The sequence below is a fragment of the Miscanthus floridulus genome, chromosome 11 (genome assembly GCF_019320115.1).
Source record: "Miscanthus floridulus cultivar M001 chromosome 11, ASM1932011v1, whole genome shotgun sequence".
In the NCBI taxonomy this organism is placed as follows: Eukaryota; Viridiplantae; Streptophyta; class Magnoliopsida; order Poales; family Poaceae; genus Miscanthus; species Miscanthus floridulus.
The window spans coordinates 63,455,147-63,524,939 of NC_089590.1; the positions used below are offsets into that span (position 1 = coordinate 63,455,147).

Genomic DNA, 69,793 nt, shown 5'->3' on the forward strand with positions numbered 1-69,793 from the left:
TAATGTAATGACACGGTTCACGTTGTAATATACTGCAACTACTATTTTCTTCTTAATACAAATGTACGTGGTTCTTCCGTGTATATATATAATCCTATTAGACAAAAGAAAAAGAGTGGGTAATGCAATGCCTCCAGCGTGATCAATGATTTGAAAATAGTTTTTTAAAAAAAACATAATTTTTTCCATGACATGCTATTTGATGTGATAACCATTACTATGTTTGATCTATTATTATACCGATATATAGTACTACTCGAAAAATACGAAATGCTACATCATGGAAATGAGAAATTAATAATTATTGGCATTCGAGAAAGGAGAACTATGAGATGGGAGCCCAACAATGCAAGGAACCAAGACATGCAATTTGGTTGCAGATTGTTACCGAGGCCGAGGGCTGCTCACCTCACCTCCATTGCTCGCTGCTCTCTGATTGCTCCATCCATCCATTAACTCCCCCTCTTTATTGTGCATGCATGCTTTTCTCCTTTATAACTCCTTCCGCGCTAGCTGCCTCTCCACCGCATCGACCCGCCGGTCTCTCTCGACGCGCCCCCAGTGCACGGCCCCGCCACGCTAGCTAGCCTCCAGCTCCCAGCTCCAGCCCCAGCACCGCTGCGCGCCTGCAGGCCATGAGACGGGCCGGAGGAGACAACCTTCAGGGCGACGGCACGACGCCTCGGTCCGCGGCGCCCGGGCAGGCTATGGTGGAGCTGCAGGCCAACGGGTCGGCGGCGGACGCGGGGGGCGCCATGGTGGTGGGGCTCAGCCCGCTGAGCGAGACCCTGTGGCGGGACAGCAAGGCGCTCCCGCCGGGTGCCGGGCCCGCCGAGCTCATCGGCGACGTGTCGGCCAGGCTCACGTGGAAGGACCTCTGCGTCACCGTGGCGCTCGGCCCCGGCAAGACGCAGACCGTGCTGGACGAGCTCACCGGGTACGCGGAGCCCGGCTCGCTCACCGCGCTCATGGGCCCCTCGGGTTCCGGCAAGTCCACCCTGCTCGACGCCCTCGCCGGCCGCCTCGCCGCCAACGCCTTCCTCTCCGGCGACGTGCTCCTCAACGGCCGCAAGGCCAAGCTCTCTTTCGGCGCCGCGGTACGTAAACTACCATTATTACGCATCCATGACCTTGCTGCTTCCTCAGTCCTCACTTAAGCTCCTAGATCATGCAGCACGTACTCTCAACAGGGAAAAATAGAATCTCTGTTCTATTTCTGAACACCAAACAGTCCATACTGCTACTTGCAGCCAGATCATCCATATATAGGAGCTAGCTAGCAGTTCCGTTAAGGGTTTCTTAGGTAGGATCTGTTGAAGTTCGAAACTATCATCCATATATAACTGTCATCTCGGAGCATGCAAATCGTATTTGAAGGTGTCCGGATCTGGTAATCTGCTTGGTGTCAGTAAAAAAAAATCGTTGCTAATTGAAGTGTAGTATTTTATGTTGTCCCTGTTGGCTTCGCTGAAATTTGTCCGATGCTGACTTTGATTTCTTTTGGAGAAAAACACCGTTCGTTTCCTGAAAAGTGCCGATGAAACAGCCGTAAAGAAGAGAGTCATTTTCCAAATGAAATATATATGCGGCTGTGCTATCACTATACTCACTTAATGACATAACTAGTACTCTCATTATCGGTCATGTTTATCAGTGACGATACAGCGTCAGCCGCATCAGCCGACTTATGTATAGTGCTAGCAGAGGTGCGAGCGGCTTATTTCTTGTCGGGCATGCAGCAAGGGAGATCGGCTAGCCGGCACGGTGTTATTAGCGACAGATCACAGATACACGTCCAATCCAATCGATTCTGGTCGTTTTTTCTCATCCGGCCAAGATGTCGAAAGCACGTACGGGTCATGCATAGAGCTCCGGCGTGTAATGCAGTGCAGTTAGGTGAGCGGATTTAATTCGCCCTAGATCGGTTGGTCGATGGCGCTGGCGTCTCCCCTTCCAACTCCGTAGGTCGTACTACGTACTGCTAGTAGTATCGTTTTGATCTCATCAATAGATCCAGAGGCGAAAAAAAATGGCGATCGATATCGTCCTGTGCTCTGCTGTCAATACAATACACATGTCTCTGAGGGCCAGAACGGCTGAAGCCACCTACGGAGTAGGTGTGTTTAGTTCGGAAAAACTTTCCCAAAAATGCTATAGTAGTCATCACATCGAATATTGCGATACGTAAACGTAGACAAAAAAAAAACTAATTACACAGTTTGGTTGAAAATCGCAAGACGAACGTTTTGAGCCTAATTAGTCTATGATTGAACACTAATTGACAAATAAAAACGAAAATGCTACTGTAGCCCAATTATCAAATTTCGCAAACTCAACACATCCACACGGCATAAATTCTGACAGCTGGGTTTTTCTCTCTGATCCTGCTGCGAATTTATGGTGATACGAACCGGCCGGCTGTGTGGCGTTTGGGCCTGTCGCACCAGCAGTTGCACGCAACGCGATCCTGCAGAGGCCCAAACGCATCGGCCAAAGTGGACCAACTTTTTTTTATGGGAGAGTTTGTACTACTGGTAGTAGTAGAGCTGTCGGAGGAGAGACTGACCCAGAGGCGTTGGTGCCGTGTATCCGCGCGCGTGCTTCTGCTTGCAGGCGTACGTGACGCAGGACGACAACCTGATCGGAACGCTGACGGTGCGCGAGACGATCGGCTACTCGGCGATGCTGCGGCTGCCGGACAAGATGCTGCGGGAGGACAAGCGCGCGCTGGTGGAGGGCACCATCGTCGAGATGGGGCTCCAGGACTGCGCCGACACCGTCATCGGAAACTGGCACCTCCGCGGGGTCAGCGGCGGCGAGAAGCGCCGCGTCAGCATCGCGCTCGAGCTCCTCATGCGCCCGCGCCTCCTCTTCCTCGACGAGCCCACCAGCGGCCTCGACAGGTGAGCAGCACGCGGTGGTGCACGGCAAAGCGTGAGCCTTCAGTGTTCAGTGTCAGTTGGTGGTGGATAATTAACTTAGCTGCTGCGTGGCTGTATGTGTGCAGCTCCTCGGCGTTCTTCGTGACGCAGACGCTGCGGGGCCTGGCCAGGGACGGCAGGACAGTGATTGCTTCCATCCACCAGCCCAGCAGCGAGGTGTTCGAGCTCTTCGACATGCTCTTCCTGCTGTCCGGGGGCAAAACCGTGTACTTCGGCCAAGCATCGCAAGCATGTGAGGTAATAATAATTTTGGATTCTTGCCGGTGTTACCGCACGATGCTGAATGCATGCTTCCGCAACACTGGTTGTTTTTTTAAAGGAACACATCGCTGGATTTACACAGTAGATTGTTGCGACTGACTCCTTGCGTCGCTCGGTTGCAGTTCTTTGCTCAAGGCGGTTTCCCTTGCCCGCCTCTGCGCAATCCATCGGACCATTTCCTGAGGTGTGTCAACTCGGACTTCGACAAGGTGAAGGCCACCCTGAAAGGATCAATGAAAGCAAGGGTAAGAAGAAGCAGGTCCATGGGCAAATCAGAGCCAACAAAACTTGAAAAAAAAACTTGTTCTCTGCTGTAAATAAATACTAATATGACCTTTGGTGTTCATGAAAAGGCTGAGAGGTCCGACGATCCCCTTGATAGGATGACTACATCAGAAGCCATCAGGAAATTGGTTGCATCCTACAGCAGGTCCCAATACTACTACGCTGCAAGGGAGAAAGTTAATGATATTTCGCGAATGGTACGTTTTCTGAGTCATCAAATGCGATATTATGCATTGATATGTTGTATCTGTTTCCTGTGTCCACATAATAAATACCGCATCTGGGGCTAGGAAATAACCATAACCATCTTGTTCCTTACAGAAAGGAACTGTGCTGGATTCAGGTGGCAGCCAGGCCAGCTTCCTGATGCAGGCTTGCACCCTGACCAAGCGCTCGTTCATCAACATGTCACGGGACTTTGGGTATTACTGGCTCAGGCTCCTGATCTATCTCCTGGTGACTGTTTGCATCGGCACAATCTACCTGGATGTTGGCACTAAATACACATCCATCCTTGTAAGTAGGAAGAAAAGAAATTGGTCAGGAAGTTCTGGGCTGGACTGATATGAATGCACAATAATGTAGTCACATGACCATTGTCATGAAGCATATGGTTGATTTTAATGCATTCACTCTACCTTGCCTCTGCAGGCCAGAGCTTCCTGTTCTGCATTCGTCTTTGGGTTCGTTACATTCATGTCCATTGGAGGATTCCCTTCGTTTGTTGAAGAAATGAAGGTGAAATTAAGATTGTGTTATTTCATTTGCAAATTAGAAACGCTATGAATTTTGCTCACCTTTCCTTTGCTTCTTTTATACAGGTCTTCCAACGGGAACGGCTGAATGGGCACTATGGTGTCGCAGCATTTGTCATCAGTAACACCATCTCAGCAACGCCATTCCTGATTCTAATATGCTTCTTGTCGGGAACTATATGCTACTTTATGGTGCGCCTGCATCCTGGTTTCGAACACTATATCTTCTTCGTCTTGAACCTGTACGCCAGTGTTACAGTGGTTGAAAGCTTAATGATGGCAATTGCCAGTGTCATTCCCAATTTTCTCATGGGTATCATCATAGGGGCTGGAATTCAGGTATGACATTTTCACCCATCTCCCATGTCAGTTTATCTGCCCTTATAACCTATTATTGCTTGGGGATATGTGTTCAAAATATGTGGTTAAGTACGGGATTATGAATCAACTTGTAAAATATCTTTTGAGCTCAGATGTTAAGACTGATATTTAAGTTGAATTCATGAACTAAAGAACACCCATACTTGATATGGTTTTCTGGGACCAGAATACATCAAAGGACTTCAACGTTTATTGATCCAATAAGGCATCCAGCTTGTCCTGACCAGTACTATCTGGAGCTTTACTACACATTGGCCAACACTCTAGTACAAGCTCAGCAATTTTAGCACAGCATGTGGCATTGGTGAACTTGTAGCTATCACTCAGCAAAAAAAAAAATATTTGATTTGCTTAGCTATTGGTGCAGAATATACATTATTGGTGATTCAGTGTTTTAGTTATGTTGAGTAGTTTCATGCCACCGTAAATAGACATCATTATACTCCCCTTGAAAAGATTATGAGTTTGGAATTTATCATGATGAAATCTTCTCAACAATTTTCCTGGACAGGGAATATTTATGCTGGTCTCTGGATACTTCAGACTTCCATACGACATCCCAAAGCCTTTTTGGAGATACCCCATGCAGTACATCAGCTTCCATTACTGGGCACTGCAGGTAAATTCGGTTCCACACCACACAGTAGAGCAACCCACATACACTAGACTCCAACCTGAACTTTTTGACACCAAACTCCATACATCCAACAGGGCCAGTGCCAGAACGACATGAAGGGCCTCGTATTCGACAACCAGTACCCAGGTCAACCCAAGATCCCCGGGGACTTCATCCTGAAGTACATCTTCCAGATCAACGTGGACCGGAACAAGTGGATCGACTTGTCAGTCATTTTCAGCATGATCTTCATCTACCGCATCCTCTTCTTCCTCATGATCAAGATCAACGAGGATGCGCTGCCGTGGATCCGCGGCCACATCGCGAGGAAGAGAATGCAGAAGAAAGGCCCTAGTCCCACTTTCGGCAAGACGCCTTCGCTGAGAGGCTACGTTGTCGATCCAGAGCTCGGTTCCAATGAGGGCTAGAGGTGGATGATCTGGTTCTTTTGGGTAGCAGAAATAGGGTGTTTCTCCCCCCGGCTCTTGGTGTTATATTGTATATTTAAGATCGGGGAAAATTAAACTGGTATCATACGTTTTGGAACCGAAACTAATTTGAGTACAGGTATACATACAGCATGTAATGTGACTATGTGAGCAAAGTGGCATCGGAGAGATGCCGAGTGACACATGACTGATTGTTCAGAATTTATTGCCTTCGACAGACGAAGAAATGGTTGGAGCACTAAAGCTGGTACGGCTCACATGATCGCGTATTATTATCAGATTGATTTTGATTGCTTGCTGGTTACATAAATTAGCACTACATATTGACAGAACTGTAAATGCTCCATATATAAATATATAAACTAACAATAATCAGCAGCATCAGCCAAATTTCAGCGAAACGAATAAGGCCAAGATCCATGCAGCAGTACTTTTCAGCGAAAGAATAGAGTTTTTCTCTCACAACAAATCAGCATAAGCAGTAGCATCAGAAGTGTTTTCAACGAAAGAACAGCGTTTCCTCTCACAACAAATAAGCATAAGCAGCAACATCAGAACAGTGTTTTCAACGAAAGAACGGTGTTTTCAGATGAGAGGCAGTACGGATATGGGATACCATGTGGTATGTGGGCAGAGGACACAGTCGAGCGCATGGGCTCTACAGTCTACAGAGATCTTCCGAGAAAGATTCCGAGCATCAACGTTGGATCCATTTTTTGGGAACCTGTTTTCTGTTTTAGATTTTCTGCTTTTCAAAAAAAAAAAAGGATCACATTGTTGTCAGATCAAAACTATATGGAGCATCAGAATAATCGAAATTTCACCTAAATTGTAAATTAATCTCACCTCCCTGAAGGAACGATTCAGTGTGACAGTTTGTTGGTAGCAGATCCTAAACAATAATTAAAGTAATTTTCAGGGGAGAGACTAATTTTGATATCCTCCCATAACCTTGTTTTAGACATTACCAATCACAAAAGGAAATACTGGCTACATTAATATTTTACAGCATGCAAATGTTTTCAGATTTTGGAGCCATTTACATATATAGTGCTACCCAGAAAAAAAACTATCTATCAAGTTTGGACATCCAATTGTCCAAATCTATTTTGTAAACAGACAAACATTCATATATTGTTAGTATTCTGGCAGGCTCAAGCTAAACAGGCATATTATACCCTAGTGCTTCCTTATGCTTATACTCTTCAGAATGCTGGAGGATAGCACAGGGAGTTGAAGCCAACAGCAGCAAACAAAGGGGGCTTTGAAACAGGAAGAACTCACAAAGACAGAATCCCATATATAGCATAAAACGATTCAAACTTGTGTGCTTTACATATAAACTGTCCTGATAGTAATGGCAGTCACAATTCTAATATGCTTCTGTAGTGCTGTCAGTAAAGATCCAGTGTCATAACAAAGTTGATCCATGTCAGCTTGTACAACATGTCATATCAGCATTTCACATAAAGCAGCATATCACACTAACTGTGAAGCCAATATATAGTAGCCCAAGTCCCTAAGGTAGACAATAGACAAGAAGGAAAATATGCAGCAGCTAAGCTAATAGTCTTGCTACTCTTACCTAATATTCTTTGTTGATACATAAATCTAATTATGCCTGGTAAATTATTTAACTGGATCCAGGGTCGAGGACTGGAAGCCTGCAGTAGAAGCTAATGGACTTGTCTGCCAATCTAGTTCCTGGGATGAAATACTGGAATACTACTGTTAAACAAGCACCACCAGGGGCAATACCTATACAAACAGTAAGAACAATGTTAAGTCAAAAAGTCTGTTGAACAAAAAATATCTTTGAGACTATAGCTGTAAACAAACCATAGAAGGTACAGTCTGGCTTGGCCAAATGACAGTGTAGACTCTTAACAAGGTGCTTCATATTCACTTGCTGTGAGAACAAAGAAAGAAAAAGAAATCAGTGAACTAAATGGCACCAAAAGAAGAGTGGAAGAGTAAAATAAGTGGCACTTGGGAACAATACCACTGAAAGTGCTTCCCCTCTCTCAACTGCCATATCCAAACGAGTCGAAGAAGTCAGATTTTGGTCGCCAACAGGTGCATTTGCTGAATATAGAGCAATATGTAGTCAGCTGAATTAATTAATTAAACAAGAGGCCAGGATAGGAAATTAATGCTGATTTAAACTACCTAGTGCCATATCTTACCACGATCACCAATAACCCGGAGCTTCCGAAATTCAGAGCCAACGGTAACAAGAGAAGTAGAAACTTGTAGATGGAGATCACCATATTGGGTGACAGCCACTGTTAGCAGATCACCAACGTTTTTCAAACGATCCACTAAGCTTTGCAGTTGTGGCAGATCAGGAACCTGGACTAGAGTCTGCACAAAGGATGCCAACCATGTATCAGCAGTTCCCCACTCATTAGTGCTACTGTCAACTAAGCAAAAAGGTCACTCTAAGTGATAATGCAGCGCTATGGGCCTTTGGCTAAATAAAATTAAAAAGATACAGACCCCTTAAGATTGCAAGCACATTTCCCAAAGGAAGGTATAGTTTGATAGTTTAAACTATTTATCAACCATGTACTACTATTAGAGAGTGCAAGTCAATTTCAGCAGAGAAAAAGCATTTAAACTGCAGCTGTAGTTTATAAAGTATTCAAAATACGCATTTGGTATTTCAATATTGGTAATTCTGTTACAAATTTTTTTTAAATGTTATTATGGCTATGGATTGCTCTTGTCCAGTATTGCATCCAAGGGCATTTTTACAATCTTAACATAAATGTCTGGATCAAACACCATTCTATAAGAATTAAAATATCTTTACTAGTAACAAATATGCAGTTCACCATTTCACCAGGACAAATTTGTTCAGAGTTGAATCCAAACATCATTCACTTCATGAACCAGCCTTTCAACTAGAATGTGAATACGACAGAATCATAGTATTAGTTTACCCATCCAACAACAAATAATCCAAAACACTTCCATTAGGTTCAATCGCTGTAAATTTGAATCCGAATTGATCTGGTGAACCTGAACCACAGGTCCATTTTTTTTGTGCGACAAATGATTAGGAACCATAAGATGATACATGAAGGCTACAAACCTGAGGGAGATCCTTGGCAGCGTCAAGGGCGGCCTGCAACCGCTCGATGTCGGAGCGTGAGAGAGGGCGCGAGATGGGCACATCCTGCACGACGGCCGCGCGGGCGCCCTTGGTTTCGAAAGTGAGGAATGGCGTGGCGGTTCGTGACCCTGCGGGCAGCTTGTTGACGAGCTTCACCTGTATAGCGGGGGCACCGGGGGCGTCCCCGGCGGCTGGCGGCTGCGCGTGGACGGCGAGCACGCTGCGGAGCGCGCGGTGAAGCAGCGTGACTTCGACGGAGAAGGCGATTTGGTTCCCGTTTCGCGAGGACACGTTGTACTCACGGAAGAGGAGGTCCTTGGCGAACTGCGCGACGCACTGCGGGCCGCCGCCGTCGGGCCCAGCGGCCGTGGCGCCGAGCAGGTTGTGGAGGAGCATGGCGTGCGTGGGCGTGAAGAAAACATGGCAGACGCGCCCCACCTTGTCCATGGCCGGTAGGAATCCTGTACGGCAAAAATCGTGGGGACGCACGAGGCTTGCTCGATGAATTGCGGGAGAGAAAAGGAGGGGAAGAGCGAGAGGAGAGCAGTGCTTGTGCGATATCACGCTTACGCTTGTCGAGGAGGGAGATGCCATCGTCGGTGAAGAAGGCCTTGAACTTCATGGCTTGCACTCCGCGACGGCGGCGGCTTCTGCGGTTCTGCCTTTGCCTTCTTCGTCTTCCAGTTGCGCGCCGCGGGTTTGGAAAGGCTTGGCGCCCGAAGAGGCGAAGAGGCTTAGCTTGGTTAACAATACTTTTTTGATGGGTTTTCTTTAATGACTAGAAAGTATCGCGCGGCGTTGCCGCGCCTGCAAGGAGTACTTGTGATTTGAGGCCAGTTTTGATTTGGGCCATTCATTTGCTGTTGTGATTTGAGGCCAGAAAAACAGATGCTTAGGGGACCGGAGTTAATCAATGAAAGATATATATTCAATGAAATTATAGTGGGCAGACCAATTGACCAATTCAGAAACACAGGATCATTAGTAGAATTTGGCAAAAAAATAAATAGACGATGAACAACAGTACAACACAAAATTTCCATGTTACATTGTGATGCTTAAGTAATGTAGAAATGAATCATATTAAAGGACGATAAAATAGGAGACTGCACAACACAAAATTTGCAAGTAATGTAGAAATTTGCATGCTAAATGAAAGAACGATAAGGTACATTTGCTCTTTCCAATTTTCACCCTTGACAAATGAAAGGATTGGGGTTAAATTATAGGTCTACTAATATGACAAGGGAATGCACGATCTATCTTCATTAAGACTACCTCAATTAGTGATAAGTGGCGGGCTGTTTATTTGATCATCATAAGCACGTCAGTGATGGTTTTGTTTAAGTCAAGTGCTATGCGGTCCTCATAATCATCACTATAAGTGATAAAAAGTTGATTAGTCAAAACGGATGTGGCCAAGAAGTATTAAAAGCAAGCAAAGAATATGCCAATAGGATGCCATTCAAAATGGGGCCATGGGACAAGCAATTTCAGGCACCTACTAGTTAGAACAGAGCACACATCAGTTGTTTCGAGCAAACTTTGCAGAATGTGTTACAGCATAAACACACAATGAACGAGATAGTACATTAACTCATCGACGGCTAAAACAACAATAAAAATGACTATTCATTGAGTGGGAAAGTGTATTTGTTGAAGAGCAACCGTAGAGTAAAGCGATGAAAACAGGAGGAATGAGGCGATGCCAGTGCAAGAACCAGCCTCTGCGTCGTCCATGCTTGGCTGCAATGCCCTTTGCCGGGGTTGCCTCCACCACTGCCTGCAAGATGCTTGACAAAAATGTGCCGCTCGCTGTCTAATTTTCTATTAAAAAAATTTACACACTAAGCATTTGATGCACTTGATAGATTCTTCCAGAGTTCTCTATGCAAGTTATATGATTCTTTGTACCGAAATATGCAAGTTTCACAAGATTTGATTTCTCGGAAATTGATCAACAATGGTTTCAATTCCCAAAGACATACTGTTTTTCAGCACATCCATCATGCATAATCAGTGACTCTTTTTAGCCATTAGATATTAGATATTAGATATACCATGATATTTTGGTAAGCACTGTATGCGACCATATGTTGTAGGTAATATGACCAGGACATCTTTAACAATGTTAAGAATACCTGAACTCTGCCCAAACCACTTTAAAGATGCTTAATTGATAACCAATGAATCAAATGCTTGTCAACTCGGTTATATCCAAACTCTGTTACACAAATACTTGGTGTAACATGCATTTTTGTTTACTGCTAGATTTGTTGATTGGAACTAATTCACCTTCTATCCACTGCTTAATCAAGACATTTCTATGCTAACATGTATTAGTCTTCCTTAGAAATAAATAGCAGGAAAAAATTTAAAAATATATGCCAAATATCTGAAACTTGGTGTTCTATTCATATTCATGTCACACTACTTTTATCTCTACCGTTAGCAATCTTCCTCAGAAAGATATAGGAAAATACACCAAAATACTTGACGAAACTCTAAAACTGAGCCAAGCACTCGACGGCATTGAATAGCTGTTCATGTCCACAGATTTTGCAGGTTGCTCCAGATGAATAAATCTTCTTAGGTATCAGATTACCTGAAGCATTATGCAAAAAATCAATATATGACTTATAATATTTCTATTAAGATTTGTTTCTTGGGATTCAAACATTGAGTGAATTCTCTTTGCTTTCCATCTTCAGTTTCGATTACTATTGATGAATTAGTGCTGCATATGCAGCTAGGTTAGTTTGAGCTCATCGACGGCTACAGGAGCAGCGGTGCACGACGACAACCCACGGTCGGATGCCCTGGTCACCATGTATGCCATCGTAGATGCGCTGGCACCATGGCAGAAATCTGGTGCCTGGAGATGAAGAGACGCTCGTCTCTGTGGCTGTAGTAGCAAGCTCGAGCACCTTCCTCCCACGAGATCGTGCTCCCCACAGTGGAAGGGTCCGGACCGGTCCGACACCCCTCTTGGCGAGCGACAGCGGCGGCGCGGCCTCAGCGGGGCCGTGGGCGGTGAACGGCGGCGCCGCTTCGGTGGGGGCGGGGGTGGCGCTCGGCGGGTGCGAGAGTGGCCGCGGAGGGGGTAAGGCTCGGGCCTATGGGAAGAGGGGCGTCGGGGGCTGGGACTGGGACAGGAGCGGCAGCGGAGGCGGAGGTAGAGGCGCGGCGTGGGGCTGCGGGATGAGAAGCGTCGAGACCCGGGAGCAGGAGGGTTGATTTTGGTAAAGTTCGAGGGCTTTTTTGAGAAAAAAAAACCTGAGAGGAGGCCTGGACTGCGGGTTGATTTGACTAAAGTTCGAGATTTTTTTTGCAAAAAGATCGAGGCTCGCACGATCTGGGCCGTCCGCGCGGCCAATCCGATGGCCGGGAAAAGCGGGCGACGTGGCCACGCTGCCTGGCCCTCTTTTGGGTGCAGGATTCCTATAAGAAGACTAGAAAACAAAGCGCGGCGTTGCCGCGCATCTATGTGGACTGTTCGTAGTTGTGAAGCCAGTTTTGACAATGCATTTCAATGTTATTATCTAACTAATAATGTGTTATTATATCAGAATAAAATCAAGAGATCACGGATCTCTCTTGTAAAGCCTGTCATCACTCATCAGCATAAAAGAAGGGTCAAATGATGCAGAGGAAACATGACGTAATTTTCTGCCAGAAGCTTTAATAGGGAATAAATAGTAGTAGCACAATTATAATTAATATAGGAAAAGCACATGCGTTGAGTGCTACGGATGTTTTTGGCCTGAATATGCTTCTTTTGTTTTGGAATGTTCTAACATTTAAAATAGCTGATTCCATTAATAAGCTTGCTGAAAAGTAACACGTGGCGTTGCCGCGCACCTGAGTGGATTGCCGACTTTTTTTTATTTTGAATCTGAAAATGTTGTGTGGCCTAGGCGAGGTAAGGTGAAATTGTAAAAATGAATCAAAGATAAAAGTTCAGTAAATAAAGAGCGAGGATCGAGTATCCGAGATTCCGAGGAAGATGTCTCGAGCAAGAAAAATAAAGAAATAGTAGGAGCGTACACAAAAGAATGTGGAGTAACATATTGGTAGGTTATTGTTAAGCCACAAAAGGGAGCTGGATATGACAGCCCTCACTAAAATTTGCATTTCATATTAAAATAAAATATGGAGTAACCTATTGAGTAGGTTAGTATAGAAAACACTATGGGCTGGTTAAGCCACAAAAGGAAGCTGATATGGCAGCCCTCACTAAAATTTGCATTTCACCTTAAAATAAAATGTGGAGTAACCTATTGAGTAGGTTAGTATACAAAACACCATGGGCACATAAGGGAGCCTAGATATGGCAGCCCTCACTATAATTTGTATTTGACATTAGAATAAATTAATAACCATGGCGACAAAGCCATAAAGCATGAATACTGATATGAAGGAATAACTAATAAGTCTTGAGACTTGATAACTCAAACATTACAAGTAGTTACAAAAATAAAACTACTGATCAAGGCATACTCATCTGAAATCTTCTCTGAGAAATTCAGAAGGTCAATAAGAGAGAATCCATTCCTATCATATAAGAAAATCTTAAAAATAGGCCACTTCCGGAACTTGCATCAGAAGCTTGACATCAAAAGCTTGGTTACGTGAAAATAAACAGGACTTGTGGCACAGCATCAACGGCCTGATAATTGCAATGAGCCTAGCCTGGATGCAACAAGCATATTTTTTTCTAGCATGGCTAACCCAAGTTACTACCATACAAAGTACTGAATATTAACTAACACTGATATAGAGCTCTTGAGTAAAAGAAAAGGGGGTATTAATCAAATTTATTTTTCTCGTGGGGAAAAATATTTGACAAATGTAATTGAACATCCTTATGCATACATTCGTTGGTCTGAAACTTGGCTGAAACTGGCTGAAAAACACTGTTCTGGCTGAATTGTTGTGAGAGAAAAATACTGTTCCAGCTGAAAAAAGAAGCCGAACAAGCCGAATATGGGGTAAGCCGAACAAGGCCATAGTTAAGTAGTAGGACCTCTCTTTCTAGGCCCGGGAAACTACCCCATATGAAATATTGGGGTCATTTAGTAGCTGTCAAATTTTGATGATTGAATCTTCAAACTACAACATCATTAGCAGTTATCAAGTAAGCCTCAGTTGATGCCATTGTGAAATGTGAATTGGCTGTAGCTCAAGTTGTACAACAGTTCTTGATCAGCTGGACCACAGTATTGGAACAAAATTGCAAATGCAAGAGCAGGACATCCAATTGAGGAAAATTTTTAAAGCAATACAAGGAAGCAAACCTTTGGGTGGCTACTGAAGGATGGAAAGATCATGGAGTTTTGCTGCAAAAATTTGTTCCTTTTTTCCGAAACGAGCACAAATGTGCTCCTTATCGAGCAGCAAATAGCACGGCCGGATATACTCGCTGCTGGGCCAAATCTACATGTCTGCCCTGTCGCATTGTGGCCGCGGCGGATTCCCTGCAGACCGGCGCTGGGGACGGAGACACGGCGGGTGCAGCGGCGGTGTCCGGGCTACGTGTGTGTCCAGTGGACTCGTCGTATCTTCTTCCTTGCGTGTGTTGCTGCCCGCGGTTGAGGGATGGCCCCCAACTTGCATCACTATGGAAGGGCCGAAGTGGTCAGGCCTAGGACGAGGGCCGTGGCGGAGGGAGGTGAGGGCGGCGAGGCGTACGAAGGGAAGAAGCCAGCGGGCAGCGTAGCTGGTTCGAGCATGCTTAGCGGCGACGTGAGCAGCATACCGTGGTCCCCGGCCACCATGCTCGCCTGTACTCCACGCACGTGCCTGTCCTCGTGTCTCACCGCCATCGGCTGGCCGCCCCTGCGTGGCCTCGCCGATCTCCCCGCCCGCGCGAGCGAGTTCGCGAGGATTAGCCGGAGGAGCATGGCGGGCTCACGGGAAGTGCGGAAGGGAGGGTGGCGGCGGCGTTACTGCAGGCGGCGTGGGTGATTTTTTTTTAATTTTAACACTTTTTAAAAACTAATTTTAAATCTAACACTGCCTGTTTTTTTTCAAAAAAAACTAACACTTTTGACCGCGCCTATTGCCCTGGCGCGGCTAAATGCCTGTGTCACGCCATGCATGGTGGCGCGACAGAGGGCTCACATGGCGGCGACCGGATTCGCTAACCGTTGACGTGACAGGGCCTGCCGCACCACCGACCTTGGCGTGGCAGAGCCGAATAAAACCCGCAGCCAGTCCTGCCTGCCCGAGCAGCAAGCCCGCCTGGCCGCCGCGCCCGCCGCCCGCCCGGCGGTACCTGGACGGTTTAATCGGAACGCGTCGCGCCGATAGTGGGAGTTATTCTAAGTATTGCTTGACGTAAAATCATAGGGATTTATTTGTGTCTTTTGTTGAATTTTTTTCACGGCCGAATAGAGAATTTGATAAGCCAATGATTTTTCCGTCTTTCATAATACGGTTAACCACCATGTTAACTAATCGATTACGAAAAATTTGATTGGATTGAAACAAATATTTTTTAAGGAACTTATTTATTTGCCTTTTTGCCCCCATATTGTAGGATCGGCGGCGACGCGACCATGGACCCCCGGCTTCCTCGACCCCTCGTGTAAGACGCCGGTCACCGGCGTCGAGATGCCCCGAGACTATCGGTTTCCGAACTAGTTGCTACTTAATCTCGCATGCAGTAATGCCGCGATGCATTGAAACGAATATGAAGCAAATAAATGAAGTTTGTGCGCAAGTTGACAAGCTTCCACATAACATTTTCATTGGTTTGACATAAGTTCGACATAACATAACCAACTAAGCCTGTAAGTTTCGGACGCCAATAATAGTTTGACCTAACAAATTAAGACCCAGGAGTGTAAGGATCCCTCGGACGCCTCTGTCTCTTCGGATTTGTTGGCAACATATTGGGAGTGTAGCCAACGTCGGTGTGGTCGCATCGCTGGTGCGTACGGCTCATACCCTGTAAGTATATGATATGCACGATTACTTAGAATTCTTTATGATCGTTAGTTCATGTAGCCTATGTATTTAAAGAAACTACCTTTGTTAGTACCTGTGAGGCTCCTTGGGTACCAAGCAGGGCACCACCTAGCTGAGACATGCCGATCTCGTCCTACGACCAATCGTTCTATTGGTCGTGCTATCTGCGGAAGCCCGGGGGGTCGTCGTCGTCGTCATCGTCGTCCTCGGTTGTAGGGTCCTTCCAGCACTATGATGTGGTGGTGTACGCACCGCGGAAGTGGCACCTATCATCGGCTGAGAAGAGCCGGCTGGTGTCCTCAAAGAGGCCGAAGACGTGCCATCTGACTACGCTGGGAGTGGCGGTTCCTCATACGGAGTGTCCATGCAGCTCAGCTTCTGAGCTAGCTTCCTGCAGCTCTTATTCACCTTCTACATAAATAGATGTTAAAGTTAGTGCATTTCCCAAACACATATACACTAAAGAAACATTTTAGAACTGACTAGTTTATGTTTACCTCCACAAAAGCCATGAGAACGCCTATCCCCTGCCCTCTAGACTCGTGAAGCCAGAACACTGCTTCATTGGACATCCTTGACAATTGTGTCGCCTGGGTACAAAAACACGGTTGCACAGTTTTAGTATATATACTTAATACCAAAAGGATAACAAATTGTACTATTCAAGTATCTTACCACGTATCTTTGAAGTGGGGTTCTCTGTAGCTGTGTGTCCTCCCTAGTGGTAACGTCGTACACATCTTCGATGACATCTTCCTTTGAGTCCTCGTCAATCGCCTCTTTAGTGTATGGGGGCTTGATATGTGTCCTCGTAGACTTGTGAAGCCACCGCAGATACTCGTCGAAGGTGTGCTGGTCGTGTGGAGGACACGCATGGACCGGCTGCCGTTCCCTGGTCTCCCATAAGTGGATGTGCGCGTTGTGTGTCACGCGCCAATCCTTAGTCTTGTACCTCTTCTCGCGGTCACACCTGCAACAAAACGATGTTAGTTGTACCACGCACACCTCTGAATTATAGCTTTGTTATTAATCGATAACGCACCTGTGCAATCCTTTGTTGGTGGAGTAAAGCGGTGATGGGTAGCCTGTCATTCTTCCAAATTGTCTATAGACCCTGATGGGCAAGTGAATCTCGACCACGTGGAAGAAAATAAGAGGGACGTTGCAGCGATACTCCTCTGACTCGTCTCTAGTGATAGGACTGAGATAGTACTGGAGCTTCGGAGCACCCCAATGACACCAATGCACCTAAACATTTCATAATTGAGTTAGGTTGTGATATAGTATACATCGAATAAGACACATGTATGATAGTAAAGAGAGCATAATCTGGTGCTATGTCAGAACGTCGAGATCATCCGTGTACTCCCTGTACTTGCGCCTCGCATTCCCTCTAACTAACTCTGATTCCGTCCAAATAAACAGAGCTGTAGGGAGTAGATCATGTTCGTTCCTTTGCTGCATTGAACACGATAATGAATTAGCCATTAATAAACTCATCATATGTAACCATATTGAAGAATATAATGAACCGAAGTACTTACCGGTAAACCAGTATTAAGGGGCCTCCCAACGGGCCATCGTTCCCAACACCAAACCTGGAGTAGGTACGAGCAACCCCCAAGGTTTGCATACCCTGAGGTGCGACGGCAGGCAACGCATAGCTATCGATACGTGCATGCCCGACTGTGCTGCCCTAGCTGTACGCCGCTATGTTCTCCCACGGCTGGCGTAGTATGTCAAGGAAGATCCAGCTGATGGTGTTGCCCAAGGCGTCTGGGAAGAGGAAAGCACCAAGAAAGTGCTAGAGCCACACTCGAGCGAACCTATCGATCAGAGCCTCCTCAGCATGTGGGTCCAAGTAATAAAAACGCTCTGTGATCCAGGACGACGAAATACCAGAACTTTTTCTGAAATTGACCAAAGAAAATGAGACCCGATGGCTGCAGAAAAGCAATACAAGTATTAAATAGGCTTGAATTTCTCACTTATTTTTCTTAGAAGCCTCGTCGTCCAGTGGAAGAAAGCCAGTAAACTGAGCCACCAGCTCCCTCCAATGATCGTTGTCAACTATCCCTGTCACAGGAAGTCCCCCCAACCGAAGGCAAAAATTAGCCTTCATGTCCTGCATGGTCAATGTCATCTCGCCACAAGGTAGGTGGAACGTGTGGGTCTCAGGCCTCCACCTGTTATAAGAATATAACGACTATTAGTTGCCTCAAATTTGTTACAAGAAAGTTTACGTACAAATAATGCACTCGCACTTGTCTACAGCTACAGTAAGTAGTGCTGGGTCAAGGGACGGAAGACCGTGTTTGACAACACGGACAAGCTCGAGAAAGCCGGCACGCCGCATGTACGGCGCGTAACGCTCGTCCCACTGGTGCGCCCTGGTGTGCGTGCGGAGCCTCAAAGTAGGCAAGGCCACCTCTGCGTCGTTGTCACTCAAGATGTGTGCTCGGTGCTAGTCGTCGTACTCCACCTCAAAAATGGGGTACAACGGGTGCTGCGTGGGAGGGGTCATCCTGTTATAAATTGATAAACAAAGAGTTAAAGGATTCAAATTAACAAAATTCAAATTAACATTACGTATCATTGCAAAATTTAAACTACTTGTTATGCAATACGAACACAATATGAAAGCACATGTATATATTTAAAGTAACATTAACAGACATATCACACACTAGTAACATAAACAACTTCACTAGGAATATAAGCATTTGACGAAACTTCATAAAGTCATCAAAATCGACGTATCACGCACTAGTAAGTACCGACATTTGTAAACTAGTATCTATACCCAAAATCCCTAACTCAATAACTAACTATAAACTAAATAATAAATACCTAATCAATCCCTAAACCCAAAATCCTAACTATACTAGAACACACAACCTCAAACCTAAAAACTACATACGTAAATCATAAACAAATTCACTAATCTAACTATCCTAAATCACTAATTACCCTCAATCACTAACTATCATAAATCAATAACAATCATAAAACCCTAACTATCCTAAATTACTAACTATCCTAAATCACTAATTATCCTAAATCAATAATAATCAAAATAACATGAAATCGTGAGGGAGGTACCTTAGGAGCGGGCGGCCTTGACGCGCCGGCGTTTGTGGTGTGGCCGGCGCGGGCGGTGTTTGGGGACTGGGCGGGCGCGGCGTGGGTGGGCGGGCGCTGGCACGTGCAGGCGCTGGCGGCAGGCGTTGTGTGGCGACGGGGCGCGTGCGGCTAGCGGGCGGGTGGGCAGGCGGGCGGGCTCGCTCGTGATATTTATTTAGCCCTATCGTGCCATGCGCCGTGGCACGGCACTGCCACGCCAAGATCGGTGGCGCGACAGAGCCCTGCCACGTCAACGATCGCGATTCCGGTCGCCGCCACATCAGCCCTCTGCCGCGCCACCATGCATGGCGCGGCATAGGCATTTGGCCGCGCCAGGACAATAGATGCGGCCAAAAGTGTTAGTTTTAAAAAAACAGACAGTGTTAGATTTAAAATTAGTTTTCAAAAAATGTTAAAATAAAAAAAATCGCGTGGGTAAGACCGATGGGCCTTCGAGAAGGAGAGCAGTGCGGCTCGAGGCAGAGGGACGGAGTGCTCAACTGAGCGGGTTCAGGAGCATTCGCGTGTCCGGGTTCGCGGCTTATCGGGTAAGACACCCGCTACAGCCCCGATCCAACGGTTGATATTGGGCATGTTTGGGACAGCGGTCGTGGACCGCGCGGTGCGGTATAGGAACCGCGAGGGTCGAGCCGCGGTACAAGAAACTCGCGGTGCAGTTCATTTTTGCGATTCCTCTGCCGTGTGCGGTGGAAACAATCATCGTGACCGCAGGCTGTTTGGCGTGATTATTGGATTCTTTTCGCCGCCGCCACAGGATACGCAGTCCCAAACACGCCCATTGCATCTTGGCCGGATCGGACGGGCAGTGGGCTAACGGGCGACGTGGCCCTATCCATTGCCCATTTTTGAGAGCGGGATTCCTATATAGAGATGGGCTGTAATGTTAAGCCCACGGCAAAAAAAACTTTAGAAGGAGCTTGAAAAGAAGAGAGTCTAGTCGTTACAGAAAAAGTGAAAATTTGCAGTGAAAATTAACAGGAGGTTGAAAAGATAACAGTTTACTCCCTCTTTCCTAGGCCATAAATATTTGTATTTTTATGAATTTAATTAATAAAAATAAAAATAACTGACTTTAAACTAATTAATTTATTTATGGATAAAGGGAGTAAAACAAGAGGTAAGAAAAATCGCAATACAAATTAGCAAGAGCTTGGAAACAAGAGAGTTCGGTTATTAAAAATGTAAGAAAAGAGCTAGGTTGTTAAAAAAGTTAGAAAAGAGCTCGGTCAAAAAAAGTATGAAAAAATATGAGTTTGATCTTAAAAAGAGCTTCAGAAAAATATGAGTTCAGTCGTTTGAAAATGAGGTAAAATGCAATGCAAAAATAAAATTTGAAAAAAAAAATGAGAGTCTAGTCATTTGAAAATAAGGTAAAATGCAATGTAAAAATAAATTTAGTCATTTCAAAATAAGGTAAAATGCAATGTAACAATAAATTTTATAAAAAAATTGCTTTCATTGAGAGTTGAACTCAAGACCTCCCGCTTACTAAACGGGTGCTCTAACCAACTGAGCTATGAAAGCAACTTCATAAAAATTGACAGATTATCTCTCACTTACTGAGCTGGGTGTTTGTGGGAGCTCTAACCGACTGAACTATGAAAGCAACTTGATAAAAATTGACAAGTTACCTCTCACTTACTAAACTGGTGCTAAGCAACTTAGTTTATATGAACTTGGGAAATCAGGATACAAGTATATTGATAATTTGATAGTGACAGAGACAAATCCAATTACAAAACAAAAATTTTCACACCCATAAAGAAAAGTAGAACATAAGCAGGTGAACGAAACCATCAGCCGAACGCTACGGATTAACAGGTGGACGAAAGAGTATACATTGCCAATGTCACTCCTGATTACATCTGAACAATGTATATCATCAAACTAAGCAAAGAATTCAAATGCTTAAACACTAGTCTGAACACAGCAACCTATCTTGCCATTACGACTTGAGAACCAGGAACTACCATGACCAACTAGAGCATGGCACCTAAAACCTCCAGTTGCATCCTTAAGCGATGGACGAAGTCGCCGAGGCACCGCGAACATCGGACTGGCCGATGATAGCACTGCTGCTGCCGCTGAGGCGGTGAGCACCGCGCACGCGCTGGACCTGAACATTGCTAGTAGAACCACGGTGGCTGGGCTCCTGGGAGGACGACGGTTTCTGCTTGCTCTGCCATGACTGCTCCACCTCGTCACCGTTGTACGACTGCGAGGCCGTCCTGGTACGGTCTGTGGAGTCGACGGAATTGGGCTCCCACGAGCACGTCCAGGCGTTGCCGGCAAAGCTGTTGCTCCCCGCTGACTCCTGCGGCTCGGTCTCCCCGCGGATGTCACGCACGGAGACGTACTTGTGCATGCTCGGCTCCATGAGGTCGTCCTTCACGCCGACCTCCGACTCCACCACGAGGGTGGTGCCCGCACCCTTGCCGCCGTACCTCCCGTTGACGGATTCCTTGTCGTTGACCGACCTCTCCAGCTCGAAGCTCTTGTTCTCGGACGACGAGGAGTTGAGGTCGGCGACCGCTTCAAGGATCGAACAGGCCTTCGACACGCACGCCGGGAGCGCGAAGGTCGGCGCTTCAGTGGCAGTGGCAGCGCTGGTGCTATGCTGGTGGTAGTTTTGGATGTCCTCCAGTAGCAGGGATGCGTAGGTGTTGCCGTTGTGCTCGAAGTCGCGTGAGGACCGCCTCGACGACCGGCTCCCCGGCCTCGGATTGGTGACGTTCTCGGCCACAATGCTCACCGAGTGGGTCGCGTTCATCCTTGCTGGCGCTGATTTGGTGTCCGAAGCCACGGCCTCCTCCACAATCTCCTCCTTCGCAGTTTGGTAGCTGGGGATCTGATCCTTTGCCCGCTCCGCGGTCTTCTGTGGCAATGCAATTGCAACGGCACCATCAGCGGATTTCTGCAAGTCATTTGGAAGATTCAGCAAATTTGGTGGGGAAACTGAGGGCAGCAATGGAGGAAAATTCTTAACTTTCGTGGATCCATACCTTTAGAGGCTTGCCATTGTGATGGTGGTTGTTGCCGAGCGCATTCTCGTCGAGTTCCACCATGGGGTTGCGACGGAATGGCGACTGCTCGGCCTTCCTCGAGGAGCTGCGGCTCAGCGACGGCCCTTGCGTCGACTGCGCCCCGGCATTCTCGTTCCCCGAGGCCGCTGCCCTCGCGGGCGAGTTCGACCTTGGCGATGGGTACCTCTTGCCAGACGACGCAGCCTTCACGGGCGACGGCGGGCGCCCTTTCTCCCTGGCCGGGACCGACACCATCTTGCCCGGCTGCTGCCTCGCGCCTCGCTCGCCGGTCCCGGAGCTCCCCGCGGCGGGGACGACGTCCGCCCGCCGCCCCGGCGACCGGCTAATCCTCCGGCTCCGGCTCCCGCTCCCGCCGCCAGTGCGGCCATCGTGGCTCGACGAGCGCTTCCGCTCCGGCGTCCTCCGGCGCGGGGAGGGCCTGGCCACCACGGCCCCCTCCCTGCCCCAATCGCACTCGTCGACATCGCCGCCGCCGCCCCTTCTCTCGTGGTCGAAGTCGTAGCTCCGCTTGGATCCGGCGTACCTCCGGTGCTCGCCCGACGGCGCCTTCCCCGACGCGGACGAGCTCCGGCTGAGGCGGCCGCACTGGATCAGGATCGCGTCCACCTCCTCCTTGGTGCAGCTCGACGTCCGCACCGGCGCCCGGCCCACGGCGATGGGCCTCGGCTCCTCCTCCGGCGCCGCCCTCTTCGCCTCCGCCTCCTCACGCCCGCCCTTCGAGGCGGCCGCGACCTCGGCGGCCGCAGCCGCCGCCGCGGCCTTGACAACGAACACCGTCCTCTTGTCGGCTGTCGGCTCCTCCGGCCTGGCTACAGCCTTCTTGGGCGGCACCGGCGCCTTTGCCTGAGGCGCCTTCTTCGCATCGGCGACAAACACTGTGTCCATGCCGGATTTCCGGCCGCCGCTCTTCTTGGAGTCACTCGACGGCTCCCCGTCTCGGCGCTTCGCTTGCTGCTTCTTGCTGAAACAGAGCCCCATGGGATTCAAACGGGGCGAATGGGAACTTGGAATGCGGTGGGGAGGGAGAGGGAGGTCACCGGCTCAACGGCGAACCGATGCGGTGGTGGTGTTTGAGCCTTTGAGGGGTAGAGCTTTGGGAGGCGTGGATTGGAGTTTTGCGTTTCGTGGTGCACACAGGATGACATGAGATGCAGCATGGTGCGGCGGCGAGGAGCGAGAGGGAATTCAAATTTTCTGCCGTTTTCGTCGGGGTCTGCGCCCACAGCGGCCGCCGCACGATGCGCACGCAGCACAGGAGAAAGCCGTTGAGCTCAGCAGACGGCGGCCCCGGACGGGGAGTGAGGAACTCTGCTGTCTAGAGTACTAGTGCCACCTGTACGCTTTTTTGAGTTCTGTCTGATGCAAATGTCTTTTTTTTTAAAAAAAAAGATGTAAAACCTTGTTGTGTTGTGCCTTATTGGATATTTACATGTCCAAAATTCTTTCTAGTAGTAGACTTTACTCGATATTAACAAAATACTAGTATATTACTCGTGCTAACGTTACGGTGACATTTAAAAAAAATAAATCATAAAACTATATCATATAAATATAATTTAGCACCTTGTTTTTGGAAAAAGGCAGAGCAATTAATGTATGAACTACTTGCCATTGCCATAAACCCATAATTTGGAATCCCATTAACCGTAATATTTCCAATCACATGATTCCAGGTTGCTATCATAGGATCTAGAAATATCAAAACAATAAACATCACAGCAAAAGTGCAAAACAGAGTACATGTTGATAGGCACAAAGAAGAGCTACAATCCTACAAGCACAAAGAGAAGCATCATCCATCAAATCATTCCAGTTGTAGATATCACCATCTTTACACAAAGAAGGTTCAGACAGATTACTCTTCCAATATCTTCGGCTAAAGTAAGATGATGAAGTGCCACCATCAGCAAAATCCACTGCTGAAAGAAGCTACAGTAAACACCACTTCTCATAAATTGTTGAACAGGTTGAGAGGACAGCATCTGCAGCTTTTACAGCTGTAATGGCCACCCATTCTGCTATAACTAACACTTCTTTGGAAACGATGACAAATGCACAAAAGCCTCGGACAGACACAATTGAGAAAATGCCTTTCAAGGGTAACAAAGAAATACTCAAATTAGTTGAATATTATTTGCAAATTAAATCTTGATGCAATGACACTCAGTTCTTCTGCATGTTTGAGAAAAAAAATCACAAACTAAATAAACAATTACCACTGACCTGGAGAGTACGAATGAAGGAAAGAAGGGAGCAGGAAGGCAAAAACATTTCAAGAGCATGCAAAATATTGTTAGAAAAAAATCATACTATGCTCAAGTTATTACCTTGCGGCTGGAAAGCATGAAGCAATCATGGCAAGCAAAGACCACTGCATTTGTTTTGCTTTAATCAGGAGTGCCTCCCCAGTTTTTTCTTTCTTTTTTTCACAGACTCCAAGAATGCAGAAATTTTCCATGGAATTATTGCCATCAACAGTAGCAAAAGATGAATCACTGCTTTCTGAAGGTATATTACCAGATGCTTTCCTTCGAAGTGACATCATATTTTCCAGAACAGTCAGTTTGTGAGTCCTCAATCTTGAATCCCAGATCTCTTTGGCTGTCCAGTGAACAAAACACCGACGGCAATAAATTAGTACATGGTATTCACAACAAGTTATCATCAGAAACCCTAAAATACAAAGATTAAGAAAATTACCACTTCATGCAAACACTCATGCATAGGTCATGTTATCACTCAATCTATCAAGTGTGCAATTTCATCCCGGAGATCAATAAGCATCTGTTTGAGGTCACCTGCTCGTGAACCCAGCTCAACCTTGACACATGAGTACATACATACATAAATAAAATCAAAATAAAGTTTGAGAAGTGGCCGCTGAAATTGATTCCAGAACGTAGTTTTTATACCAATGCTTGTTTACTTAGACGAAGCTGCTCCAGCACATCAGCTGTCAATCGATTTGGTAGAACTCTTCTAGCAATGTAGCCACCTGAGATGCAAGTGGAAAGCAATATTTGTCATCGAAGTTTTAAGTGCTTGCTGTGACCTATTTGGTAGAACTCTTCTAGCAATGTAGCCACCTGAGATTCAACACAAATGCAAAGACCTATGCGGCTCATAAACTTCATTTCACAATGAAATGAAAGCAAAAAACTACTAATTGCAGTAGTGAAGTACTAAGTCCACCATACCTAGAGGGGCACATTGAAAATGAAGAATCAACTTGGTAGGGCTCTTCCTACTTGTATCTCAAAGGAGCAGAGTCAAAAGCTGACGACAAATTAGTGGATTAACTTTCTGAAAGTGTTGCAATGACATTTGGGCTGTGAATTTGCAGTTGGGCTTCTGGAAGGCATATAAGAGATGGAAATAACTGGAAGCATTGTTGTTTGAATTCCACTGTGTGCAATTAGTAGTTTTTTGGAAATAAGAGATGAAAGTTGACTAAATTGAAATCCCAAGGAAATACGGGATGGGAGTAACAGCTTAAAGGTCTGAAGCCAATGATTGAGAAGCATGTAAGTGACAATGCTTAAATGGAGTATGCAATAAAACACACACCATCGTGTACAGTTTTTTTCTACAAGAAGAGCAAGAGTTATATGTAATATAAAAAGTTAGGACGCCGAGACTCACATGAGGCTCAATTTCCATTAGTCTCTGCTCCAATCTTTGTATTTTAGAAATAAGTGCAGCTTCAACAACCTGAACACATGGAAATCATGATGAAAGATCAGTTCATATTTCCAACTGACACTTTAAATTTACATGAAAATGCAACATTTTCTTAAAAGCATATTGCCCGTGCTAATGCTACGCGTCAAAAAATAAATCATAAAACTAAAATAAATCATGCTTAGAAAAAATAAATCATAAAACTAAAATAAGTCATGCAATCGGCGGGGAAGGCCTCGACGATGGCTGCTTTCTCCTAAATTTTGGTGACTCCTCCATGACTGCAAAGATGACAAGAGAAACCTCATAATGCCCAAAGTTCATATAGATAAGCTGCTCCACTATGTATATAGCCAGAATAAGCCAACAAAAATCTCCAACTGTTAGAGTATGGCAGGGGCCTATTGGGCCTGGGCTGGATGTATAGCCCATTAGTGTTAGGGTTAATTAGAGATAAGGGTCGCTTGCTTAGGAGTCAAGTAAACCTCTCTATATAAGGAGAGGATATGTATCAATCTAATCAAGCAAGAATTAAGAAGGAAATCCCTTCCCTCTTGCTCGGCCGTGGGCAAGGCCCCCGGCCGGCCTCCAGCCACCCTCGCGCGAACAGTGCCCGCGGGTACTGTAGCAGCCGCCTCTCCCTCAGCTCTCTCCCTCTCAATCCTAGCAACCACATAACAATCTGGTATCAGAGATCTCTGGTTCGATCATGTGGTTCGATCATGTCCACCCGTCGGTCATGTCGATCCCGCTGCCCTCCACCACCGTGCCCCCGCTCGCTGCGGCGGACCCGCCAGGCACCACCGCACCGCTGTCCGTGGTCTCCACGTCGGCTAGGGTGCCGCAATCCTCGCTGCAGATGGCCGCGGGTGCGTCGTCCTCCGCCGTGGGCGTCATGACGAACGAGCAGTTGACGGCGGCTGTCCTTGACCTCGGCAAGATGGTGGCCGGGATTCATGGGTTCCTGCTGGGGCCGCAGCCGAACCCGACGCCGACGTCCCAGCAGCAGCGCCTGCCGCCGCCGCCGCTGCCCCCAGCGTCTTCGACCGCCCCGATTCCCATCCAACAGCCGTGGATGCCGCCCTCTCCTTCGCCGATCCCGTCTTATGCTATGGCATCGACGATGGGGCCGGTGTACACGATGGCGAGCACCACGGCGGCCACGACGAAGGTTGCTCCAGCGCCCACCACCGGCGCTGTTGTCCTTTCCGGTGGACCGAGCCTCCAGCACCCATTCACCGATGGCATCTTCTATAGGGGCACCGGCGTCCAGCAGATCCAAGACGCGGGCGAGAAGTCACGGCAGATCGAGCCACCGACGGACATCGCGATGGAGCCGGCGGGAAAGATGCTTACACACCAGGTGTCGGCGGTTTCCCCCACGGGTGACGGGCATGCTGTTTTTCTCGCGGGCGGCGAACTCAAACTCTGCGGTGGCGGCGGTTGGGGAGGCGCTCCCCTCGTTGTTCTCCGTCGAAAGCCATCCGCTCTTCTTTGTGCGGTGCAGACTAGCATCCGTCCGGCAGGGAGAAGGCATGGTGTCACCGGCGGGAGCGTACTGCCTAGCACCGCCGCTTTCCGCCACCGACCACCACGAGGGCGCCTTCGCTGGCCGTTGTTGCGACTACTTCTAGGTGGCCATATACATGCACCCCCTTTCGTCAAGATGGTGTCCATGGGATCCAGGTGGTTGTCTACGTGCAGCTTATGCGTCGGGCTGGTGTCCCCATCAATTGAAGAGGCTGCAAAAATAAAGAGTTCACATCTATTTTCGGTCGATAATAATAAAATAAGCCGAGATGTAAAAGGTTTGTTTTTAAGTGATAGGTTTGTGTCGAGACATCGTTATAAGTTGGTTAGGTTGCAGCTCGAGGACGAGCTGCATGTACAGGTGGGGTGTAGTGTTAGAGTATGGCAGGGGCCTATTGGGCCTGGGCTGGATGTATAGCCCATTAGTGTTAGGGTTAATTAGAGATAAGAGTCGCTTGCTTAGGAGTCAAGTAAACCTCTCTATATAAGGAGAGGATATGTATCAATCTAATCAAGCAAGAATTAAGAAGGAAATCCCTTTCCTCTTGCTCGGCCGTGAGCAAGGCCCCCGGCCGGCCTCCAGCCACCCTCGTGTGAACAGTGCCCGCGGGTACTGTAGCAACCGCCTCCCTCTCTCAATCCTAGCAACCACATAACACCAACCTTCTATGATTTTTTTATTATTTTTCTAAAATTAAAAGTACTCAATGTACTCAGTAGCTAGAATAGAAAAGCTGTAGAAATAATGTTGCTTCATACCTTATCTTGATCATACATTCTGATATCTTTGATGATAAACATTAGACCAAATCATGAAAGAATGGTCGTCTGAAGCCAATATTATCTCGTGCGGTCTGATGAGCATCAAAAGAATGGTCGTCTGAACAGTTTATATACTTTAAAAAGATGGATACTTATTGAGTCAATAAAAACATGTTTACCAACCATAAGATCATCATAGAGTCCTGCAATTCGATTAGCAGCTGCAAGAACTGAAGTCCTCGAATTGAGTCCTGTTGGAATGCCAGCTTTGACAATAGATATTGTCTGATGCTCCATGGCCTCATGAATTGCAACTCTGGAATAGTAGCATAAGAAAACGGGGACTGTGTTAATGTGGTTTCGAGAGCAGACCAAAAAAGGAGATGTAATATGTTTATTCTAGTTTCACCAAACATATAAATTAATTGATGCCTGCCTGTCTTCATGTCTCATCTTGTCAAATTCATCGATACAAACTATTTTTATTTCTCCCAAACAAAGAACAAAGGTCACTAACAAATCAAATTCCACTACAGCTCGACAATTTGGCACACCTAATGCCATTGCTACCTCTATCCGATGAAATAGGTATCTCTTACCACCACAGTATAGCCTAAAATAATTTGCTGATCCAAACTTTTCGAGATGTAAAAAAACACGCCTTTAAGGTAAACCAAGACGGATGGGCAAACCCTAACCTCTGAATCGATCCCATTGATAGGAAGCAGGGTTCCTGGTGACCGGCGGCGCGAAACCGGAGGCCGCTGAGGACAGGAACCGGGGCAGGGGTCGCCACCACGGCTGCAATGCCTGAGGCCTCCCATGGATCCGGAACGCGAGCGCGAGAAGCCTTCTCCTCGCCATGGCAGCCCGAGCCGGCGGCCCTGAGCACGCGGCCGGTGATGGCCTCAGCTCGCCGTGGCCCCGTGCCCACGGCTGGGGCATGCCCTCGGCTGGCACCCCCGCATGGTTGCCCCGCTTCCCGGCTCCGTATGCGAGTGAGAGAGAGGGAAGGAATCGGAGGAGTCGCCGTCATGGCTGGAAGGCAGGGCGAGGAAGCAGTGGATTGTGTTTCAAAAAAAAATTCGGAAAAAAAAACTCCCTCACGGGATTGAACCGCCGCCGCTGGGCGTGGGCATGGGCGATGGAGGGCAGACACACATGAGCCGTCGGATTTGAATGAGTAATGAGAGAGAATGGGTAAGAGATAATCTGGTGCATCCGTTTTGATGGTGTTATGTTTTCTGGGTGCATTCATGGGTGTGGATGTAGCATAGGTCATGACTGTGGAGCAGGCATTTGTTGTGTAGTTGTAGATTTATTCTAACTAGTGTATTATAGAGGGGTAGATACTCATGCCCAATTTTCATTATCATGCCCAATTTTCACCTTAAAACCGTTATATAGTGTCGCACATCTGTCTATTTTGCTCTAACTTATCTTTATGGATATCTCTAACATGAGCAGGGCCCTGGTGCCAGAGAAGTGTAATGCCCTTTCGGACGAGTATAAAACATTGTATTTTTTTTTTCTTATAGGTTTTTGTAGAGCAAATGTGAACCAATGAAATAGTACTGTATCAATCTCAGCCGTACTATATTGAGCAAAAATTGTAGGAGAAAACAAAAAGAACACTACTTTGCAATGACCTCCAACCAAACACAAATTCTTCCAACATGGCTAGTCAGACAGAAATCATCGACCTTCCAAGTAAACAAACCCTACAATCGGAAGCGCCCTAGCAAATAGCCATACAGGAGAGAAGCTTTGGCATTGTTTTATACTCCCCAACTTTAAATTGTACGTAAGACTGTTGCAGGGCTAGCAGAGCATCGACATTCTTTTCTCCGAATGGGAAGGGCATCCGGCATCCCAGAGGGACTGCACTCCCCGTTTCATCATTGACGATGACGAGTTCACATGTTTCAAAGTCTGGGCAACGGCGAGTCTTTCGCCCTTGAGCCTTGATTCGTTGACGCAGCCCTTCCTCGGAGGCAGAGGGAAGCCAGGACCATGGCACTCTTTCAGTATTGGATATTGAGGCCAATCCGTCACCATTCATTCGTCGACTTTCACTTTGCACAGTACTATATCCGTCCGTAAAAGAATGCAATTATGGGATGCGTGTCGGTCAAAAAGTTCAAGTTTGACCAAATTTATAGTAAATATTATTAGCATTTATGTCTCCAAATAAATTTATTATAAAAATATACTTCCTCCGTCCCAAATTATAAAACGTTTGGTTTTTTTTACACCAAGTTTGATCACTCGTCTTATTCAAAAATTTGTGCAAAATATCACTTCTTTTGCCGTGGCTTGCTTTATTAATAAAAGTTCTTCAAGAATGACTTAAATTTGACTATGTTTGCACAAATTTTTTGAATAAGACAAGTAGTCAAATTTGGGGTAAAAAAAGTCAAACATCTTGTAATTTGGGATGGAAGAAGTATTCTATAACTAATCTAATTGTACTTATTTTGTATCATAAATGTTTGCACTTTTTTATATAAATTTAGTCAAAGTTCAAACTGTTTGATTTCTCGGGACGGAGGGAGTAACGACTACCGAGCAGGGTATCAAACTATACGAATCTGAGATGGAGTATTACATTTCATGAACCAACTGTAAAACAGCAAGTCCAAAAGTCACATGTACTTATGCCCGTCCTATTTGAAATTTTGACAACGTTTCCTTAATTCCTTCTATGTTTTTGGGTGTGACTGTGTGAGGATCTTTCTGCTGATGCAAAATTGCAAAGAGAGCAGAGTCCTTTCAGCAAAACTAATCAGCTACGGTATGGAATGGGTAGTATTACCTAAGAAGAAATCAGACAGTTGATGAACCTTGAAGTAGGTATTCCTCAAAGAAGAGATCAACATGGGTGCAATTATTTCAATAGTTCGAATTAATCAATTCTTTAGCAGAGTTATAATAAGCAGCCTGCAGAGTTGAATAAATAACCTGAGTACCAGAGCTTGTCGAAGGTTGAATCATGTGACTCAAGATGAAACAACTGACAACTTCGGCTGGGAATAAATAGCAGGGTTTATAGTAGATTTATCTTAATATGCATGATTGACTAAAGGTGTTTATGACTGATGCAGATGCAAAGTTCTTTGCTCCAGAAATTGCTGTACTTAAATGGATTTAACTAGAAATTCAAGAGGAATACAACACCTCATACACAAGATAGCTGTGGTCCTACCGCATTAGTTGGATCTGAAATTCTGGAATGCTAAAGGGGTCTAGATTATTTACCTTCTCGACGTTCCTACGAGGTTAGTGAAAAGATGGTACAAAATGCACAACTGAGCCTATGATATACTGAAACTTGGGTGTAGAACTTCAGTCTTGCAGAAACAAAATTTTGGCGACCAAATTTGTTGATTCTAAGCTATAACCATAACAGTTTAAGACCTCCACTAAGCTGAGAGCACAGTTAAGTTTATCGGAGGGAACACAGATTACTCAATTGAGGAAGGGAAAAGGCCCTGAAAAGCTGCTCAGGTTCGCAACAGGTAACCAAATTTGTTGATTCTGCAGATGTGGCTAGTCAGCGGAATTTTTACATGTAAGCAAGCAAGTGTTCATAAGAGAGAGCACTCCAATATATACTGCTAGTCTGCTAGAGGCAAATGCTTAAATGAATATAAGAGAAAAGACTAAAAGTTACTGATGGAGTAACTTATAAGGCTTCCAGTTACCATATTTTGCATAAGTGTTCGACTTGAAATAAACTCCTAGAGAAATAGTATCTTCCAGTTGTAGAAATTCCTTGGGGAAATGTAGCAAGAGATTTACTTTGAGTAAACTATCTTACTGGCAAGAAAGGTAACGATTATGGAAATGTTTAAAGTAGGAGCAGAATAAGATGCTGAAAGGTTAACGTACCTGATGGTCACTATTCCTAGATGTTGATGTTCCTGCAAAAAATATTATTCGCCCTGTTCGTTTGGGCTTGTTTGGCTGATAAGCCATGGCTGAAAGTACTGTTGGCTGATTTATTGTGAGAAAAAAATACTGTTTGTTGGTGCATGCAGTTTATTAGCTCAAATTAACTGATAATTTGTTTCACTGTTTATTGAAATAAGTGACTTGAGTTAAAAATTCTATGCACTTAGCATCTTTAAAGATAGCCAAGTTGCACTTTTATGCTGCAGCATAGTGGTAGGTAATAAACTGTGTCTCTTATATAAAGAAAAGCTTTGTGAAGTATCAATAGCACCAACAGAGGATGTTCTTAGGCCTTTGTAGCTCTAAATTGGTACATAATTTCTGTCTCTCACTGATATCACCATCTTCATTTTGACAGCCCTCAATGATAGAAAAGAATAAATGTCCATATCAGCCATAGAATTCCTCCAGCAGAATATGAATGGATTAGTCATGTTCTTGGGATTTTCAACTGTTGCAGTACCATTTGCCGATTATGCATGAATGATGGCTCTGGAAGCAGCAGAAGCTGATCAGAACTGATTCCCACCTGGTGACATTTTGAAATCTGAACACCTGTGCCCATCAGCGAGCTGTCTCCAGACATTTTGCCCAATATGAAGACACAAACATAGGTTGAATTGAACAAATATTCTTCAACACCCATCTGAGTCACTCATAGCATACTGAACAAGTGGTAACTAAATTGAAGGAAACATTATGTGGCAGTCTAAAACATCAGTCGTTGATTGTTCCAAGTTCTAACTTGTCAATTGTGCTTTGAATAAACAGTGCACAAGAATACTTGGCAGATAGGTGCATTGACTTGGGGAAAATAACATGTAAACGACATTTTCAGTCCATTAGTGGAAACAGCAAGCATCATGGACAGCTGTTTCTTCAAGTTATTACCCATTGAGAAAATATCTCAATTTGCTCCTTCTGCTGATACTATTTATTCAAGGTAAGTTAGGACTTTAAAGTTTTTCATTAATAGTGTGATAGAAAAGCCTGGCAGAAACACATGCGAGCGTATGCATATAACCATGTATTTTGCATATACGAGTAGATCAGTGCTCGGTCAGAAGATGACTGCCAGTGCATTTTCTGTAAAATGAATGTTTTGGCACATAAGCAAAGAAAAATAATGGAAATGGTCATTTTGTTAAGAAAACTCATATTATGAGATTTAGAAATTGCATGCAGCACACAAAAAAATACACTAGAACATTTAATCATTAGATCATCACTTGAACAGAAGCATTGGCGCTAAACTTGTAGTAACGAAATCATCTATAGAACAGACCACTGATAATTCAAATCTAAATACACACATTCCCTGAAAAAGAATATCATATGACAAGGTTGGAGCTTTTGTAAAAACCAAAGGGAGAGGTCTTTTTAGGCTGTGCAACCCCACATCAAGGACCAATAATAGAATAATTGAAAGCTAAAAGCTCAAAACGAAGGGGAAATATCCACCGGCGCAATACAAGCAGTCTCTAAGAGATGTTATCAGGAACATTGCTGCAGAAATAAAGCTAGGTGTGATTCACAAATTGCATCATAAGCATCATCGGGTTAAACTCAAAGAATCAGAAAATCCAGTTAGTCATGACCCTTACGTAGTTAGTCAAGTTTATATAGGTCAAATTCACTGCAAATGAGTTTCAGGCGTGCCAGTTTTAAGAAAGCTTGGGCTGGCATCTTTGCCCTTGCCTTCTGTTGTTGTATACTCCCTCCATCCCAAAAAGAGTGTCGCTATGGAGTTCGTGCCGGTCAAACTTTCTTAGCTTTGACTAGGTCTGTAGAAAATATCAGCAACATTTGTATCTCCAAATAAGTTCATTATCAAAATATATTCAGCGATTCATCTAATGATACTAGATCATACACCATAAGTATTAATATTTTCTTATATATATTGGTCAAAGTTGAAACCATTTGACTTCTCAGGAGTGAGAATGACACTCTTTGTGGGACGGAGGGAGTATCTTGAAAGAATACTCATGACCAATGCTATAGAAGTAACGAAGGAAATCAAGAAACATCTGAAGAGTAGATTTACAAAGCGATGCAACTAATTTTCATAACAGAATTGTTATGCTCATAATTTTTGGCAATCTTTATTCAATTTGCATGACTATCAGCAGATATATTGGCTTCTTATTTAATTATTTTACTTGGAAAAATCAGCCAATCAGGCCTCCTGTTTGAGCCATGATCAAGCTAGTTCTTATCATCCAAGTATCAAATTTAACTACTTTCCATCATATATCACAGTATCGCTCACCCCTAGAGATAACAATTTGTCTTGAACAATCAATAGAACATAATGCTGAACAGATTCGTCAGTTTATTCAATTTGCATGACTATCCGCAGATATATTGGCTTCTTATTTTACTTGGAAAAATCAGGCCTCCTGTTTGAGCCAGGATCAAGCTAGTTCTTATCATCCAAGTATCAAGCAAATCTAACTATTTTCCATCATATATCACAGTATCGCTCACTCGTAGAGGTAACATTTTGTCTTGAACAATTATCAATAGAACATAATGCTGAACAGATTCGTCAGTTTAATTACTTTGGATCATAGGTATCAACAAACATTCGAACAATTCCTCACATATGAAAATTTCAATGTTAAAGGGAGGAGAGGGGAGAAGTGCACCGCAAATAAGCAAACAAACAGCAACTTACTAGCAAAGTTGCAATCTCCTCGCACCCTCGACAACGTCCTCCTTTCGCAGACACGATAGTATACAGACGCCACAGACGCCGCTGAGAGCGCGTTATTCCCTAATCCAGAGCTCTATTCGTCCCCGACAATCTCGAACTCTTGCTCGCGGAGGTGGGCGATGATCCGGATCGGCTTTTCCTGGCCGTCAAGCTTGAGCTCGAACTCCACCTTGAAGGGGAGATTGGCCGTGACGCGCTTGCCCTTCCAAACGCCGATGTACTGCTTGACGACGCCCTCCATGCCGCGCAGCTCCAGGCCGGGCGCCTTGGCAACGTGGTGGACGCGGACGGGCGCCGTGACGCGCACGCGCTTCCCGACCTTGGGCGCAGCCGCGGCCTCCTCGGCAGCTACGTCATGGGACGAGGACACGTCGCTGCCGACGGCCACCCGGGGCGCCATGTGGAGGCGCGCGCACCACCGCGGCGGCGTGGGGACGAGACGGCAGCTGGCGGGCGTGGAGGCGGGAGGGAGGAAGCGGGTGCTGGGGTGGACGGGATCTGGCGAGGTGGAGCTGGAGGGGGAAGCGACGGCAGTGGCGGTGGCAGCCATGATCGCCATCGGGGACGGGAAGGTTGGTGGGCGGGTGGGGAACTGCGGCCCTGTTTGGTTGAGCTGTGGTCGTGAGAAAAAGCTGCTGCGGGTTGTGAGCTGTGGGAAAGCTGCTGTGGGCTGTGAGCTGTAGAAAAGCTGAAAACTGTTTAGTTAAACAAGTATAAAATATACCTTCTATCTTTATCTCTCTTAAAATAACTATGGAAGAGCTTTTTATTCCACAATTTTGAAAAGCAGAAAGCCAAAAACCAAAAACAGGGTTAAACCAGCTTTCAAAAATATACTACAGAAAAACAGCTGTTTCTGAAAAAACAGCCTCTAAAAACAGTCCCTTTGATTGAGCTTTTGGCTTTTAAGACCAAAAGCCAAAGCCCCAAAACCCAACCAAACAGGGCCTGCATCGAGCAGGCGGTGCGCACGTGAGGATTAGAGATGCGGGAGATGTGCCAGGAACCAGGATGGCAACGGGGCCGGGCCGGGTTGCTCGGGCTTTAGACACGGTGGGTGCGGGCGGCGGGCGGGATTCTTCAGGTCCAAAAGGCCGGACCGGAAGCGTCCGCCGAACGGCGCTTTATCCGGAGCAGAGCGCAACAATTTTATACGAGCAGCCCATTAGCGAGCGCGGCCCAGCCATCATCCACGCGCGATTATGCTGTGGAGGCAGGTAAGCAGTTACGTGTTTCTCTTTGTTTCATTTCTTATTATATTTCTTTTTTCTTCTTCTTTTCGTTTTTTTCATGTATTTTTTCTTTCACTTTTTTATTTTATTATCTTTTTATATTTGTTTATTTCTTGTTTCTTTCTAATTATGTTTTCTTTGACTCATGTTTTTTTATTTTTTTATCTTTCTTTATTATTTTTTCTTTTCTTTTTTCCTTTTGTTTTGTTTTCTTTCTTTTTTCTTGTTCTTTTTCTTCATTTTTTTATTCCTTTTATTTTCATGCTTCAATTTATTTTTTATTTTATTCTTATTTATATTTTATGTAAATTATTATTATTATTATTTATATTTTTATCTTTCTTTATTTCTTTTTTGCTTTTACTATAATTAATTATTTTATTTGTTTTATTTTTTTGTTCTTATGTTTTATTCTTTTTGTTTTTCTTTCTTTTTCCTTCTCCCTTTTGTCTTTATGTTTTCTATAGAGTTTTAATTTTTTTTCTTTTTCCATTTTATCCTAATTAATTATTTTTCCATGTTTACATTTTATTTTTTTATTTCACGAGATGTTCTATTATATATTTTGTAATGTTTAGTATATAATTATGCTCGATACGTGTGATATTTTATGATGTATTTTGTGATGTCCCCGTGGTATATACATGTTATGTTCTATGATATGTTTTGCGATGTTTATATAGTATACATATGATGTTTTATGTTGTATTTTTGTGGTGTTTACGTGTTATATATGTGATGTTTTATGATGTATTTTTTCGTGATGTTGACGTGGTATACATGTGGTGTTTCATGATGTATTTTGTGGTGTTCATATAGTATACATATGATGTACTATGATGTTTTGTGATGTTCACGTGTTATACATATGATGTTCTATAATATATTTTGTTATGTTCACGTAGTATACATATGATGTTCAAGTACTATGATGTTCTATGATGTATTTTGTGACATTCACGTAGTATACATATGACGTTCTATGATGTTTTTTAATGTTCACGAGATATACATATGATGTTCTAGGATGGTCTGATACAGTTATAATTGTAAACATATTTCAAAACTGAGACAAATCGTGTACATTATGTAGTGGTGAGGAATGATTGTTTTAAATTTTTTTGTCTCTCTCCTACACACTATTTTTATTTCTATTTTCTAGTTTATTTATCCTCTCTATGAGCTCATGTGATATACTGGTGGAGCTGAGAGCAAACACTCAGGTTGCAAGGTGGGCCAACTCATGGGTTGGGTTGTGATACACTCAGAGCTAAGAGCCATGCACAGCTTGCGGGACGGGCTAGCTCGCGTGGTGGGCTGCAATGGAGGAGAAGTGGTGGGCTGAGCGCAACTACGCAGAGCAAAGCGAGCGAATGATCGTGAATTTTTTCCCTGGTGCGGTGCTTCCGTCCGAACGGCCAGACCATAGCACTCCCTGGGTCCCAACAGCTAGGGGTTTTCACTCGTAGGGCCACGGGTTTACGAGTTCTAGATCTTGATGCTACCTGATGGTGTTGGACAAGGTTGCTAGTTGAAAGGTGTTGTTTGGGTGCTTGTGCAAGTGCTTGATGCTGGCTTCAAGGGGCTTGTTCAGAGTCTTGTAGTTTCAGATGGAGTGAATGCAATGTATTTTAGTTACCAAGATTGATAGTGTAATTGATTATGTGAGAATGTAATATTGACAATGTATTATTGAGGATTTGGTGAAGTAATGAATGTTGGGCCCACATTGCATTGGAAAGAATTGGAGTGTAATCTTAATAATTCAAAAGAATTTAATAGTAGTAAAGAAAAATGTTTACTGACTAAACCCATGTACATGATCTTAGAAAAGCATCATTAAAATGTTTACTGACTAATTGAAATCTCAATATTTGAGAGATGACTAGCAGGGCAACGGTCAAGATAATCTAGAAAGTGACCAAAATATTCTAGGTAACCCCATCTAGAGCGATAAATGTTTTCTTTATATAATAATTCTAATCATCCAATAATCTCTTACACAAGAATGACTAATGAACTTGACAAGAGCATATCTATGTCTGATATAAGCTTTTAGATGGTGACAAGAAATGTCTTTTCTATCAAACCTACCATCAAAACTATGCCCTGTCCTATGATATCCAATTAGACAAACGAGTAGGTCTTTTAGGTATTATATATTTTACAAAAGAGCCCCTAGAGGTACAAATGGGCCCTAAGCATTATCCTGTAGGGCTCCAAACTATGTAATTGGGCCATGAACACTAATAGGGTCCCTAATATCTAATACACCCCAACGGTAGCCCCTTAGCTATTTGGCTTTGACCAAAAGTACAAGACCCAATAGCTAAATACAACTAAGGGTGGCCCAATTACAACGCAATCCCAACACGTAGCTTTCGAATATACAAAGATAGTCTATGGATGATTTTATCTTTAGCTGTGTGTCGATCTTTGCTTGAGCCTCCATGACCTTGTCTTCGGCGGCAAAGTGAGTTTCGTGCGCATCAGACCTACGGTAATCAGCGGCTCGTGGAGAGGAAGGGATTATGATGAGATATTGGCGGCAAAGGGCGCGTGGCCAACATGAAGACCATGAAACCCAATCTGGACATCACCAATCCCCCTGAAGTAAGCCTCCAATGTCCATGGTGTGGCAGATGGATGTGAGAGAAGTGCCTTATGGCATCATCTCATGCACCAACAAAGCCCTCATCCTCCTCTACGCAGGTGTTGACGGTAGTTAACAACCATTTTAAACCATCAATATAACATGCATAAGGGCATAAATATAATCATCAACAAAGGTTTAGGGGTTTAAACTAACAAATTCCACGAGTTTTGATAAATATATATTTTCTGTAGGGTTTATCTAGAAAACCGTCAAGGTGGACCTAAATGTCAGACTTAATCACACTTATTCACAGCGAAAACAACCACATAAGGTTCCAGAAGACTCGAGAGGACACCACACCGAAGCGGAGGGTGAGACACCAGCCCCACCTACAGGCTGGCCGGCCCCTAGGGCCCACCTGTCAGCCCTCTGTTGTTATGTCAGTTCTTCACCGCCTCCTAGATTGCATCTACGCTGTTTATTCAAGTCGATTTGATCCGAGGGCTTAGGATTGATGCTCCGGCCTATATATACCAGCCCCTACCACCCCCCTTAGGCATAAGTCATTTGAGAAGACAGAAACCCTAATCATTCTTAGAGCTCCATCATATTTTAGGACATAGCTAGTTAGGCTAGGTCTAGAGGGAGGCAAGCAGGCTTCGCTTAGATTCTCGATCGTGTCAAGAGCGTGGTTTGGTATAATCTTTATACCTCATCTCTGTATCTCTCATTACTTTTATATGTTTGCTACAATTGTTATGACATTCATCTTCATATGTATCATATTCCTAGTTATAATGTTCATCGTCTATTTTGAGTATATGCTTAGTATAGTTAGATTATCATCATGTTCATGCATAAGTTCATATATCGCTTGCTCCAAAGTATACGGGGTGAGTGGTCGACATTGTGTAAGCGTGGTGCTTATACGTTGTTTACCTACGGATACACCCTATATTACGGGCCATGTGGTAGATCATGGATGTGACACTCCCGTTGAGTCCTTTGTAGTCCACTCCCCAAATATAGATATACAAGTAGGATCTAGTTACGAAAGATGACAAGCTTTGTTCTTAATCTTCCTTAGTAATATCCCTTATGTGTAGATATGAAGTTGATCTTAGCCATGACTACTAGGTGTAATTGCACTAATCAATGTATGCTTTGACTTATAATTAAGAATGACTTAGAAATTATTCCTCTAATATTCTACTTAACCATGCTAATGTCATAGAAAGGAGAACTCTAAGTGATCAATGATTAGTTATTATGCACTATTCATATATATATTTACCTCTTGACTTACCCCTGTTATGAGTAGAATATTGGTTATGGTTTATTTCTCCATCAATAGCATAAGTTATCAATATATGTCCTTGCCAGACCTTCCCTGTGGTAAAAATATAAATAACGATAACTGGAATATTTCTGGGTAAAGTGCTACAATGATATATTATATGTGTGCTTGTAGATTCCTTTCATTTATATATATTCTTTCTAGTCATATGAAATATTAAAGTACTTCTTAGTGTCATTCTAGAAGTGGCACTAGGTAGTACCAACAAGCATTTCTGACACCAACACTAGGGATGACAACTTAGTAAAAGATGCTAAGGAATGTCAACAACATAGGGTGACTACTTAAAATAAGTGACACATTAATAAATACCAACAGCAGGCCTCTCTAGTATCCACATGGGCTACCTGGTCTACGGCGCCTCCACCAACTCCATCTCCTAGATCCCCAGCCTTCCTGATTCACTCAACTGCATGCACCGAGTTGTCGTCCTCAGACGCCGTGGGGAGGGTTCCTACATTCTCGTAGAACTCATTCGTCGTGGTTTGGATGATGTCGTGCTCTACCTGTGGTGGTCAACCAGCAACCAATAGGGGTCGATGGGTCAGGACTCAGGATTGTGGCTCGCTTTCCTCCTCATCTATTTATCGTCACCTACTCTTAGGCTAAACTTTTTCATTTTTAGTGGAAACGGGCTAGCTGGGGATTCGATCACTGAGTGCGCGACAGCAGGGTTGGGGTGGGAGCAACATTGATGCTAGGTTGAGGGATGATACAAAGAACCACGACCCTCGGATTGAGTTGAAGCCTCCGAGGGAGGATCGTGGGCCTTTTGATTCTAATGTTGTTGTATTCCTAGGTATAAATTGTGTGGTACATAGAGGTTGAACTATCTCAGCGGGGGACACAATTTGGAGTATAGTAGCTTTGTTTTGATTGTTCCTTTATAGTGTAGATACTCTCATACGTACACGACTCTGACCCCTAGCCTCAAATCGTATCTTAGTATCTTACGCATGATGGAAGGCTAAGATAAATACGATGTCTAGATCGAGCATATATTATTATTATTATGGTAAATTACTCCCATCTTATTATGGATGATGAAAGGCTAACATGTTTAGATCGAACATATATTATCATCATCATCATCATCATCATCATCATCATCATCATTATTATTATTATTATTATTGTTGTTGTTGTTGTTGTTGTTGTTATTGATATTGTTGTTGTTATTATTATTATTTGTAATTATTATTATTATTATTATTGTTGTTGTTGTTGTTGTTATTTATATTTATATTATGGAAAATTATTTCCTACTCTAAGGGTGTAGTTAGGGCGTGTTTACCTGGCGCCTACTGACGTCGCACCTAAGTTACGACCCCGCTAAAAGTTTGGCACTGAAAACGTTTGCTAGAACCGCGGTGAGATTTGGCGTAGAAAATGAACCGGGCTGCCATGATGAGACCGCGGCATGCCGTAACTGCGGCACAAACACGTGCCCAAACTGCGGCGTGGACGGTGCGGCATAGTAAGGCGTGAATTAAACGCACACTTGCTCCCATGTGTATCTCTAGATTTAAAGTGTATATGGCCTAACGAAGTGTGTGTAGACATAGTATATGATCATATTAGACCATCTAAGGCGGTATGAATGTTAAGTATGCAAGTTATACATCGAATAAACGGTTATACTTATTTTAAGTCTACAGGGCTCAAAAGACGACTATAAGGTACTACTTGCCGTAATTGCATCCAGTTCATTTTTTCTATGCAAAGATATTTTACTTATACATATCTATTTGTTTCTGCTAGGAAAGCAATTAATGTAGGAGCAAGCAAGGCAGGAACAAGCAGGAAGAGGAAGTATTGAATGACTTAGCACTAGGCTCAGGGATTAATTAAACATGTTAACTTGTATTTTGAATATGAATATGTTTGGGCTGTATGTTCTGCTTATGCATGCACAAACCCTCAGTTCGATCTAACTAATGCATGGTCTGTTGTTTTATTAACTCCCTTAAAACTCAAACTTTGTGAGCATTCATCTAGCTTCTCTTCACTATTTCCAGCTTTTATCTTTCTTCAAACAGCATGCCACCTCCAAATCCTTTATCTTACTTCAAACAGCATGTCACCTCCCAATGCTTCATCGCTGACTGCTTACTTCAAACAGCATGTCACCTCCCAATCCTTCATCGTTGACCGCTGACGAGCTTATCCACCATGTGTGTCACCAAGTCTGTGTCCCGGCGCCTCTTGCTGCCTTTTCCGGCCACTTGATACCTGTCGTCAAGCCATCCTAACGCCATAGCCTCCCATCTAGCTAAACCCATTATCTGGACTCCATCAACACAAACCACAAATACTAACCTTGGCCCAAACCCTAAGACCCCATTTGGTGAAGCTCCAGTCCCAGTTACTTCGTGAACTATAGCAAATATGGTCAATTTTTTTCTCTCTTATGAAAATGAACTAGGAGCTTGTGAGATCATTATTTTTTGTTTCACCGGCTCTAGCTCCTCCATGCACTGAAAGCGGGCCTAAACTCGCTGGATACTTTGCCATAGCTCGAGAAGAAGAGCCAAACTTATGAAAAACAATAGGAATGGTTTGACAAAAAAAACTAAATTTGGTAGGGACCGGGGATAGAAAATGCTAGGCGAACTATTTCTCAACCTTAATACAAAGATGCGTAAACCTTTTGCGTATTTGAGAAAAAAAAAACAAAATGCTAGTTGAAATTTAGCTTTCCTAATTTATTTTTTCTTCGATCATGATGTCCCATGGAGTCCTTTAGTGACTGAAGAAGGGTCAATTAACCAAGCGCCGCATGTTCATGTTGGAATGAACTACTCGAGCATAAAAAATGGTTACTACTATGCACTTACATTATTTGAACTCTTAAAGCTACTTCTTCTAATCATAAATACAATTTCATCGTTCTAATAAATCAAAACTTTAAACTTTGACTATCAGTACTATTAGATTTATTGTATTAATTCTTTTGATTTGAGATTATCTTTTGTAGATATTGCTAGTTAATTGAAGTTTAAAATTCATGACTTAGGACAGAAGTACATATATAGAGTTATATTTGTGAATTAAAGAAAATTCTAACGTTATTCAAATCATTATGGGATATTCATGATCAAGAAGACCAAGATATATACCCTCTATATTTAAGAATTCTGAAGTAGTAACAAAACTCGGATGCACGCACTGGATGCCTGACAATTCAGTGCAATGCATGGTTGAAAACCCTAAATTGTGTATGAAAGGTAAGAGTGTACAGGAAAATAAATCATATATAGTAGAACAATACAACATACATAAACTGATCAACATAATTTTCCCAACACTAGGAGGTAGGAACCCATAGCTAAATTAGTGACGAAGCCATCTCACATGAAACAGTGGGGACATAATGTTGCAACAAATTGAAAAACACGTTGAAGAGTATAGGAAACATCTAAAACACTCGTGAGTCTGTCTATTGAGGATGCTGTTGCAGATCACGGGTGAGAAATTGACTGGTTGCCCTAGTAGCTGACCAAAATATTGCAGCCTAGAGCATAGTTTCCTGGTGAATTTCAGAAGAAGCATTTGATGAAGAAAGGCATGGCCGGATGGTTCTTATAAATAATGCTGATGCGAAATGAATCTGTGTGATGCCGCAAGTTGTCTAAAAAACCTGAAACCTGCGTGCATCTCTATCCTACTAGCTAGTGCAATTTCTGCAAGTAATCAACGTGCAAGAAAAAGAATGAGATCAGCAAAGGTACTTGGATGTGCTGTTTAGTCCATGAAGGTAGGCGAATGAGGAGACTGTGAGTGAAGGGGGGAAGAAGAAGAAGCAGGTGTTACCGGGACGTGATCGCATGACATGTCCGTCCCGGTTGCCGCCGCAGTTGTCGCTGTGTTTATGCTGGGCTCATCACCGGCGAAGCGCCCGTGATGGAGAAAGAGGCCGCGAGTGCTATCAATGTCGTAGTCCCAGAAGGAGCTTCCTGGGCCCCACGCGTTGAACCATGCCTCGTCGGCAGGACCCCACTCGCTGCCAGCAGGAGCCTCCGGCGAGTGAATCATTTGACCCGAGTGTGGCCAAGTCGGCTCACCAGAGCTGCCTTCTAGTTCTAGCTGCGACGATGTCGCAACTGGAGGCTGTGGCTGCTTGTCCGACGATCCTTCAGCGTCCGGCGGCGTTTGTTGCGTGTTTTCCTCGCCCGGAGTCTGTGGAGGCGACGACGACGAAATGGAGCCCGACGCGGCGGCAGCTGTCGGCGCGGCCGCGGACGTGGCGCTGGTGCGGCCGCTTCCCCAGGCGTGGCCCTTCCCGAAGAACCGGTCCGGGAAGTTGAGCCGCGCGTTCTCGCCGCGGAGCTTGAAGGCCTCGCGGTCGTACGCCATGGCGGCGTCCTCGGCGGAGTCGAACGTGCCGAGCCAGAGTCGCGTGCGGTTACGCGGCAGCCTGATCTCGGCCACCCACTTCCCCCAGTGCCGCTGCCGCACGCCGCGATACAGCTTCTGAGGCGGCGGCGGCGGCGGAGCCCGCAGCAGGTGCTGGTACAGCGAAGGCAGCACGCCCGCGGCCTGCCCGCCGCGCGGGCTCAGGTTCAGCGCCTCGCTCCAGTACCGCAGCAGATGCTGCTGCTGCGGGCCCTCCGGCAGCAACAACTGCGCCTGGTACTGAGTCGGCGCGCCGAACGATATCATCTGCTGCTGCTGGCGCTGCAAAGGCGCTTGATGAGCCTGCTGCTGTTGTGGCGACGCCGGCTGTGATGACACACTGGCGGAGTGCTGCTGCCACGGCGGGAGCTCCAGCCGCGGGGTGCTGCCCACCGGCGCGGAGGAGGGCTCGTACGCGAACGGGAACAAATGCCGCGCCGAGGGCGGCGACAGCGGCGCCGGCGAGGTGGCGCCTGCAGCGCTGGCACGAGGGGAAGGCGGCGCCGACGAAGACGTCGTCGACGACAGCGACGAGGCGGACCGCTGGAAGCGGTCCGGCGCCCGTCCGATCTTCTTGAGCGGGCGCAGCAGTGCCGCTGACGCGTCCTCCATGACCGGCGCCAGCTGCCGCCGCGGCTGTATGGGCGTGACGCCTTTGCCCTTCCACCTCCTGCCCCCACGACCGCCCCCCGCGCCACCGCCACCGCCACCTCCACTGCTCTCGCTCGACGCGTCCATGCCCCGACCGGCAACCGATGCCAAGATGCGCGCAACCGAAATCCCCAGCAGTGCAGTGTGCAGCAGCGCGCGCCCCCGGCCGCCCGCGGCGCTACAGCAACAATATATAGACGACAAGCGCCTCGTAAAAAAACCAATCCCTTAGACCAACTTGCAGCAAGGGAGCACGGACGGGCGAACGAACTGCCGGCGAAACGATTCGCTCCGCTCGCGGGCGACCGGCGGCGCAGGGAGAGCTAGGCAGCTAGCGTGTGCGCGTGGTGTGGGGCGTTTGGTTCGGGAGGTTCCGGAGACGCGTGCGACCGAATCGTTTCGCTTATAAAGGTCGTGTACCTCGTGGGGTTCACGAAGCAAGAAAGCTACGCGTGATGTCTCACTCAGCTCGCCTCGACCTAAACGGTGACTCAACATGTTCACTCGTTGATTTCACCTAGGCCTTATTTAGATTGTAAATTTTTACAATCTGGACACTGTAGCATGTTTCATTTGTATTTGACAAATTTTGTTTGATCATGGACTAACTAGGCTCAAAAGATTCGTCTCGTGATTTACAATCAAACTGTGCAATTAGTTATTTTTTTTACCTACATTTAATGCTTCATGCATACGTCTAAAAATTGATGTGATGGAGAAATAGTGAAAAAACTTGGAACTTTGAGGTCATCTAAACAAGGCCCTAGACTTTATCAGCCAGTCAATAGTATTTTTCTCTCAACAAATCAGCACCAATCGACGAGCAGGCTGTTTGCTGTGAGCCAGGAAAGGCCCCGCCTCGCATTGACTCGTGGAGAGCCCTCGAATGCCGACATGTTCGGCACAGATCTTGACGCCATGGTCGGGACCGCGACATGTGGGCTTTTCTGTTGCTGTCACCACGGTGTGGACGGCACTGATCGCTCGCTAGATTTTGACCCGGCCCTTCTCCGTTGCTTTCCTTGCACTCCAATCTGCCCCCTATGATGTTATTCCCCCACACATGGCAGTGACTTGTTTTTAAATTGAAGTTTTTGGGAGTTTCGAGCCAATCCCATCACGCCCACAATTATTTGCCTTGATGCGTCTAGGTTACAATAGTAGACCGTTTAGCAATGTTGTCGGTACTACCAATTCAAGGTAGGTACGAGGGCACATGCTCAACCAGTATGATTAATAAGGCATCTTAGGGTCTATTTGGCATGGCTCCAGTCCCGCTAGCAGCTTCTGTGGAGGAGTCGTACCAAACACTTTAAGATGATAAGTTGGTTTCTGGTGAATAGTAGAGGAGTCGGAACCGTTTTTATGTCAAAAGCCAAAGCCAAAAACGTGGCTCCGTCCTCGTCAAGTGTTGCGATTCTTCCGTAGGAACCCTGCTAAACAGGGCCTAACAGTAGCAGGAGTCATCTTCCAACTGTAAAAGTTGTCCATATAATGGATAGAGAAGAAGTGCTCTAATTTTATAGAACCAAAATCAGTGACCCCAAATAAATACACCATGAAATTGTATCTAATGATACTAATATGATACCATAAGTAACGGTGCTTATATGTATAATAAATCTGGACAAAACTTTATATCATTTAACTAAGAGTAATTCTATAAGTTTATTTGTCTTAGGATGGAATGAGTTTTCATAGCAACTCCAACTCCAAAGGACTAGCTACAACGTATTATCTGATTTAGGGAGTAATAGAGGAATTAAAGTTTGCCAACACCTTGGAGTACTATGTTCTAGACTGTATCAGTTGTTGTGGGCCTGTTTGGAGAGCCCCAACACTAAAAATCAGATATGCGTTTTCAGCTAGTAATTTTCTCCCTTTTACATTGCTGACCTAATAAAAATCATCTACCTTGTTGTAACTTATTAGAGATGCCCTTAGGGCATATCGAACATATGTATAGTCAACTACTAATGGTTATGAGAATATATGACACATCATTAGATAGTACATCCAATGAATTAGTTATAACATGCTCTTCTGATTTAATCATAATTCACCTATAATTGGGTATTATTTTTTTTGAAATGAATCTTGAATTATGTTATATATAGACCTGCTACTAGCTAGTTAGAAGCTAATCCATCCGTTCTAAATTATAGTTCGTTTGACTTTTTTGACCTCAAGTTTGACCGCTCGTCTTATTCAAAAAAAAATTATGCAAACATAATCAAATTTAAGTCATTTTTGAAGAACTTTTATTAATAAAGCAAGCCACAACAAAAGAAGTGATATTTAGCACAAATTTTTGAATAAGACGAGTGGTCAAACTTGGTGTCAAAAAAGTCAAACGAACTATAATTTAGAACAGATTTAGTAGCAATTTTCTCTCCGCTCTTCATCAACTGTTCTCCACGTAGGACAAATAATGACGAGGACTTATTATACAGTAGGTAAGAGAACCTATGGAAGTGATTAGCTTTCTTAATTGTTTTTTTGGAGAAAGATTAGTTTTCTTAATCGCACGCCAGATGGGGCTCCAATGGGATTTTGTCCATGCGTGCTTCCCCCTTGGCTAGTTCGTACGAACTGCCAGAAGGAGAATGAATTAACTAGATCATCTCCTTTCTAAACCTGTATTCTAGCTTATCCCCTCCGAATTGGTTAAGGCTAGTGGTAGGCTTTGCTGAATAAACTAACATGGTAACCTAAAGCTATGCTTGTTGTTGGGGCAGTGTCCCTACTAATTTAGGCCCCTCCCCACGTTATTTGTCCTGGGGATCGCCATGAATTGCTCGATCGAGGTAGCATGCATGCTGTTCTCTGTTCTGCGTGCTGTTTCCGGCCCGGAACTAACTGTGAGCATCCATGCACACTGTACCATAGCCAACAATTAGCGTCACACAACGGTCGCTAAAATATAATATTAACAACCAACAATTGATCGCTACAAAATTTCAATGGAGTATCGGTCGCTATTTTTACTTGCCGCGACCGATAATCGGTTGGTGTATATATTTCGCAGTTTCCTCGAATAATCGGTCGCTAAAAATGCATATTAAGGTTCAATAATTGATCGCTATAGCCTGGTTTTACTTTTGTGCGCTCGGCCCAACCCACTCGCGTGCAGTGAAATTTGCGTGGCCCACCTGTCATAGTGTCATCCAAAACCCTATCTCTAGCCCCACCCACCCTAGCGCAGCCGCCATCCCTCTCAATCTCACTGACTCAACTCGACACCAGCGCGCCGCTCACGAACTCAGCTCGCGGGTGCCATCCCTGCCGAGGCCGTCATGCTCGCCATAGTAGCCACCGTCCCGCCGTCGCGGCCGCCTCCCAGCCGTCACGGCTGCCATCCCCGTTGCTGCGGCCGTCGTCCGGTCCGCCGTGCTCGCTTTTTTGTTTCACCGGCTCTAGCTCCTCCATGCACTGAAAGCGGGCCTAAACTCGCTGGATACTTTGCCATAGCTCGAGAAGAAGAGCCAAACTTATGAAAAACAATAGGAATGGTTTGACAAAAAAAACTAAATTTGGTAGGGACCGGGGATAGAAAATGCTAGGCGAACTATTTCTCAACCTTAATACAAAGATGCGTAAACCTTTTGCGTATTTGAGAAAAAAAAAACAAAATGCTAGTTGAAATTTAGCTTTCCTAATTTATTTTTTCTTCGATCATGATGTCCCATGGAGTCCTTTAGTGACTGAAGAAGGGTCAATTAACCAAGCGCCGCATGTTCATGTTGGAATGAACTACTCGAGCATAAAAAATGGTTACTACTATGCACTTACATTATTTGAACTCTTAAAGCTACTTCTTCTAATCATAAATACAATTTCATCGTTCTAATAAATCAAAACTTTAAACTTTGACTATCAGTACTATTAGATTTATTGTATTAATTCTTTTGATTTGAGATTATCTTTTGTAGATATTGCTAGTTAATTGAAGTTTAAAATTCATGACTTAGGACAGAAGTACATATATAGAGTTATATTTGTGAATTAAAGAAAATTCTAACGTTATTCAAATCATTATGGGATATTCATGATCAAGAAGACCAAGATATATACCCTCTATATTTAAGAATTCTGAAGTAGTAACAAAACTCGGATGCACGCACTGGATGCCTGACAATTCAGTGCAATGCATGGTTGAAAACCCTAAATTGTGTATGAAAGGTAAGAGTGTACAGGAAAATAAATCATATATAGTAGAACAATACAACATACATAAACTGATCAACATAATTTTCCCAACACTAGGAGGTAGGAACCCATAGCTAAATTAGTGACGAAGCCATCTCACATGAAACAGTGGGGACATAATGTTGCAACAAATTGAAAAACACGTTGAAGAGTATAGGAAACATCTAAAACACTCGTGAGTCTGTCTATTGAGGATGCTGTTGCAGATCACGGGTGAGAAATTGACTGGTTGCCCTAGTAGCTGACCAAAATATTGCAGCCTAGAGCATAGTTTCCTGGTGAATTTCAGAAGAAGCATTTGATGAAGAAAGGCATGGCCGGATGGTTCTTATAAATAATGCTGATGCGAAATGAATCTGTGTGATGCCGCAAGTTGTCTAAAAAACCTGAAACCTGCGTGCATCTCTATCCTACTAGCTAGTGCAATTTCTGCAAGTAATCAACGTGCAAGAAAAAGAATGAGATCAGCAAAGGTACTTGGATGTGCTGTTTAGTCCATGAAGGTAGGCGAATGAGGAGACTGTGAGTGAAGGGGGGAAGAAGAAGAAGCAGGTGTTACCGGGACGTGATCGCATGACATGTCCGTCCCGGTTGCCGCCGCAGTTGTCGCTGTGTTTATGCTGGGCTCATCACCGGCGAAGCGCCCGTGATGGAGAAAGAGGCCGCGAGTGCTATCAATGTCGTAGTCCCAGAAGGAGCTTCCTGGGCCCCACGCGTTGAACCATGCCTCGTCGGCAGGACCCCACTCGCTGCCAGCAGGAGCCTCCGGCGAGTGAATCATTTGACCCGAGTGTGGCCAAGTCGGCTCACCAGAGCTGCCTTCTAGTTCTAGCTGCGACGATGTCGCAACTGGAGGCTGTGGCTGCTTGTCCGACGATCCTTCAGCGTCCGGCGGCGTTTGTTGCGTGTTTTCCTCGCCCGGAGTCTGTGGAGGCGACGACGACGAAATGGAGCCCGACGCGGCGGCAGCTGTCGGCGCGGCCGCGGACGTGGCGCTGGTGCGGCCGCTTCCCCAGGCGTGGCCCTTCCCGAAGAACCGGTCCGGGAAGTTGAGCCGCGCGTTCTCGCCGCGGAGCTTGAAGGCCTCGCGGTCGTACGCCATGGCGGCGTCCTCGGCGGAGTCGAACGTGCCGAGCCAGAGTCGCGTGCGGTTACGCGGCAGCCTGATCTCGGCCACCCACTTCCCCCAGTGCCGCTGCCGCACGCCGCGATACAGCTTCTGAGGCGGCGGCGGCGGCGGAGCCCGCAGCAGGTGCTGGTACAGCGAAGGCAGCACGCCCGCGGCCTGCCCGCCGCGCGGGCTCAGGTTCAGCGCCTCGCTCCAGTACCGCAGCAGATGCTGCTGCTGCGGGCCCTCCGGCAGCAACAACTGCGCCTGGTACTGAGTCGGCGCGCCGAACGATATCATCTGCTGCTGCTGGCGCTGCAAAGGCGCTTGATGAGCCTGCTGCTGTTGTGGCGACGCCGGCTGTGATGACACACTGGCGGAGTGCTGCTGCCACGGCGGGAGCTCCAGCCGCGGGGTGCTGCCCACCGGCGCGGAGGAGGGCTCGTACGCGAACGGGAACAAATGCCGCGCCGAGGGCGGCGACAGCGGCGCCGGCGAGGTGGCGCCTGCAGCGCTGGCACGAGGGGAAGGCGGCGCCGACGAAGACGTCGTCGACGACAGCGACGAGGCGGACCGCTGGAAGCGGTCCGGCGCCCGTCCGATCTTCTTGAGCGGGCGCAGCAGTGCCGCTGACGCGTCCTCCATGACCGGCGCCAGCTGCCGCCGCGGCTGTATGGGCGTGACGCCTTTGCCCTTCCACCTCCTGCCCCCACGACCGCCCCCCGCGCCACCGCCACCGCCACCTCCACTGCTCTCGCTCGACGCGTCCATGCCCCGACCGGCAACCGATGCCAAGATGCGCGCAACCGAAATCCCCAGCAGTGCAGTGTGCAGCAGCGCGCGCCCCCGGCCGCCCGCGGCGCTACAGCAACAATATATAGACGACAAGCGCCTCGTAAAAAAACCAATCCCTTAGACCAACTTGCAGCAAGGGAGCACGGACGGGCGAACGAACTGCCGGCGAAACGATTCGCTCCGCTCGCGGGCGACCGGCGGCGCAGGGAGAGCTAGGCAGCTAGCGTGTGCGCGTGGTGTGGGGCGTTTGGTTCGGGAGGTTCCGGAGACGCGTGCGACCGAATCGTTTCGCTTATAAAGGTCGTGTACCTCGTGGGGTTCACGAAGCAAGAAAGCTACGCGTGATGTCTCACTCAGCTCGCCTCGACCTAAACGGTGACTCAACATGTTCACTCGTTGATTTCACCTAGGCCTTATTTAGATTGTAAATTTTTACAATCTGGACACTGTAGCATGTTTCATTTGTATTTGACAAATTTTGTTTGATCATGGACTAACTAGGCTCAAAAGATTCGTCTCGTGATTTACAATCAAACTGTGCAATTAGTTATTTTTTTTACCTACATTTAATGCTTCATGCATACGTCTAAAAATTGATGTGATGGAGAAATAGTGAAAAAACTTGGAACTTTGAGGTCATCTAAACAAGGCCCTAGACTTTATCAGCCAGTCAATAGTATTTTTCTCTCAACAAATCAGCACCAATCGACGAGCAGGCTGTTTGCTGTGAGCCAGGAAAGGCCCCGCCTCGCATTGACTCGTGGAGAGCCCTCGAATGCCGACATGTTCGGCACAGATCTTGACGCCATGGTCGGGACCGCGACATGTGGGCTTTTCTGTTGCTGTCACCACGGTGTGGACGGCACTGATCGCTCGCTAGATTTTGACCCGGCCCTTCTCCGTTGCTTTCCTTGCACTCCAATCTGCCCCCTATGATGTTATTCCCCCACACATGGCAGTGACTTGTTTTTAAATTGAAGTTTTTGGGAGTTTCGAGCCAATCCCATCACGCCCACAATTATTTGCCTTGATGCGTCTAGGTTACAATAGTAGACCGTTTAGCAATGTTGTCGGTACTACCAATTCAAGGTAGGTACGAGGGCACATGCTCAACCAGTATGATTAATAAGGCATCTTAGGGTCTATTTGGCATGGCTCCAGTCCCGCTAGCAGCTTCTGTGGAGGAGTCGTACCAAACACTTTAAGATGATAAGTTGGTTTCTGGTGAATAGTAGAGGAGTCGGAACCGTTTTTATGTCAAAAGCCAAAGCCAAAAACGTGGCTCCGTCCTCGTCAAGTGTTGCGATTCTTCCGTAGGAACCCTGCTAAACAGGGCCTAACAGTAGCAGGAGTCATCTTCCAACTGTAAAAGTTGTCCATATAATGGATAGAGAAGAAGTGCTCTAATTTTATAGAACCAAAATCAGTGACCCCAAATAAATACACCATGAAATTGTATCTAATGATACTAATATGATACCATAAGTAACGGTGCTTATATGTATAATAAATCTGGACAAAACTTTATATCATTTAACTAAGAGTAATTCTATAAGTTTATTTGTCTTAGGATGGAATGAGTTTTCATAGCAACTCCAACTCCAAAGGACTAGCTACAACGTATTATCTGATTTAGGGAGTAATAGAGGAATTAAAGTTTGCCAACACCTTGGAGTACTATGTTCTAGACTGTATCAGTTGTTGTGGGCCTGTTTGGAGAGCCCCAACACTAAAAATCAGATATGCGTTTTCAGCTAGTAATTTTCTCCCTTTTACATTGCTGACCTAATAAAAATCATCTACCTTGTTGTAACTTATTAGAGATGCCCTTAGGGCATATCGAACATATGTATAGTCAACTACTAATGGTTATGAGAATATATGACACATCATTAGATAGTACATCCAATGAATTAGTTATAACATGCTCTTCTGATTTAATCATAATTCACCTATAATTGGGTATTATTTTTTTTGAAATGAATCTTGAATTATGTTATATATAGACCTGCTACTAGCTAGTTAGAAGCTAATCCATCCGTTCTAAATTATAGTTCGTTTGACTTTTTTGACCTCAAGTTTGACCGCTCGTCTTATTCAAAAAAAAATTATGCAAACATAATCAAATTTAAGTCATTTTTGAAGAACTTTTATTAATAAAGCAAGCCACAACAAAAGAAGTGATATTTAGCACAAATTTTTGAATAAGACGAGTGGTCAAACTTGGTGTCAAAAAAGTCAAACGAACTATAATTTAGAACAGATTTAGTAGCAATTTTCTCTCCGCTCTTCATCAACTGTTCTCCACGTAGGACAAATAATGACGAGGACTTATTATACAGTAGGTAAGAGAACCTATGGAAGTGATTAGCTTTCTTAATTGTTTTTTGGAGAAAGATTAGTTTTCTTAATCGCACGCCAGATGGGGCTCCAATGGGATTTTGTCCATGCGTGCTTCCCCCTTGGCTAGTTCGTACGAACTGCCAGAAGGAGAATGAATTAACTAGATCATCTCCTTTCTAAACCTGTATTCTAGCTTATCCCCTCCGAATTGGTTAAGCTAGTGGTAGGCTTTGCTGAATAAACTAACATGGTAACCTAAAGCTATGCTTGTTGTTGGGGCAGTGTCCTACTTAATTTAGGCCCCTCCCCACGTTATTTGTCCTGGGGATCGCCATGAATTGCTCGATCGAGGTAGCATGCATGCTGTTCTCTGTTCTGCGTGCTGTTTCCGGCCCGGAACTAACTGTGAGCATCCATGCACACTGTACCATAGCCAACAATTAGCGTCACACAACGGTCGCTAAAATATAATATTAACAACCAACAATTGATCGCTACAAAATTTCAATGGAGTATCGGTCGCTATTTTTACTTGCCGCGACCGATAATCGGTTGGTGTATATATTTCGCAGTTTCCTCGAATAATCGGTCGCTAAAAATGCATATTAAGGTTCAATAATTGATCGCTATAGCCTGGTTTTACTTTTGTGCGCTCGGCCCAACCCACTCGCGTGCAGTGAAATTTGCGTGGCCCACCTGTCATAGTGTCATCCAAAACCCTATCTCTAGCCCCACCCACCCTAGCGCAGCCGCCATCCCTCTCAATCTCACTGACTCAACTCGACACCAGCGCGCCGCTCACGAACTCAGCTCGCGGGTGCCATCCCTGCCGAGGCCGTCATGCTCGCCATAGTAGCCACCGTCCCGCCGTCGCGGCCGCCTCCCAGCCGTCACGGCTGCCATCCCCGTTGCTGCGGCCGTCGTCCGGTCCGCCGTGCTCGCCCAAGCCTCCGCAACCGTCGTGCCCACCCCGTCGTCGCAGCCGCCGCCCTCTCTCCTGAGCGTACACGAGCAGGTACTCGTTCTCTTCCCTTCCATCCCCGTCCTGCTCCCTTCCCTTCCATCCCTGAGTATGTACGGCTGCCCTTTTCTCCATCTCCAATCTCAACTCTCAAATCAAATCCGCAATGGCCCAATCTGATCCATCCTGCTGGCTGCTGGAGTGGTGACCGGTGAATCCATGAGTGCTAAATCGAATCCAGTTTTGAGCTTTGCTTGATTGCTTCCCAATTTCCGATTACTAAATGCCAAATGAAGTAGATCCAGGCGGCCAGCATCACTAGGATGGTATAGCTGAAGAAATTATGTGATCGTTATCCCAATTTTTTCTGATCCGTATGTTTTTTCTAATTTTACATATAAAAAAAACCTTGGTGAATTTTTAGGTGAAATGGTTAAACAGGAACCAAGCTTTCATCAATTATATAATGACTTATATGGGACTTGTGTACTTATTGGTATATACCAGCCAAGTCTAGATCGAGCTACACCAGATTGATTGCTTCTAGCTGCTTGCATTGCTGCAGATAGAAGTATCGTAGTATTGAAATGTGTTGGACATGACCCTTCTAATATATGCACCGGTCCGACCTCACCATATTGTAATTGCTCCACGTTGCCTTAGGAAGGCATTTGAACGTGCCCAGTAGCTCTACTAGTTTGTATCAGTAGGTTTCTGTTTCCCTAGTTGTTGCTATCTTTTTTCCATGTTGTAGAAGTATGCGACTATTTCAGTGCTTATGATATATTTTTTATTTCATATTAAAATCTGGTTGATGTCTTGCGTGAAGGTTGAACATGGATAAAACATGGATTGATGATAATGCTAGGTAAAAACCAATAACTTTACAAATATTGATGTCATTGTGGGGGTACGACCCCGGATACCCACGGCAGACCACATGAGCTACGCCCCCAGAGGCGGCCCAGCCCACGAGATGAAGCCTTGCGGGGCACGACGCTGCTCGACGCCTTCCGCAAGACACCAGGAAGATATCCTGAAGATACTACAAGATTTGTTAGGATACGTATGATCCCATGATTTCTATAATATGTTATTACTTTTCAGTTATCTCTCAGATCTAACTGACTTGTAACCCTGCTCCGGACTATATAAGGCGGGCAGAGACCCCTTCCAAACACATGTAATATCATACAATAGCCAATACAATCAAACAGGCCATATGAGTAGGGTATTACGTCATACTGACAGCCTGAACCTGTCTAACTCGTGTGTCTCTGTTGTCTTCTTGTTCTCGGTTACACGCATCTCTATCGATCAATCTATCTTCGTGGGATACCCCTCGAAGGACCGCCGACGATATTCTGTCGATAGTTGGTGCGCCAGGTAGGGGTGTACGTGCTGTTTCTATATCGAACAATATGGTACTTTCTACAGGCTCTTCGTCCCTCCCACAGCCCGGTCAGACCTTCATGGTCGGTTCAATCTCGTGGATCATCAACGCTGACGGAGTCGGAGAGCTCATCGAGCCGGTGCAGATCGATTCTACGCCGATCACCCCAGCACCTGCGACAGTAGATTCGATCTCGGAACCACCTCCGAGGTTGCCTTCATCGACAACTCACCGCTCGCTTCCTCGCTGCCAGAGGAGGCACATCAACAACGACGATCTGATCGTATCTATCGATCAGGTTGATCAGAAGCTCGCTGATTGCCTCTCCATCGTCGAATCGGCTCTGGACACTCTGGTTCAGCGCCGACCACCCTCCGATCCAAATCTATCGGAGGCTCCTCGAGAACGGCCCTACTCTTTGGGTTCACCAACGTCGCCGCCGCCTACCAGGATGCCCTAAGGGGCAAATTCACCGACCAGGTTGGAGATGTCCAACCTCTCGTCGACCAGATCGCTGACCAGCCCCCACCGGCCGTCAACATGCTGCACGTCGGCCGACGCCCCAAAGCATCCCTCCAAACCATCCTGGAGGAGAATCCGGACTCCGAGTCCCAGGGCTCTACGGAGACCGTCGCCGAAACCACCACCGAACTACTTCCTCTTCCTCCTCTTTGTGGCGGCGCTATCTTCAACATCAGTGTCGATAGCCCCCCTTAGAACAACAAAACCGAAGAGGAACGCGCCACCCACGAGAATCGGAATGTCAACCGAGCATAGCGCCGAGCAAATGAGGTCGCCCTTGCGATGGCCGAGCAGCAGCTCAAATCACAAGGAAGGCCACGCCAACTCCAACGCAACCTCGACGATGAGTTTGTTCGTGTTGACGGCCATGACGTCAACAAGACCCCAAGCACCAACCTGGTCATGGTCGCCAATGAGCTCGCTCGGCTCCCGCAGACATCGGAGGTCGCCAAGGTCACTGCCATGCTCAAAGCGGCGTACTGCTAGGTCAATGAGATCCACCAGGATTAGAGGCCTTCATACTCCACAACCATGATTCGCCGATCAGCCGTGCCAAGATCCGATCACCACCCAAGAAGCTTCACCGACCAGCACCGCGACGATAGGCAATCTCTCTAGGGCAGAGCTAGGGGCAACCGCATTGAACATCACCGCCAACACGACCAGGAGGTCGACCAGGACGTCCGAGTGCACCTCAACAATCTCTAAGGTGTGCGATGATGTATCAACGAATGCCGCTTTGGTCGCCATGAAGAAGAAGTACGCCGCCGCTAGGAGTACGAGCAAGAGTACGATAACCTGGACTTAGCTCTCGAGCCGCTCAATGTCGGCAATGCTACAGACGTCGGCGTCGATAACCCCAAAGGGCCCCCAGCATTCATGATGGTGCTCCAAACACTTCAGTGGCCCCATGGTTTCAAAATCACTAGGGTCAAGCCCTACGAGGGAAGGATGAATCCAACACAGTGGCTACAGGCTTACGCCACTACTGTCCGCGCCGTCGGAGGAGACACCAATGTCATGACAAATTATCTCCCCATTATGCTCATGCCAACCGCCATTAACTGGTTCACAAGCCTTGCCCCAGACTCCATCGGATCATGGAAAGAGCTAAAGAAGGTCTTCACCGACAACTACAAGGCTACATGCACTCGGCCAGGCACCAAGCATGATCTAAACCACATCTACCAGAGGCCATCCGAGCTCCTCCGTAGCTACATCAAACGTTTTTCTGAGATAAGGAATTCTATTCCAAACATCATGGAAGCTGAGGTCATCACCGCCTTCATCCAAGGACTCCATCACTGTGAGCTTCGCTCTAAATTCAACCGTAAGCCACCCATAGGGATTGGCGAGATGATCACAACCGAAAACCAGTACACCAACGCCGAGGAAGCTGAGGTGCGCTTCAACAAGGATGCGGGCACTCATTGCCCAATGAAAGGATCAAGATGCCCAAGAGAGGGGGTGAATTGGGCTAATTCAAAATTCTCTTGCAATAAACAAATCCTACGGATAGCCCAATTAACCCCTTGTGCCTAGAAAAGTGTTTCTATTAAACTAATGCACAATGAACTCGCAACCTATGTTCCAAACTTACTCTAGCAAGCAATTCTATGGATGTAAAACAAGTATTGAATTGCTCAAAGTAAATACTCAAGGTAAGTGCTCAAAGTAAATAGAGAGAGAAAGGAACGCGGCGATGTTTTGCCGAGGTATCGGAGAGTCGCCACTCCCCACTAGTCCTCGTTGGAGCACCCGCGCAAGGGTATAGCTCCCCCTTGATCCTGCGCAAGGATCAAGTGCTCTCTATGGGTTGATTCTTCGACACTCCGTCGCGGCGAATCACCCAAAGCCGCTCACAACTTGAGTTGGGTCACCCACAAGCTCCGCCTGGGTGAACACCAAACTCCCAATCACCACCAAGCCATCTAGGTGATGGCGATCACCAAGAGTAACAAGCACGAACTCTCACTTGACCACGCGAAGCCTAATGAGAAGATGGATGCACACTTTGCTACTCTTGATTTGCTAGTGAGGCTACTCTCTTGGATTCTCAAATCACAAACACCTCACTAGGACCTTGCTCTTCTTGGCACTCACAAACGTGTTTCTCAGCTGTTGGAATGAGCAAAAGTTGCTCCACTCACGAGTGGAGCTTCTATTTATAAGGCAGCCTGAAAAACGAACCGTTATGAGCTTCTACGGGATGACCGGACGCTCCGATCGTTTTGACCGGACGCTCCGGTCAGTTCAACCCGCGAACAGTTTTCAAGTGATGACTGGACGCTGTCAGGGTCCGGTCAGTACCGACCGGACACGTCCGGTCACTCTTGGATGCTTACTGTAAACGACCGGACGCTGGATACTCAGGGTCCGGTCACCACTGACCGGACGCGTCCGGTCACTCTTTCCCAAGTCTGGACCCTTACTGGAGTCGACCGGACGCTAGCCCTCAGCGTCCGGTCACACGACCTTCCAGCGTCCGGTCACACCAGACTTGTTCTTCACGGTCAAATGAACTGACCGGACCCTGCGGCCAGCGTCCGGTCGCACCGGAGCCAGTGTCCGGTCAGTGTTTGACCCTCCATTCACTTCCAACTTTCGAAACATATGTGAATGAAGTTTGCTCCAAAGGATCTTAGGCATTCATAGGAGCTACCTAGAGCTAGTTTTAACAAGTGTGCACCACACCTAACTCACTAGACTCAACTAGGTCAAGCTACCCATTCATACCCCCCTTAATAGTACGGCCAAAGGAAAGAACAAAGTCCTAAACTACTCTAAGTGTCTCTCCAACTCCAATTGACACTTAGAACTAGTCATCCTTAACCTTGTCGTCCATCCTTTAAAAACCAAAACGATTTCCATCGTAGGGGCATGACAACCTCGATTGCCCAATCGATCTCCATTACCATGACCTAACTTAATTGCCTCTGCAAAACACACGTTAGTCATAGTAATCTTGTATTGACATTAATCACCGAAATCCAACTAGGGGCCTAGATGCTTTCAATCTCCCCCTTTTTGGTGATTGATGACAATACCACCTCGAGTATGTTATGGAGTGAGGTTTTTAGACGGGCTTGATTCATATAAGCTTTTGTCAATAAGAACACAAGAGTTAGGCAAGCTTATATGATCCAAGCCATCACAATGTACTCAAAGGATATGAATAATGCATGAGTACAAGTAACAAAGCTCATTTGCTTCGAAGTGTAAACGCGGAAGCAAAAGCAAATGAGCATTACACAAGTGATATGACATATAGATAATGCAAAGTAGAAATCACACATGTCAAATATCACAATCACGTAGATAGCACTATCACATATATATAATAGTATGCATAAAGTAAACTCACGAATGCATAAGTAATAGTGTATCACACAAATAAAACTCCAAATGTATATAATAAGCTAATACTAGATAACTAGCTCCCCCTGAAACTCGCTCCCCCTAAGTCTACATACTCAAACCCTCTCCCCCTTTGGCATCAAACACCAAAACCTAAGGGTCGGACGGTGGGGCAGCAGCAGACGAGTCGGGCACTGAAGTACGTGGTGCAATATGAAATTGAGCGCCATCATCATCTGACCCTGAGCTCTGAACTGACTGACCCTCTATGGCAGGAAGTGTCGCTGAAGCGGTCTGGGTCTGAGCTGGGGCAGGTGCTGCCTATGAAGCTGCTAGTATGTCTGTCGTAGGATCTGACGAGGTGACAGACGAGGGGAGCCTCTGAGTAGTCATGATAGCTGGAGCGGCTGTAGATGGACCGGCAGTATGCATATGAGGCGGTGTAGGCATGCCGGTCAACTCGCTAAAAGATGCTCCAAGACTCCTAGAGACTGACGTCTCAGGCACGAATAGCGAGGGAAGCCTGCTCTGGTGAGAAACCCGTGTGATAAGGAGTGAACTGTGGGGCTACACCAGGTGAGGCTAACCACTGGGACACCTGTACAGGAGGTGAAGTAAACTGAAGCTGGAGGCTGTCCCTGACTCTAGAGCCTGATGGGCTATACTGCTGGAGTCGTCGAAGTGGTAGGAGGCTGTGCAAGCTGGGGCAAAGGCTGTGGCAGTGGGACCCCAATGGCTGTCACTACATGCTGCATGAATCCCATGAGCTGCTACTGCATAAGTAACTACTGGTGCTGAAGGAGCTGCTGCTGCCGCTGAAACTCGTCCTGATGAGCCTAAAACTGTGCGAAGTTGGCAGCTGTCTCATGTGCCTGTCGTGTCTGATCCTGCTGCATCCGCTCAAGAATAGCTATGAGAGCAGGGTCTGTCTGCGGAGCAGGTGGAGCAGAACTGGAGCTACTGGCCTCTGCATCATGTCTGCGTGGAGGCATCTGAGGTATAGGCTGGTAGTCATCGTCGGAGCTGTCACTATACTCGCTCACCTCCTGCTGTGCCTCTAGCTCCTCCTCAGTGGCTGCAATCCCTCTGATGATCTCATCCTACTAAGCTGCAGACTCTGGCACGTCGGGACAACGGCTCGGCTATCTGGGTGCCTAAGGAGTGGTGTGTCTAATCCTCTGTGATAGGTTGTAGGCTGGGAACTCTGTGGTGGCACCTGTATACTCATCCATCATACCAGGGGGCTTATCAAGCACTATTCTGTGGATGAGGAACGTGATCTAGTGAGCATAGGGAAGCTGCCTATGACCCTTGAATCCCTCAGCTATAGTATCCTCCATCTCTGAAAGAAGGAGGTCCCAGATGTCAAATACTGTCCTCTGCATGATGGCATTGAGAAGCCAGAGCTGTAAGCGAGTCAGGCCCTCCCTGTATCCCAACCTAGGAAGCAGTGTCCTCCTGATGATGGCCTCTAGTACCCTCGCTGTAGGAGTCAAGTCACTGGGGTTCCTGCTCGACCCCTCACCAAAAGGCTCCTTGAAGCAATGCCGCACTAAATCTATAGGGGGCACCTGCCCTCCATGAGGACTGCCTAGGAGGCTCCTGCTATCCATAGCAAACCTCATGCATCTTAATAGGCTGCTCCTGTAGCCTCAGTATCTCTCTGGCTCTGCCACTCGTCACTCTGTAGTCTTTGCCTTTGAAAGCAAAGTGAATGAATCTGTGATGTGGATCGATGTAGAGTGAAGCATAAAACTGACGGACCCAAGATGGTACATATATGCCTGTCCATCCAATCAAATCTGTCAGTCCTGGCAAATATGATAAGTATGGCCGAATGCTCTCTCCGGCTGCTACCACAATAGACTCTATCGGACAGACTCTCTAAGATCTGAACACTACCCCACTGTTGAGATAGGCATTGTAGAAATCCTCCTGCAGTGGCGTGTAGAACCCCTCAGCTGCTCTCTCATCCCTCCTCGGAGGAAACCAAACCTTAAACTCAACAAAACATAGCTGCTGAACCTGCCTGGCTATAGCGGTCCTTAAGTCGAGGTGTACCACTGGAGGCGGACCCTGTGGTCTGGGCGGAGGGCATGAACCCCTGCGCTGTGTAACTGGCCTCGGTGGAACTGTAGCACTGGTACGACTCGAACGGCATAGCTAAGGTGCCGGCTCGGTCTCCTGACCCTCCTGAGTCTCCTGAGCTGGCTGAGGCTCTGCTAGTGGGGGCTGCTGCTGTGCTGACGGACCCTCCTCAATGGCAACCCGTCGTCCTGCAAACGTGGCAGTCCCAGCTAGACTACCGTGACGACGCTCAACATCCTCAATAGCAGCTCTTAGTGCTGGTGAAACCAGTTGATCTGCAATGACAACTCCACTGCAGGGCACCACCTCTCTCGGCACGCTCTACGGCCTCTACAACAGCTGCTGCTCTCACTGTCTCTGCATTGGGGTACTTCCGCTTCTTGGATGTCACCTGCTTGGTTGACTTGCCCTTAGATCCGGCTGGCTGGCGAGGTGGGGGCCTCCGATCATCATCACCTGGGCCACCACCAACATTCTTGGTGCGAGCCATCTGAACTGATAAGATGGTGAACTGCCGCTGATGAAGATCAACTGTCAAACTGCCGCTTTCGAGGCTTAGCCTCGATCCTTACTCACGAGCTTGGCTCTGAGTTGACTGTCAACTGCCAGACGAAACACAATGGAACTAACTCGCTGCACGATAGAATAGATGGATATACAAATAAATACCATATGTCTAATAGATTCGAAATCCTAATAGAGAAAGCAATGTAGATGCGAACTTGAATCGAGTGGCTTTCTACCTGACGATCAGCGATCCAAGAAGAGATAAGATGTCACGCGGGGGGATCTCGGAATCGGCTAGGGTTAGGTCAAAAGCCCTGAATGCAATGGGAAATCAGTGCATTGAAAATTTGATCTAGGTCACAATTGTGGAGATCAAGATTGAAAAATAAAGCTTGCCTTACCAATCAAGGGGATGGTAGGGCTAGGGCACTCGGCGTGATGATCGGTAGCCTTGGCAACGGCGGAGCGGCGAGCTTGGGCGCGAGGAGGTCGGCGCGGTGCTGCAGAGGCGCGGTGGTGCGCGGGAAAGCTTGGGCGTAGTGTCGCGGTGGCACTGGCGCGGTACGGCGGTGCATGGCTGGCGAGGGGGCCAAGCACGGTGGTGTGGCAAGGCGAGGCCACGGCGGCGCGGGCGCAAGGTGACTGGCGTAGGGTTGCGGTGGCGCATGGCTAGGTTGCGGCGGCGTGCCTTGGTGGCGGTTTGGGCTAGGTCACGGCGGGATGAGGTCGAACAGGGGTACGGCTTGCGGTGGTACGGTTAAATATCCCCCAAAACGCGATAGAAAAGGAAACGGAGAAAAGAGTTCCTGAAGTCGCGCGAGATCCACTGACCGGACGCTCCGGTGGTAGCGACCGGACGCTACCACCCAGCGTCCGGTCGATTCCAGAGAGGTCCAAATCCTCTGGAATCGGGACCGGACGCGTCCGGTGGTCCATGACCGGACGCAGGCAGGGTCCGGTCAGTACAACTTGGTCTTCCTCCGATCGACCGGACGCTGAACCCTTCCTGACCGGACGCACAGACGCAGCGTCCGGTCACTCCTTCAATAGCAGTTCACCTCCTGTGAACTGACCGGACGCTGGACAACAGCGTCCGGTGCAGCGTCCGGTGCACCTTTTCCAGCAAACCTTCAACCTTCCTTCGCGCTGCCTGTTCCCAATCAAATCCCTAACTTGAATAAGATCCAAATAAACACCAATTGGGACTGATGTGAGTGACCTCTCTCAAATCCCTCATATTTTTCAAAATATTTTGCCTTAGGCTATAATTCTTTTTAAGAAAATAGGCAACAAGAGGGCAAATGGAACAAAACGACAAAACAACATTCATGCATATGCAATACTTGTAAGTAAATCTAGTTGCTTGTCAAGTTTGATCCAAGGTTAAGCTTCTTCACACGCTTTTCGGCGGTTATCTTAACCATGTTAGACAAGCCCTATAGTGCATTGCCACAAATTAAACATGTTGTATATTACAATGAATGCAAGGGACAACACAAGCTCAATTTTTAGTGAAGTTACTAAAATCAAGTACATTGAGCTCATTCCGCAATCTACAAAATGTAGCCTCATCTAGCGGTTTAGTAAAGATATCCGCTAATTGATCTTCGGATCTTACACCTTCTAGTGATATATCATTTTTAGCTACATGATCTCTTAGAAAGTGATGGCGGATATCTATATGCTTGGTGCGAGAGTGTTGAACCGGATTATTTGCAAGTTTTACCGCACTTTCATTGTCGCACAAAAGAGGTACTTTCTCTAGAACTACTCCATAGTCTAGTAAAGTTTGTTTCATGTATAATATTTGTGCACAACAAGCACCCGCGGCAATGTATTCCGCTTCGGCGGTGGACAAAGCCACACTATTTTGTTTCTTGGAGGACCAAGACACAAGTGATCTACCAAGCAAATGGCACCCTCCGGATGTGCTCTTTCTATCAACTTTGCATCCGGCGTAGTCCGAATCGGAATAGCCAATTAATTCAAATAAAGCTCCTTTGGGATACCAAAGGCCAATGCTTGGTGTGTGCTTAAGATACCTAAGGATTCTTTTTACTAGCAATTAAATGTGTTTCCTTAGGACTAGCTTGAAATCTAGCACACATACACACACTAAACATGATGTCGGGCCTAGATGCGGTTAAATATAACAAGCTACCAATCATAGAACGGTAGAGAGTTTGATCAACCGAGTTACCTCCCTCATCTAGGTCGAGATGTCCATTGGTAGGCATTGGGGTCTTGATTGGCTTACATTCATCCATCTTGAATCTCTTGAGAAGATCTTTTGTGTATTTCTCTTGAGAGATGAAGATGCCTTCTTTCATTTGCTTGACTTGAAAACCAAGAAAGAATGTAAGCTCACCAATCATTGACATCTCGAACTCCTTAGACATCAATTCACCAAATTCTTTGCATGAGTCTTCATTTGATGATCCAAAGATGATATCATCAACATATACTTGACAAATGAAGATATGCCCATCAAGCTTCTTGGTGAATAGTGTGGTGTCGACCTTCCCAATGGTGAAGCCCTTCTCAATAAGGAAATCCCGAAGGCGCTCATACCAAGCTCTTGGGGCTTGCTTAAGCCCATATAGTGCCTTGGACAACCTATAAACATGATTAGGATATCTAGGGTCTTCAAACCCGGGAGGTTGATCAACATAGACTAGTTCATTAATAAAGCCATTTAAGAATGCACTTTTCACATCCATTTGATATAGTTTCATTTCATGATGTGATGCATATGCAAGAAGGATACGGATGGCTTCTAATCTTGCAACCGGTGCAAAGGTTTCTCCAAAATCTAAACCTTCAACTTGAGAGAACCCCTTTGCAACTAGTCTTGCCTTGTTCCTCACAACAACACCTTGATCATCTTGCTTGTTGCGGAACACCCACTTTGTTCCAATGACTCTTGCACCTTTTGGTCGCTCTTCAAGATTCCAAACTTCATTGCGAGTGAAGTTGTTCAACTCTTCATGCATGGCATTGATCCAATCCGGATCTTTAAGAGCTTCTTCTACCTTGGTAGGCTCATAGCAAGAGACAAAAGAGTGATGAGCAATAAATGAAGTAAGTTTTTGAGATCGAGTCATACACCCCTTTGATTGGACTCCCTATGATGAGATCTTGTGGATGATCTTGTAGGAGAGGTGTATTTCTTCTATTGACCACTTGAGGAGGAGGTTGTGGAGCATCAACATCTTGTGCTTGTACCACCATTTGCTCATGGGAGATATGAGTATCTTCATTTTCTACTCTCCCATCTTTTTCACCATCTTGTGGTACACTTGATGAAGAAGGTTGGTTAATGATTTGTACATCATCTTCATCATCTTTTGGCTTGATGTCTCCCACCGGAATATTCTTCATAGCCTCCCTCAATGGTTCATCACCTACATCATCAAGATTCTCATGTGCTCCTTGGGAGCCGTTAGATTCATCAAATTCCACATCATATGTTTCTTCAACCAAGCCGGTGGCATGATTAAATACTCTATATGCTTTGGACTTCAATGAGTAACCAACAAGAAAACCTATATCACAACGTCTTTGAAACTTCCCTAGGTGTTGCCGCTTCTTGTAGATGTAGCACTTGCAACCAAACACCCTAAAGAAGGAGACGTCCGGCTTCTTCCCATTGAGCAACTCATACGGTGTCTTGACAAGGAACTTTTGAAGAAATAGGCGGTTGGATGCATAACATGCGGTGTTGATTGCTTCCGCCCATAGAGCTTTGGGGGTGTTGTACTCATCTAGCATTGTCCTTGCAAGAGTGATCAAAGTCCGGTTCTTCCTCTCAACTACACCATTTTGTTGAGGAGTATAGGTTGCGGAGACTTCATGTTTGATTCCAACTTCATCACAATATGATTCAATGTTTGTGTTGTCAAACTCTTTGCCATTGTCACTTCTTATCTTCTTGAGCTTCACTTCAAATTCATTTTGAGCTCTCTTGGCAAACTTCTTGAAACAAGATGCAACTTCGGATTTGTCATGAAGGAAGAACACCCATGTATACCTTGAATAGTCATCCACAATCACAAGACAATAGAGATTTCCTCCCAAACTCTTGTATGTTGTTGGTCCAAATAAATCCATGTGTAGGAGTTCTAGCACTCTTGTGGTTGACATGAAAGCTTTGGTTGGATGAGTGTTTGCAACTTGCTTGCCGGCTTGACATGCACTACAAAGCTTGTCCTTCTCAAACTTCACATCCTTCAATCCTCTCACCAAATCATTCTTCATAAGCTTCTTGAGTGAGCTCATCCCAACATGAGCAAGTCTTCTATGCCATAGCCACCCAAGTGTTGTTTTGGTGAATAGGCAAGTCTTCAAGTTTGCATCTTCGGAGGTAAAGTCAACTAGATATAAGTTGTTGTATCTAAATCCATTGAATATCACTTGATTGTCATCTACCTTAGATACAACCACCTCCTTCTCGGTGAACAAGCATTGGAAGCCAAGATCACACAATTGTCCCAACGGATAGCAAGTTGAAAGCTCAATGAAGCAACATAGAGCACATTGGAGATGGAATGATCATTTGATATTGCCACTTTGCCCAATCCTTTGACCTTGCCCTTTGAATTATCTCCAAATGTTATTTTCTCTTGTCCATCTACCTCTTCATCTAGTGAGGTGAACATACGAGGATCACCGGTCATATGTTGAGTGCAACCACTATCAATAACCCAATGACTTCCACCGGTCTTGTAGTTCACCTACACACAAGAGATTCAAGCTTTAGGGATCCAAACTTGTTGAGGGCCCTTCACCTTCTCAACAAGTGACTTAGCCACCCAAATCTTCTTAGGCCTACTCTTGTTGGGGGGACCTAAGAACATGACTTTCATCTTTCCACTAGAATCTTTTCTAAGCATGTAGTGAGCATTGAAAGCAAAGGGTCTAGCATGCTTGGGCAAGGGTTGTGGTGGTGGAGTTTGACACTCATGAGCAAAGTGGCCTTCTTGTCCACACTCAAAACATCTCTTTGGCTTTGGCTTTGGCTTTGATTGTTGGTGTTGAGCTTGAGCCTTCTTCTTCTCTACACTTGCCATATATCCAATGCCACTTCTATCCATCTTCATGACGGTATTCATGAGTAGCTCACTTTGGAGATGCTTGCCTCTAGCAAACTTGCTCAATCCCACCTTGAGATGCTCTTTCTCCATTTTGAGCTTCTTGTTCTCTTCCTTGAGAATATCATTGTTCTTCTCTTCCTTGAGTTTCTTGTTTTCTTCTTTGAGCTTCTCATTCTCAAGGATCAACTCTTTGTCATGATCAAGAGTTTCTAGCACAATGGTGTTGTGACTTTTCATCTCTTCAAGATCTTTCATGAGCTTCTCATTGTCACTCTTGAGCTTGACATACTCATCATAGTCATTGCACTCAACCACTTGCTTGCCTTTGCTACTAGATCCATGCTCAATGCTTTCATCAATTAAATCATCACATGAGGTAGCTATATCAATCTTAACAACATGGTTAGTAGCATCATGTGGCTCATTTGGTAAGAATTCTTGTGCAATAATAAGGGTATCATAATTGATCTTTAGAGTTGTATATTCATCTTTTAGCTTGTTGTGACTAGTGATAAGCTCATTGTGCACCCACTCAAGTTTATCATTTTTATCTTTAAGCTCTTTCTTAGAAGATTTGAGCTCCTTGAGTTTGGATGATATAGAATCATTTGTTTCTTTGAGCTCATCATTAGCCTTTTCTAATGTATCACACTTAGCTAAGAGTGAATCATTTTTAGCATCAAGTTTTTCATTTGTAGCTCTACTCTTTCTAATGATCTTAGTATATTTTCTTAGTATTTTGACAAGATCATCATATGTAGGTGAGTCATCATCATCGCTATCGCTATCATCATCGCTAGCATGTTCATCATCACTACTATCATCACTCTTAGTTACCTTGCGTTCACCTTTGGCCATAAGGCATAGGTGTGTAGAGGATGATGGCGATGATGGCGGTGAAGATGCAAGATCAATAGCAATGGCGGCCACCTTTTCATCGTCACTATCATCATCGGATGATCCACTTGATGAATCAATGTCCGTGAGCCAATCACCGACAATATAGGCCTTGCCACTCTTCTTCTTCTTGTAGAACTCCCTCTTTTTGCCATCTCTCTTCTTGTATGGCTTGTTCTTTTTCTTTTCATCTTCATCGCTTGAATCATCTTTCTTGCCCTTGTTCTTGAACTTGTCTTTCTTGGGCTTTGTGCATTGATGAGCTAGGTGGCCAAGTTCGCCACAATTGTAGCAATCCATCTCGGAGATTGGCTTTCTTCTTGAGCTAGTGAAGAACTTCTTCTTCTTGCCATCAAACTTGATGCCACTCTTGTTTAGCCTTTTTAGCATCTTGGTGGTCTTCTTCACCATGAGGGCAAGGCTTTCTTCATCATCTTCATCACTTGAGCTCTCATACTCAAGTCTTGCTTTGCCCTTGTCTTGGCTAGCTTTGAATGCTAAGTCCTTCTCTTTCTTCTTTGTAGAGGATGAGCCATCTTGTGGTGTGATGTGCATGTACATCTCATGAGCATTGATCTTTCCCAAGATTTGTGTCGGTGTAGCGGCGGAAAGATCACCTTGATGTAGCACGGTCACAATGTGCCCATATTTGTCAATGGGGAGGACACTCAAGATTTTTCTCACAACGTCGGATGGTGACATTTGAGTAAGTCCAAGCCCATTGACTTCCTCTACAAGAACATTTAATCGAGAATACATCTCATTAGCACTTTCTTTGGGAAACATCTCAAAAGAATTTAGCTTTTTAATTACAAGATGATAGCGTTCCTCACGCTCACTCTTGGTTCCCTCATGGAGCGCACAAACGTCCGACCATAGTGCATGGGCGTCTTTGTGGTTCCTTACACGATTGAACACATCTTTGCAAAGGCCTCTAAAGATTGTGTTGCGAGCCTTTGCATTCCATTTTTCATAGTTCACTTCATCGCCTTGAAGTTGTGCGGCATTCTTAGGTGTTGGGAACCCTTGAGAGGCGGCTCTAAGTATTCCAACGTCTAGAGCTTCTAAGTACGCTTCCATGCGGATTTTCCAATATGGAAAATCATCTCCCTCAAAGATAGGAGGAGGTCCATCCCCGTGAGACATCTTGCTCTAAGCGATTAAGCTTAAAAACGTGAGCACGAGGCTCTGATACCAATTGAAAGGATCAAGATGCCCAAGAGGGGGGTGAATTGGGCTAATTCGAAATTCTCTTGCAATAAACAAATCCTACGGATAGCCCAATTAACCCCTTGTGCCTAGAAAAGTGTTTCTATTAAACTAATGCACAAGAACTCGCAACCTATGTTCCAAACTTACTCTAGCAAGCAATTCTATGGATGTAAAACAAGTATTGAATTGCTCAAAGTAAATACTCAAGGTAAGTGCTCAAAGTAAATAGAGAGAGAAAGGAACGCGGCGATGTTTTGCCGAGGTATCGGAGAGTCGCCACTCCCCACTAGTCCTCGTTGGAGCACCCGCGCAAGGGTGTAGCTCCCCCTTGATCCGCGCAAGGATCAAGTGCTCTCTACGGGTTGATTCTTCGACACTCCGTCGCGGCGAATCACCCAAAGCCGCTCACAACTTGAGTTGGGTCACCCACAAGCTCCGCCGGGTGAACACCAAACTCCCAATCA

At 45.8% G+C, this 69,793-nt stretch overlaps 6 protein-coding genes and 1 non-coding gene across 15 annotated transcripts; 1 reads left to right on the plus strand and 6 right to left on the minus strand.

Moving 5' to 3' along the window:
- The first annotated feature begins 518 nt into the window (after positions 1-518).
- LOC136490979 (ABC transporter G family member 11-like) lies at positions 519-5,932 on the plus strand. Of its 2 annotated transcripts, XM_066487195.1 has the most exons (10): positions 519-1,097; positions 2,614-2,903; positions 3,008-3,179; positions 3,326-3,448; positions 3,557-3,685; positions 3,810-4,004; positions 4,140-4,226; positions 4,310-4,582; positions 5,136-5,243; positions 5,336-5,932. In XM_066487195.1, the coding sequence occupies exons 1-10, from the start codon at positions 636-638 to the stop codon at positions 5,666-5,668; spliced, it is 2,172 nt and encodes a 723-aa protein (XP_066343292.1). In that variant the 5' UTR covers positions 519-635; the 3' UTR covers positions 5,669-5,932. The 2 variants fall into 2 exon arrangements, with proteins under 2 accessions (XP_066343292.1, XP_066343293.1); XM_066487196.1 differs by lacking the exon at positions 3,810-4,004.
- Positions 5,933-6,714: 782 nt separating this feature from the next.
- Positions 6,715-9,828, minus strand: LOC136493691 (uncharacterized). Of its 2 annotated transcripts, XM_066489808.1 has the most exons (6): positions 9,378-9,826; positions 8,787-9,268; positions 7,876-8,053; positions 7,692-7,774; positions 7,529-7,598; positions 6,715-7,447 (listed from the first exon to the last, which is right to left on the minus strand). In XM_066489808.1, exons 1-6 carry the CDS (start codon positions 9,427-9,429, stop codon positions 7,323-7,325), a joined length of 990 nt encoding a protein of 329 aa, XP_066345905.1. In that variant the 5' UTR covers positions 9,430-9,826; the 3' UTR covers positions 6,715-7,322. The 2 variants fall into 2 exon arrangements, with proteins under 2 accessions (XP_066345905.1, XP_066345904.1); XM_066489807.1 differs by having other exon boundaries at positions 8,787-9,828.
- A 10,545-nt stretch (positions 9,829-20,373) lies between these two features.
- TRNAT-AGU (transfer RNA threonine (anticodon AGU)) lies at positions 20,374-20,447 on the minus strand. The gene has a single exon. It is a non-coding gene; the product is annotated as a tRNA-Thr (tRNA).
- Positions 20,448-20,773: 326 nt separating this feature from the next.
- On the minus strand, positions 20,774-23,167 carry LOC136494580 (uncharacterized protein At1g65710-like). The gene is made up of 2 exons (XM_066490730.1): positions 21,926-23,167; positions 20,774-21,837 (listed from the first exon to the last, which is right to left on the minus strand). The coding sequence occupies exons 1-2, from the start codon at positions 22,943-22,945 to the stop codon at positions 20,938-20,940; spliced, it is 1,920 nt and encodes a 639-aa protein (XP_066346827.1). The 5' UTR covers positions 22,946-23,167; the 3' UTR covers positions 20,774-20,937.
- A 521-nt stretch (positions 23,168-23,688) lies between these two features.
- On the minus strand, positions 23,689-35,198 carry LOC136493518 (ferredoxin-thioredoxin reductase, variable chain-like). Of its 5 annotated transcripts, none has more exons than XM_066489616.1 (7): positions 34,575-35,198; positions 28,124-28,256; positions 27,938-28,032; positions 25,610-25,678; positions 24,880-24,962; positions 24,668-24,787; positions 23,689-24,568 (listed from the first exon to the last, which is right to left on the minus strand). In XM_066489616.1, exon 1 carries the CDS (start codon positions 35,170-35,172, stop codon positions 34,687-34,689), a length of 486 nt encoding a protein of 161 aa, XP_066345713.1. In that variant the 5' UTR covers positions 35,173-35,198; the 3' UTR covers positions 23,689-24,568; positions 24,668-24,787; positions 24,880-24,962; positions 25,610-25,678; positions 27,938-28,032; positions 28,124-28,256; positions 34,575-34,686. The 5 variants fall into 5 exon arrangements, with proteins under 5 accessions (XP_066345713.1, XP_066345714.1, XP_066345712.1 ...); XM_066489617.1 differs by having other exon boundaries at positions 23,689-24,400; positions 24,485-24,568; positions 24,668-24,962; XM_066489615.1 differs by having other exon boundaries at positions 24,668-24,962.
- Positions 35,199-43,015: 7,817 nt separating this feature from the next.
- Positions 43,016-45,195, minus strand: LOC136494676 (ethylene-responsive transcription factor ERF054-like). Of its 2 annotated transcripts, XM_066490848.1 has the most exons (2): positions 43,612-45,195; positions 43,016-43,327 (listed from the first exon to the last, which is right to left on the minus strand). In XM_066490848.1, exons 1-2 carry the CDS (start codon positions 44,929-44,931, stop codon positions 43,313-43,315), a joined length of 1,335 nt encoding a protein of 444 aa, XP_066346945.1. In that variant the 5' UTR covers positions 44,932-45,195; the 3' UTR covers positions 43,016-43,312. The 2 variants fall into 2 exon arrangements, with proteins under 2 accessions (XP_066346945.1, XP_066346944.1); XM_066490847.1 differs by having other exon boundaries at positions 43,016-45,195.
- Positions 45,196-49,016: 3,821 nt separating this feature from the next.
- On the minus strand, positions 49,017-51,196 carry LOC136494703 (ethylene-responsive transcription factor ERF054-like). Of its 2 annotated transcripts, XM_066490873.1 has the most exons (2): positions 49,613-51,196; positions 49,017-49,328 (listed from the first exon to the last, which is right to left on the minus strand). In XM_066490873.1, the coding sequence occupies exons 1-2, from the start codon at positions 50,930-50,932 to the stop codon at positions 49,314-49,316; spliced, it is 1,335 nt and encodes a 444-aa protein (XP_066346970.1). In that variant the 5' UTR covers positions 50,933-51,196; the 3' UTR covers positions 49,017-49,313. The 2 variants fall into 2 exon arrangements, with proteins under 2 accessions (XP_066346970.1, XP_066346969.1); XM_066490872.1 differs by having other exon boundaries at positions 49,017-51,196.
- Positions 51,197-69,793: the final 18,597 nt, after the last annotated feature.

Excerpts from the sequence above, each read along its gene's own strand:
- LOC136494580 (XM_066490730.1), bottom strand. The coding sequence starts at position 22,945 with ATGGGGCTCTGTTTCAGCAAGAAGCAGCAAGCGAAGCGCCGAGACGGG. Across the intron at positions 21,838-21,925 it reads ACAATGGCAAGCCTCTAAAG|AAATCCGCTGATGGTGCCGT; the intron begins GTATGGATCCAC and ends AATGACTTGCAG.
- LOC136493518 (XM_066489616.1), bottom strand. The coding sequence starts at position 35,172 with ATGGCGATCATGGCTGCCACCGCCACTGCCGTCGCTTCCCCCTCCAGC.
- LOC136490979 (XM_066487195.1), top strand. The coding sequence starts at position 636 with ATGAGACGGGCCGGAGGAGACAACCTTCAGGGCGACGGCACGACGCCT. Across the intron at positions 1,098-2,613 it reads AGCTCTCTTTCGGCGCCGCG|GCGTACGTGACGCAGGACGA; the intron begins GTACGTAAACTA and ends TTCTGCTTGCAG. Across the intron at positions 4,005-4,139 it reads CTAAATACACATCCATCCTT|GCCAGAGCTTCCTGTTCTGC; the intron begins GTAAGTAGGAAG and ends TTGCCTCTGCAG.
- LOC136494703 (XM_066490872.1), bottom strand. The coding sequence starts at position 50,932 with ATGGACGCGTCGAGCGAGAGCAGTGGAGGTGGCGGTGGCGGTGGCGCG.
- LOC136494676 (XM_066490847.1), bottom strand. The coding sequence starts at position 44,931 with ATGGACGCGTCGAGCGAGAGCAGTGGAGGTGGCGGTGGCGGTGGCGCG.
- LOC136493691 (XM_066489807.1), bottom strand. The coding sequence starts at position 9,401 with ATGGCATCTCCCTCCTCGACAAGCGTAAGCGTGATATCGCACAAGCAC. Across the intron at positions 8,054-8,786 it reads CTGCCAAGGATCTCCCTCAG|ACTCTAGTCCAGGTTCCTGA; the intron begins GTTTGTAGCCTT and ends TCCTTTGTGCAG. Across the intron at positions 7,599-7,691 it reads GAGGGGAAGCACTTTCAGTG|CAAGTGAATATGAAGCACCT; the intron begins GTATTGTTCCCA and ends TTGTTCTCACAG.